General features: G+C 35.4%; 5 protein-coding genes and 1 non-coding gene across 9 annotated transcripts; 3 read left to right on the forward strand and 3 right to left on the reverse strand.

Moving 5' to 3' along the window:
* Positions 1-506: 506 nt before the first annotated feature.
* Positions 507-7,729, forward strand: LOC127812325 (metal tolerance protein 10-like). The gene is made up of 6 exons (XM_052352750.1): positions 507-924; positions 3,348-3,460; positions 4,214-4,459; positions 5,564-5,644; positions 6,804-7,034; positions 7,188-7,729. The coding sequence occupies exons 1-6, from the start codon at positions 708-710 to the stop codon at positions 7,530-7,532; spliced, it is 1,233 nt and encodes a 410-aa protein (XP_052208710.1). The 5' UTR covers positions 507-707; the 3' UTR covers positions 7,533-7,729.
* Positions 7,730-10,663: 2,934 nt separating this feature from the next.
* On the forward strand, positions 10,664-10,754 carry LOC127812362 (small nucleolar RNA snoR117). Its single transcript, XR_008025868.1, has one exon. It is a non-coding gene; the product is annotated as a small nucleolar RNA snoR117 (small nucleolar RNA).
* A 2,955-nt stretch (positions 10,755-13,709) lies between these two features.
* On the forward strand, positions 13,710-15,166 carry LOC127812109 (uncharacterized). The gene is made up of 2 exons (XM_052352436.1): positions 13,710-14,263; positions 14,372-15,166. Exons 1-2 carry the CDS (start codon positions 13,950-13,952, stop codon positions 14,871-14,873), a joined length of 816 nt encoding a protein of 271 aa, XP_052208396.1. The 5' UTR covers positions 13,710-13,949; the 3' UTR covers positions 14,874-15,166.
* Positions 15,167-16,426: 1,260 nt separating this feature from the next.
* Positions 16,427-34,165, reverse strand: LOC127812290 (putative cyclin-B3-1). Of its 4 annotated transcripts, none has more exons than XM_052352697.1 (24): positions 33,993-34,165; positions 33,730-33,803; positions 33,580-33,634; positions 33,425-33,503; positions 32,804-32,861; positions 32,629-32,680; positions 32,450-32,543; positions 31,780-31,837; positions 30,911-30,968; positions 30,744-30,822; positions 30,596-30,628; positions 30,453-30,507; positions 30,284-30,332; positions 30,085-30,178; positions 28,887-28,944; positions 27,032-27,331; positions 26,829-26,951; positions 18,474-18,563; positions 18,213-18,374; positions 17,946-18,005; positions 17,533-17,631; positions 17,147-17,325; positions 16,877-17,074; positions 16,427-16,779 (listed from the first exon to the last, which is right to left on the reverse strand). In XM_052352697.1, exons 2-23 carry the CDS (start codon positions 33,742-33,744, stop codon positions 16,936-16,938), a joined length of 1,989 nt encoding a protein of 662 aa, XP_052208657.1. In that variant the 5' UTR covers positions 33,745-33,803; positions 33,993-34,165; the 3' UTR covers positions 16,427-16,779; positions 16,877-16,935. The 4 variants fall into 4 exon arrangements, with proteins under 4 accessions (XP_052208657.1, XP_052208658.1, XP_052208654.1 ...); XM_052352698.1 differs by having other exon boundaries at positions 33,730-33,828; XM_052352694.1 differs by having other exon boundaries at positions 33,425-33,506; positions 33,993-34,164.
* Positions 34,166-35,605: 1,440 nt separating this feature from the next.
* Positions 35,606-38,823, reverse strand: LOC127812058 (pentatricopeptide repeat-containing protein At1g79490, mitochondrial). The gene is made up of 2 exons (XM_052352357.1): positions 36,160-38,823; positions 35,606-35,987 (listed from the first exon to the last, which is right to left on the reverse strand). Exon 1 carries the CDS (start codon positions 38,623-38,625, stop codon positions 36,178-36,180), a length of 2,448 nt encoding a protein of 815 aa, XP_052208317.1. The 5' UTR covers positions 38,626-38,823; the 3' UTR covers positions 35,606-35,987; positions 36,160-36,177.
* A 593-nt stretch (positions 38,824-39,416) lies between these two features.
* Positions 39,417-45,514, reverse strand: LOC127811972 (ALA-interacting subunit 3). Its single transcript, XM_052352196.1, has 8 exons — positions 45,145-45,514; positions 44,314-44,372; positions 44,135-44,209; positions 43,926-44,039; positions 43,715-43,785; positions 41,483-41,780; positions 40,364-40,653; positions 39,417-39,830 (listed from the first exon to the last, which is right to left on the reverse strand). Exons 1-8 carry the CDS (start codon positions 45,233-45,235, stop codon positions 39,776-39,778), a joined length of 1,053 nt encoding a protein of 350 aa, XP_052208156.1. The 5' UTR covers positions 45,236-45,514; the 3' UTR covers positions 39,417-39,775.
* Positions 45,515-53,722: the final 8,208 nt, after the last annotated feature.

Here is a 53,722-nt window from a genome sequence, read left to right on the forward strand (position 1 = left end):
TTTTTTTCTGAAGAAAAAGAAAAAAAAAATTAACTAATTGGGGGCAGTAGATGGCGAAATGCAGACGACAAACTATAAAGAATATAAACAAAATATGCTGTAAAATATAATTTTTTATGAATTATGTTTCTTTCTTTATCTCGAATGAGTCACAGAGCAAAACTTGAAAGCCAAGGGATAAGAAGACTCGGCGGCTTCTACGGCCACGGCGAAAGCAAGATTTTCAGCAAAATAATCCAACGGCAGTGATGGAATCGCAAGCAATCGAACGTGTTAATTATATTATTATTATTATTATAATTTCATATAACATTTAGACTTTGTATATATATATAGATGAACATGAGAGTCGTACAGAATACTAGATGTTTCAATTAGTTTTATATATATAAATATTAAAATAAAATTACAGATATAAAATTCTTTTAACATGAATCAAAACAATTATTTAAAGGAGGGTGAATCGGACGGATACGGAAGGATAGACTTGCTTTCCACCAGACTCAGAGAGAGAGAGAGAGAGAGAGAGAGGATGTTGTGTTATTCGAACTGCGCCAACGCGTGCTCCATATAATGCGGACAATCCGTTTCACTTTCTGGCCTAAATACTGGCACTACTCTCTTTCTCTCCCTCTCTCTCTTCGATAGGAAAGCCGATTAAGTTTGTCGCCGGCGAAACTGCCCACAACCGTCCGGGAGAGAGCGTCATGGAGAAGAGACTTAGCGGCAGTGATGCGGGAAGCGTCGGGAATGCGGCCGAACCTTACCATGGTACCGGGAGGGAGTTCCCGGCTCCGGTGGCCGTACACGATGGCGACGAGTACGACGACCAGGCGTCGTGGAGGCTCAATGCTAGAGAGTTTAGTTTGCCCGAGCGTCGTCACCCCGATCGTCTCTCTTCTCTCGGTTTCCGGTGCATTCCAAGTAAAACTTCCTCTCCTGTCATGCGTGTATATAAATGCGGTTTTTCTAAATCTCTCTGCCTCTGTCTCGCAACATTTTTAATGTAGTTACTTTTTCATGTTGGATTCGTGTTGGTCTGCTTGTTTACGGTTGGTAACAAGTTTAGTTTTAGAGGATAACGCCCAAAATGCAGCATTAACACGCATCCGCGGTCTTAATTTTTTGAGAAACATGATTAAGGATGATTAGTTCAAGTTTTTCAAATTAAATACATGTATGTGATAGACTTTTTCATGGTTCTTTAAAAGATTGCTTAAACTGGTTGCCAGAAATCAAAGTGATCATTTGTTTTTCATCTGATTGCGTCAGAGGACCGTAACTTCTCTTGAGACTTCGAGAATGAATCTTGATTAATTCATTGATGAGAATAACATAGACAGGGCTTCCTCTTTTCCTTCATAACCTTTTTTTACACTTTATTTTTCTTGTTTAGCTTCGTTTGTATGGGTTTCTTTTTTCTTTTTGGTGTAGCAGTAGCGTCTAGGGTTTTGTTTTATCTAAAAGAGGAAAAAAAAAAGAATTAACAAATAAAGGATAGTATGATTTGAGCCAATCAAATGTTGTTTTTCTTGTTGATTTTATTCTTCACTCCCCTTTTCCCAATTTTTTCTGGTTGGGCATAACATGATATATATCTAGCAAATATTTCTACAGTTTTGGTGTAGTTTTCTTAAGGCCAATCAGGCATTTGGTTAACTTGTTATGTTACTGTGTCTTTATTTCTGATGTTGTGTACAAGAGCTCTGCTTCTCCTTATCATTTTGCTTTCTGGTTGTTCATGGCTTCTAGTTTTTCTGGTTGTTTTGGAACACCTCCTTTGCTATTTCTTGTATATGATGTGGTCATCTGAACAAAACTCAACAAACCATTTTGTTTGTGGGTATGCTTCTTCCTCTTGGCTATATCAAAGCCATTTGTTTTATGTGTGGGAGAGGGATGGGATAAAATATGTAATGGAACATAATTGAATGGGACAAAAGGGTAAAGGAAGTGATGTAAGTTTGTTCCTCTCCCATTGTTTGGGAAGAATGAAATGTAAATGAATGCATGTGGCTTTACTCTGTTTGGATGGAGAATGGAAGGGGATGGAATATAGTAAAACAATAAGAATATTATAAATATTTTGCCTTCCCCCTCTTTACAGTCGAAACAGGGTGTAAGGAAAATAAGGTCATGGAAGGGAATTATGAAACTCTCTCCCAAACAAGGGAAAGAATCTCCCTTCCCCTCTCGTCCTGTCCTGTCCTCTCCCCTTCATACTCTCCATCTAAACATAGCACAATCTATGCCCTTCTTGTGGTGTTTTTGAGATTCTTAAATGCTTGACAGCATAAGTTTTGAGGATTTTCTACCCTGATTTTGTGGATTGTAAGCTTAGAAGAGTGTTTCTTTCTACTTTTGGTTTCTAATTCACGAACAAATTTTGTTTTTCTGTTTACTCTCTCTCTCTCTCTCTCTCACACACACACACACAATGATGTAGTAAATAACTAGGTGTATTACATATATACTTACATGTTTATGAAGCATTTCATTCCAGAAATACAACATATAAAAAGTTATGGAGGTGTGTGCTTACCAACAGTTGAAATAACGTGAAACTTGATTGTGTAAATGCTAGGATAAGACAAAGTGAAACCAAACAGTTAGAAACAGGGAGGTCACAGGTAACTGGTTCACTCTCATGTTGAAGGCTCTCGACAAATATGATGTTGCAAGTAAAGATTGAGAATGGATAGAATTGTTCCAGCTTTCTGAAGAGGATATCACCTAGCCAAAAAAAAAAATACTCTATTAGTAAAACATGGGCTAAAGCTACAAATCCCTTTCGACCCTTGTTATTATTTCAATTCTGTTGTGGTTATCTTTGAAAGTGAATTTAGTTCCATTTTTGTCAGATCAAGTTAGTTCCATACTTGTAAGAAAGAGGGTTCTGTGGAACATAGGCTGTTCTGTTTACTTCGCATACAAGTTTTAAAATTATTCCCTCTTCTTACAGTTCATAGTCTCTGATAACCCATGGTCTCTGAGCTTGGTCAAGCACTCCATTTGGATATTGGCAGGAATGACTTCAATAAAAAGAGCAGTGCGAATATGCTTTATACTGGAACTTAAAAAACATTTGAACCTTTTCCTCTGCTTTTCTAATTCTTTTTGCTTCTTTGATGGTGAACTGTGATTCTTGGATTTTTATATCAGTTATGCATTGTGGAGTTTATTCCATTCATCTATTCTTGCTATGGGCCAATATGAAATGGCATTACTGGCCAATCAATCCCAAAGTTCCAAACTTGATGACTAAAATTTTGCTGCTTTTGAATTTGATAGCTTGTTTTCACCCCCTCTTGAACTTATTGTAAATTTTTTGTTATGTATTCTTTCAGGGAAACAACACAAGGTTGCAGAATACTACAAAAAGCAAGAAAGGCTTCTTGAAGGCTTCAATGAGATGGAGACTATACATGAATTAGGTAGTGTGCCTGGAAATCCAACAGAGGTATGGTTGTTTTGCACCTTTTTCTTTTTTTTTTTTAATTTTATTACTTCTATTACAGGATTTGTAAAGTAGTACTCCCCCCCCCCTTTCTTTAAATTTGTTTTCTTTAGGTAAATGTGAATGATTTAAATAAATCAATTGAAGTTTATAAGATAAGATCTACTGAGTTTTGTTATATGCTTTGCCAGTTGTTAGTGTTAGAATATATTTGTTCTACATATCTGTATTAGCTTATTAGGTTTTATTCTATTTTTTGTTTACTTGGTACATTTAGTTGTTATACTTTGTGGTACAAGTCATGTAATGCATCTTGATCCTTGTATATATATTGGCATGATAAATGAACAATACACAACATTTTCCTTGACAGTTAGCTTGGTCAGCTTTTTTTTAATCATTTTACTGGTTATAGTACAGGATTGCTAACGTAGTATTTTTCCTTTTCCTTTTCTTTTGATAAAGCTTTTATATGTGAAAGATAGATTATAAATGAATTAAAGTTTGAAATAAGGTAAAATAAGGCCTACTGAGTTCGGGATATGATGTCCCTAGAGGCTGTGAATGTCTATGTAGCTTCAGCTTGGAGCTCGCTCTTTATGATTTGTCATTGAACTTATTGTTTTCTATGTATTTTTATTAGAGGCCTGACATGGCCCCTTGTGGAACAGGCAAGGGAGGTTTCAGTTTATTTCATAGCCCTTTCTTTATGAATAGTGGCTATTGCTATTAATAAAGAATTCACTTCTTTTGCAGGATGAAATGAAGCAGCTTGCCAGGAGTGAGAGAATGGCCATAAACATCTCAAACGCAGCTAATTTGTTTCTTTTCATGGCAAAAGTATATGCTTCCCTTGAGAGCAGATCATTGGCTGTTATTGCTTCAACCCTGGATTCTCTATTAGATCTCTTATCAGGATTTATTCTGTGGTTCACTTCCCATGCCATGAAAAGGCCAAACCAGTTTTACTATCCAATTGGAAAGAAGCGGATGCAACCAGTGGTAAGTGTTAAAATTGCAAGGTATTGAATGATAAGGTCAGAGATATTGGGAAAAAAAAAAAAAAAAAGAAGCTTAAAACTATCAATGATTTGATCAACCATCTGTGGGACATTAAGGTTTGGCCTGTTGTTTCTGGTTAGGTGCGTGGTTCTTTTTGTGTGTGCATGTGGTTGCCTTGCTGCCCAGAGGGGTTTATAAAGAGAGCAGCCTCAGTTATTGATTGCTTTTATCTTCCAGGCTTCAGCCTCTCTCTCTCTCTCTCTCTCTCTCTCTCAGGAAGTCCGTTATTTACTTCTCCACAGTGTGTATGATGCTCTGGACATTTTTTTTATCATGTTTGTGATGAATTCACACCAGTAGTATCACATGTGATAATTTATTTGTTTCCACTTGAATAATTAGAGTGGTTTCAGATAAAGAGGGGTTTCAAAAGATTGTGTTTCCATTGTACAATGGCAAGATATTTTATTTTTCCTTTCTCCATCTTTCCAGAACCAAATAAGAAAATAGGGGGGAAAAAAGATTCTTCCAACTTATCTCTTGCTGCTTCACAGATCTATCTCCTTTGCTTGTTATTAAAAATTCATGTCATGTGTGACCCAAAAGAGTACTGTGTGTATTTTGACATTCCACAACCAACCACGTAATATTTTATATAGTGCACAGATTTCCCGCTGAAAGCATGGAATGACTGCCTTATTAAGTGTATGTGGATGAAAATGCAAGCAGATTATGTAAATGGAAGTTCCATTGTTTGGAGATATATCTAAGCGGCTTCATGGTTTTATTTGTCTCTTGCCTCAATAACACCTGTTGAGAATGTGTAGTTTCACTCCCTAGACTCTGACAAGTCTGATGTGGATTAATGTACTGGTAATGGTGGACCAGTTGGAATTCTCTGTTCCTATGTGTTCACTGCTAATGCAAAGCTAGGAAGACCTTTTTCTTTACCTTATATTCCCTTGCCAATTAACAGGTTATAACCCTTGCATTTTAAACTAAGAGTAACTATGACTAGGACTTCTCACCTTATGAAAATTATCATAATCTCAGATAATTGTTCCCCTTTAGAACAAGCCATAATAACTGAGGTTTAATTTGCAGGGAATTATTGTTTTTGCATCAGTAATGGCAACTCTTGGATTGCAAATATTGCTTGAATCAATTCGGCAGCTTATATCACATGTAAGTGAGTGAGATCTCCTTTATATTGTTTTCTACCTTTTGAATAAGCTCTGGCTCATATAGTGAGTAAAAACTATTGGAAGCTTGTTGGGCACACACATGCGCTAATGCATAAAAGAATGAAGAGAAAGGGAGTGCTTTTGATTGGACTGGCTAATGTTTTGTGTTACAACGCTCACTTGGATATGCTATACCCTTGGTACAATTGTCTATTTATACTAGTCACCGAAACCCTCTAGACCTTTATCTTAATGGCAAGTACATTCCTTTTCTACACGCATGCACATCCTTTCAATTTTCAGGGGATGAATGTAACCATTTTCTAGATCCATGCATACCCTTTCATTTTTAGATACATGCATAACCTTGTTGTCAAGGATTAGTTTATACTTGGACAGAAACATGCATCGAGCAGCTCAAGTGCCTAAATACTAATTTAAACCTAATTTTAATAATGATATTCTTTATCTCAAATATTATAGGATGATTTAAGTTTTTTTCCCTGGTAACTGACTAAATGTTACCTAGTTTATGGTTTATGGTGTGTGATACGAGTATGGATTTGAAATATGACCTTTTATTCCATATATGGTATGAGGGTAGGCTTAGTTGGAATGCTATTTGTAGCTGCAGTTCAATTTGAAGTTAGTCATTTATATATATATACACACGCGCATTTTGAAAGATAATTCTGATTGTAATTAGAATGTGAACAAATTGGTGAGTATTTTTCCACTCCATCAATTTCAAATCCTCCTCTGGGTTGCTTTGATTTCAATAATTGACAAATTTTCTTTAATTTTCCTGTTCATATTTCCACTAAAGTGAGGTTGGTCTATGTCACAATCTAGTGTGTGAATGCATTGTGATTGCCAATTGGTACTGCAAGATCTGGATCGTGATTCCATGGGGGGTCTGCAGTCTCTATATCATCTATCCAACTTCTTGTCCATCTAGAAAATCACCGGCTAACATATTGGTCATTTTCTACAAATAATTCATTAATTTAGACAGCTAGTTTGAACTTGAAATGGTTCCTTTATTTTGTTTTGGTAACCTAACTTCTTTTACCGATTTATGATCATTAAATTGTGCCAATCATACGAGAAAACTTCAGTTTACTTATATTGGCTATTCTTCTTTTGTGAACCTTTTACAGTCTGGACCCAGCATGAATGCTGAGCAGGAAAAATGGATGATTGCGATCATGGTTTCTGTCACTGTGGTGAAATTCATGCTCATGGTCTATTGCCGCAGGTTCAAAAATGAAATTGTTAGAGCTTATGCTCAAGACCATTTATTTGATGTCATCACCAACTCTGTGGGATTAGTAACAGCTGTCCTTGCGGTGAAATATTCCTGGTGGATCGATCCTACAGGTGCTATAATTGTGAGTCCATTAACTTGTAACTGAGTTGATAGTTATTAAACTTTTTGTTTTCTCAGCATTTGCATAAAACTTTTCCTCGAAATGCATTAAAACCTTTACATCGGTGCATGGTTCTTGCAATTATTCTGAGTTCCAATCCTGGATCATATACAGATTGCACTGTATACAATGGGCACGTGGGCGAAGACCGTTGTTGAGAATGTACAGTCGCTGATTGGAAGAACAGCTCCACCAGATTTCCTGGCAAAACTGACATATCTCATATGGAACCACCATGAAATGATCAAGCACATTGACACGGTCAGGGCATACACAATTGGCTGTCATTACTTCGTGGAGGTCGACATAGTCCTGCCGGAGGACATGATGTTGATCCAAGCTCATGACATTGGCGAAGCTCTGCAAGAGAAGCTCGAGCAACTGCCAGAAGTCGAGCGAGCTTTTGTGCATATAGATTTTGAGTTCTCGCATAGGCCAGAGCATAAGAGCAAGGTATGATGCCATTGACATTGTCATGAAAGTTCAGTTCCGATGTCCGGACCTGTTTAACATGCTGCGCTCTTCAGCTTGGACTTTAATGATACCTGTTTAATCAATTTTGCTTTTGATGCTCCTTATTTTCTGCTAATATCCAAGTTTATTCATTTGAGCTGTTATTAATAAGATAAACCACACTGGGTGGTTTCTTTTTGGTCTCCCACTTCTTTTCATTTTTTATTTTTTCGTAAATTACACTCGTTTTGCTAAATTACAGCATGTACCCCCAAATATAACTTCATAAATAATAGAGGTAGGTAGTGTAATTTTTGGAAAGTGAAATATACTCCCTATGTGAGATTAATTTGTCCCCCTTTTTATTTTCTGATCGTAGATCTTCATCTTCATCATCCATAATCCCAGCTGTATAAATTTTAGCTGTTTAAATGTTCTTATATATGACAATTATGTACTGCAAGGTGATTTTTCATTAAAAGAAAATTCTTAGTGAACATCACAAAATAAAGGGAAGTCATGGGCTATGTAAAATTTGTTGATTGCTGGAACAACTAAACTAATACTTGAGTAACCCTTGATATTTATTAAAGGGAAAATGTCTAAAATAGCTGAAATACCCTCATACATTAAAAACTTTTTTTTTCTTTTCCTCTTATTCTCTATTTTCTTCTCATTTTCGACGAAGCATTGGCAACAAGTATTCTATTGTTTCTAAATAAGCACCATCAATTTTTCTTAATAAGAGAGAAACCTGAAGAAAAATAACTTTTTTTTTTTCTTCTTCTCCATTTTCTCTCATTCCCCTTGTCTTTTCCTTATTATGAGAAGTAATGCATTGACAAATTTTCTCTTCTTGGTTTGGAACTATTGCGAATTTCAATGGGTGCGATTGATGCCAATACAGTTTCTTTACCACCATCACCCCTCTCCCACCCACCCACCCACCGATTACTATCATCATCTTAGTAAGTTTCTCTCTCTATTTATTTTAAGTTTGATGATTTTTGTTCTTATTTTTTTTATTTGTGTTTTAGGTTCGTATTTTTCACTCTCTCTCACTATAATAGGTTTGATAAAATCCACATATATTTAGAATTTAATAATCTCTTCCTTTATTTGTCATTATCTCTTTTTATATATCCATGCTCTTCACTATTCTATTTTTTATGATATTTCTTTTCTGTTTTCTCTCAATGTTTTAAGTTTTATGAGATCTCTTTCTCTCATTACTTGTATTTCTCCTTTCTCTATCTTTCTCTTTCCTAGTACCTATTTCTTGTTGGTTAATCTTCAATCACATAACTCTGATAATTTTATAGGATTCTGGGACAAAACCCCCAATACTTGTTGGGATTTCTACAGCCACCAAAAGTAGCCACAATGGCTTTCTTTTTATTTTTATAATAATTTTAAAATAACAATATTTCTGTCATTTCATCTCTCTCCTAACATCTAACTAAATAGAGAAATACTTATTATTGTTTTTTAAAAACTTAAAATTTCCTTACAAATAAAACAAACCTCGGGATCATCATCTTTGAAAAATCCTCTTGTTTGTGCCCATTCATTTACACTTTCCAAGGCTGACTCAGATGCAGAAGATTTGGCCCAATTGATTTGATTAGTGTATTACATTGATTCATTTTAGAATCATGTTATTTTAGAATCATGTTACATGTACATTATTTTTGTATATTTTAGACTATACAAGGGGTGTTATGACTAAAATATCCTACGCCTCTCCATGCGCCTTACGTGCCTCTATGCTTCTCATGAGAGATATTCTTATCATTGGTACACCTTTATGTAGCTCAAGGTGTACACAAAGGTGTACTAATAGCATTATTCTTCATTTTAATGTTTTTTCTTCCAAGCTTTTGATTAATGTGACTTTTAAAATAACAATTAATTTACTCTGGGTTATCTATTATTATGTATTTTAAATCTCTTTATTTTAATAAATATATGCTTGTTAATTATTTTTACTTAAATCATTTTATTTTTATGAGATCTTTACATTTTATATTATGCATAAAAATACAGATACTCAAAAAATGCGAAATAGAAAACATCTAATTTTATCTTCAAAAAATTTAGTCCGGCTCACCTCTACAAAGTTCAATTCCTATTGATTACGTTTAACACTATTTTTATTTAGTCTAACAAATTGTTATCAATTCGAGATAATCGAGTTTATACAATTCGATGAATTCTTTGTTGTACACCGAGTTTTGAAATCTTAAAGATAATTTCAAGTATATTGGCTCACTAAAAGATGGAATAAATCAACAAACTCTTTTGTTTTTTTATTATGCTTTTATCGTTCATTTATTTCACTAACTTAAACATTGAATGTTATACCAAAAGATCAATCTTATCATTTTTTACCGATTAAGGCCAAATTGTGATATGATTAATCCTAACAAATAACAATATCATCAATATCTGCCCTCCAAATTTCTTGTAATTTTCTTCTATATCTAACCAGTAAAGATTTGATCCAATTTTTTTTATTTTTCCTTGCACCAACTTTTGTTGGTCTTCTTTCACGAGACTAAATTATCTTAATAAATACTTTTATAATATATATATATATATATATATAAACTTTTATTGATGGTCTTTTAACCTGGTAAAATTATCTTTATAAACACATTCATATAAGTAACGAGACTACTCTTACGTTTGGAACAAGATTTTTTTAGGGAAAGAAAAATAAAAAATAATATAATTATATACATATAACTTTCATACACATCCATAAAAATATATTTTTGAGTGGGCTTGGGCTTAGCCCACTATTAAAACCGGGCTTGATATCTGATTGGGCCCAAAGGGACCTGGGCTGGGAATCTGATATTTTGCCCTTGGGTAGTTACACGTTTACCATTCTAAGGTCGTTGACGTAATTTCAGCGTCGAAAAGGGCATTAGGGTTTCAATTCCGCCCTATAAATGTGTACCTGCTTTCTTCCCCGCTCGCCCAATCTCTCACCGCCACCGGCGTAGGGAGGTGCGGGTGCTCTCTCTCTCTCTCTCTCTCTCCTCTCTCTCTCTCTCATATATATATATATATATATATATCTGTGTGTGTGTGTTACACGTCTGTTTGCCTGGTTTAAGCTCTAAATCCGTGGCCAATGATGGATAATTACAATTGTCCGTACCATCTGAGCATGCTTCTTCTAAGAGGCTGCCGTGACTCTGTTTATATCTTCTGAGGCCTGCTGCTTTATTTTTGTTCCAATGTTCAGTATTCCTTCGTACTTCGCCTAATTTATCTGTTTTTCTGTTATTGGCGATCATGTTTGGATGATAACAGTATCAAAGGATGTTACTATTTAACCACGAGACCCGTGTGGCTTGTTTATCTTTGAACTATCATTTTCTCCTTGAGATTTCGCTGTCTCGTAATGTTTTACAGAAAGTTGGTTTTAATGTCATAAAAGGCAACAAATTAGAGTCTCTGATGCACTCCGAAATCTTCCATAGTGCTTCCAGCGCTGTACGTTGCCAATAAAAATACCGGGGCTGAGATTCTGGCATTTCCATTTCTATATGGTCTATGCATTCAGATGTCCCTACATTTGTTTCTTAACTCTTCGCAATTCTGGAAGTATTTCTTCTGAGTTTCCTAGGTTGCGTGCCGTCATAAGAATCTATATTTGAAGAGCCAGTATTTGGGTGAAGAGCCCTATTTAATCCTTGATACTTTTGATAATTCTGGGTTATGGATTGTGTGTCTGACTTGTTTAATCACATACATCCCCAATTATTTTATTAAGTAACAGATCTTTGTATGAAGTTGGCAGTAAGAAGAATTTTAGAAGTTATATGGACTTTCTAAAACGAAACTCGCATGCCACGAGGTATGGGGCATTCTAAGGGTCATACCGCTTGGCCCTATCACGGTAAGTCCAATGCACCAGTGCTATTTGGCGAAGAACACATTAGGAAAGTGGTTCAGGTAGCTCAGCTGATTAGAGCAAAGGACTCAAAATTCTTGTGTCTCTGGTTGGAATTCACTTCTAAGTGGGCGAAGGGTCCAAAGGACACGCAGCCGGCAGCGATCTCGTATCTAATAGAAGGCCTTACTTTGTTGGGTTAGTTTCCTCTGGCGGCCTAGCTGCACCCCCTCGATCCATTGTCCTGGTGCAATTCGAGAAGGACGATTAGGGTCATATTCAAACCTTTCTATAATTCCCACAGACGAAGTGATATGAATTTTGTGTGCTAGTAAATGTTATACCAGATAAATGAAACCGAAGTAATGTGATTTTTTTACATTATTTGGATTCTAATGTACCCGGACATTCTCATGAATCGGATTAGTTTGATGTTTTAACTTGGGTACCTATCCTTGCAAATCCTCGTGCGTGTTGGCTTTCTTTGTGATAGATTCAGTAATGGGAACGAAGGAGATAGGGTTTTATTTTTTGGTGTTTGGGAGGACGATGGAAATTGATGAAATTATAGGATGTTAAACAACCAATTAAGGTAATATTATCAAAATATAAAACGATTTTTTTTTAAGTCTTTTTTCCATCCCTTCTCCCCTAGTTGAAGGAGACAAAATGTAAAGGCTTCGGATAGGAAGGGTTGAGAATTGCATTCTATTACCAATGTCTCTCCAGAAGTTGAAGATATGATTGATAGAAATAATCCCCATGTTCTATAATTTGTATTTGTCTTGCTAAAAGATTTGCAGAGACCGACCCCAGCTCACCATACCAGCTCGCTCGGCGTGTTTTTCACTGTGTTAGGACTTGGGAGGAATGTAGAATTCCATATTCCTTCTCTTGCACTCGTAACTGTACTAATAAGTTGATTCAAAATACGTGAAAAGAGAGTTATTTGTGGTTGGTGGTTGTACTTGAATGTCTCGCTGTAGTTGTTACTCTGCCTGCAATTGGCACGTAGATGGCTAGAAATTTTATTTGTTTGGTTGGGATTTTCAATTTGGCATGTGAAGTATATCCGTGGATCTTTGGATAATTCCCTTTTTGGAGTGTGCCAGCATGTAGACGGTTTTATTGTTATTATCAACTGTATTCTACTTCATGATTTTTATGAGCCTAGGATTTTGGATGCCAAACCAAATCTCTCCTGTTGTTGATTGATTGCCATTCCAAGGGTCTCCTTTTGTTGATTGATTGATTGCATGTTTCTAAATTATGTGTTTATTTGATTAGAACTTTTGAGTGGAAATGGAGGGTGGACTGTGTGGGTATGGATAGCCGTTCTCACCCAATCAGTGGCTAAGTGTCAAACTGATTACAGGCTTACAAATTGGAGACCCTTCTAATGGGTAAAATTTGTGTCATTCCAGCTAGCCGACTCTTTTTTGACATTTTAAAAGACTACTAGACTGTCTAATATATAATTCTGTAATATTTTAGAGCATACTAAGTAATACAAGAGTAATGTTGAACAAGCTAGTAAATATCAAAAATAATTTCAAGAATTTGGATAAGTCGTGGGTTCGAATTTTTATTCTATATAGTGAAATAAAATTTTTATTTATAATTTACTTCTTTTATCAAAATTAAAGACACTAAAGAGAGAGCGATTCTCCAAATTGTCTAGAATGACAGAAGCCATGCAAGACAAGGCTCTACATAGTCGTGTGAGCTTTGCGAGCCCCAAAACTAAAGTCTTGCTTGGTTGGCATCCCATTAGGATGACTCTTATCGGTTTAGCTATTATTTTTTGAAGGTGTTGTGCCCTTGGATTATTGGTGCAGATTTTGCAGAATGGTTATAGCTAGAAGCAGCTTGCGGATGGTAAAATGATGTTAAAATTTTCGTTTATAAACAGTAAATTCATTGTTAGGACATGCTATGCACTTTGATTTATTTAATCTGTATTTATTGTGTTATGTTTTTAATTTTTAAATATTTTTATTAAGTGATAATAAATATTTCATGTTTTAAAATATTTTATAAATTATAAAAATAAATTTAGTAAATAGTTGTTTATCTAAAAATTAAAATGAGAGCGAGTGGAGTGGATTAATTTGTTGGAATTTCTTGGCAGCCCTGTAAAGAAATTAGTAATTCATTGGATTTAATATTGATGGATGGAAGTTGGAAGTTGGAACAGAACTTCAAAATATCAGTGTGGAGCCACCTAACCTCAGGATGGGTACATAAAGTTGGTCAATAATAATAATAATAATAATAAAAGTAAACTAATAAGTTTAAGCCACCAAAAATTCTGCCTCTAACTCCAAAACCACACACACGCACACAGCCCATGCGTGTAGGTTGCCACTTCTGATTTCTTCTATTCATTTTTCCTTCTTCCTTTCAACACGTTGCCGTAGCCATAATTGATAAACCCCATATCTCTCTCTCTCTCTCTCTCTCTCTCTGTGGACTGAATAAAGAAAGAAAGAAAGCAAAAATAGGAAAGCAAGGCTATGGCTTTTCTGCTTCCCAATCTCAATCTCTCTTCCCCAACTCCACTCCTCCAATCCAAAGACCTCAAACCACCCATCATTCTTCACCACCACCACCCTCTTTCTCTTTCTCTTCCTCCACCTTCTACTCCACGCGCCGGCGCCGCCCCGCTCTCCGCCGCTCCTCCTCCATCTCTCCACGATTCCCCCTCCACCACAGACCAGCAGGACAGCCAGAGAAACGACTTCTACGTCAACCTCGGCCTTGCCGTCCGAACTCTCCGGGAAGACCTCCCCTTGCTCTTCACCAAAGACCTCAACTACCATATCTACAGGTATCCTTTTCTCCAAAATTAGAATTCCAATCTCAAATCTCAATTGAGACGACGTCTACCATACCACTTGTTAATTATTATTATTATTATTATATTATTTCTTGGCAGAGACGACGTAACGTTCTCAGACCCGTTGAACACGTTCGCGGGCATCGAGAATTACAAGCTGATCTTCCGGGCGTTGAGGTTCCATGGCCGAATTCTGTTCCGGGAAATTGGATTGGAGGTGCTGAGGATTTGGCAGCCATCTGAGAATGTGATACTTATCCGGTGGAACTTGAGGGGAATCCCTAGGGTTCCATGGGAAGCCAAGGGCCAGTTTCAGGGCACTTCCCGGTACAAATTGGATCGCCACGGCAAGATTTATGAGCACAAAGTTGATAATTTGGCCTTCAACTTCCCGCAGCCACTGAAGCCGGCTGCCTCGGTGTTGGACCTGGTTGCTGCTTGTCCGGCCAGTCCAAACCCCACATTCTTGCTGGGGCCAGTGGATGATCTCTACTCGTCGTATGCCACTTCCTGGGTCAAGTTCTATAGGGCGGTACGAGAGACTCTGGATCAAGATCATCACTTGACTACTCTGCATCAAAGCTTAGTTACTTGTTCATAGTTAGAAATGAGATATACCACCATATACCTTATTATTATTATTGAACACTTCTCCATGTATACTGCTACTCCTTCTCCTTCTACTATACCAAATGCTTTTTTCTACCATTAGTGTATTTCCTTTCCATACCATACCATATTACAATTTGCTCAACCATGTCAAAGGTGAATATAGTTAAGGATGATGAAGGTTTTGTGTACTCCTCTGTTGGTGGAGGCAAACAAGTTTGGACAGACTCATTGAGATGAGCACGTTTGATTTCGGATATTTTGTATACAGAATGTTGTGTATTACATGGGGACGTTTGGCATACTGTTGGTATGATAGGATAAGAGAGTTGAAACAATAACCCTTGGACTCTTTATTTCTTTTTTGTTTCCTCCATTTCTTTAACTGTGTTTGGGAATACACGCACGCCCGTGTTTCCTCGGAATCTTAACCATGTTTTAGCAAATATACTCTCTACATCTAAATCCTTTGCCAAGTTAGTGACTTCGATTATACTTGGGTTTTGAACCTTCAGCTACCTGTGCATTTCATCGCCCTATTGTCTTGCAACTGATGACAGGTCTGTGTCCTAGCAAAGTTTTGAATGCAGTTACATGCCAGGAAACCTGAAACACGTGGCTCATTGTGCATGACCTAGTGAGTTTTGAATTAATATGACATGTTGATCTTGGTTAAGCACGTGTCAGCACTGATGCTTTTGAACACTTTTAGGTTCAATTATCCAATTTTTCTGGTGAACCTGAACACTCCCTGCTTTATTGTTTAAACAGTTGGTTGCAATAGAATTCGTATCTTGTTGCTCTGTCAACAGTACATTATTCTTGCTTTTAGATTATTTTTTTTTTTGGTTTTGTTTAAATTCTTCTAAATTGCCTTTGGCTCACTATTTGCATTGTGAATATGAATTATTCTTCACTCCCATGATCCATTAAAAGACCATTTGTATCATCATTCCCCAGCTGCCTAGCTTGCTACTTCTACGACTTCACCTTCAGGGCATGGTCCAAAATTAGCATTCCTGCTCTCTTTTTTGCTAGTTGTCACTCAGCAAAGTTAATGGTTGGGGGATCATGGTTGTATGGCAAATTCAATAGCACATCAATTACATAAATCGCTTATATCAGCTGCATAGCACGAATATTCAGCTGAAACAGCATCTTCATCTGTATAGCAATAACTGGTTTCGCAACCTCACAAAAGTGCATTGTCATATTGATTTCAAAACAATGGGTTTAGAACTTCCATTGCTACTCTCTTTCTTGAGCAGCTATTCCATAAATATAGAACGTATGTGCCAAGTCTGGATAGAGTAGAGAAATTATATAACTGTACCAACTTAATGGTATGCCATTAGATACAATTTGTCTAATGCTCTTAATAGAGAGCATTACCAAAGAAATAATATTGGTAATTACTATTGTATTGGAGAATAAATACTATAAGAATGAAAAAGATAATTAAATTATTAAAATCCCATATCTTAGTCATTCCATGCGATGCTAATAAAGCAATGAAAAACCACATCAACATCCCATCAATCCAAATTACTCAAACACAAGAGAGCATCAATGAACTCTTTCAAAATTTACAGATCACACAATACATCAGTATACAAAAGCACAAACAGAAAAAACCATTCAAGTGTAAGATAGTAGTGTCGAGCAACAACAAACATATATATAGAGAATTCTCATGGTTTGACGTTATGGTGATGAAACATTCACATGTTTACCTCTAGTAGATTTCATAATTACAGATTCATTTGATTTCCAAATGATACAAGCAGCATCTTGGGTCCATCAGTATCTTGGAAGCTAACATGTGATTCATAGAACATTCCTTTTGTGGTATGGTTGGGACTGAGTAAATGGATTAAAGTAATCGTTACTACAATTTCCTGCAAGATTTCAACAATAAAAAAAAATTCTTTCAGATATAGATCAACAAACTGGGTAACTACAGATGGAAAATGGAATTACGTAAAGTAACTACACCTTTCAAAGTTTGCAACTTGTACGCAAGTAACGGATGCTTTTACAGAATTCTATAATACTCAGCTCTGAGGAAGCTTATTTAAAGGTTTTATGGTAGCAACTCCACTGTATTCAACTCCTGAATATTTCTCAAAAGTGACTTTCAACATTGATGTTTTAGCAGCCCTGTGGAATTTCAGTACCATTTCTGCACAGTCCCTGCAGCAACAAAATGAACACTTAATTACCAACAAAGTTGAACTTGCCGGAGTTAATCTCAAAGAGACATGCCTGATCTGGTACTCTTCATAGTGTGCATGATTGCGAAGCAATGGAGTCCATGCTGGAGATTTTCCTAATGTACACCGAGCAATATAGATTGTTGATGCAGATAGCAAAGAGGGTTTGAACCTTAAAGCTTCATGTTCAACTAAACACAACTCAAGGAGGTAGAAAGCCAGATGTTCAACCTGGGAGCAAATTTCACAACAGTATCAGTGATATACTAGAAAATTGAGACTAGATAACCACATATGTGCTCATATATGAGCAGAGGCATTGATGTTGATGTCCATTTTGAGATCTAAATTATCCAAGTGAGGAATAATCAAATCCAAAGAACGTGAGAAGAAACCATGGCCCTTGTTAAAAACATTTTTAGTAGGACGAACACATACCTTGGTGTCAGACTGAGCTGCCCTAAGAAACCTCAGCATGAAAACGTAAGGAGTAGGAATATTTAGGCGGAATTTCAACTTCTTTAGAAAAGATTTCTCCTGGAAAACAGAAGACCTCACTAACTCATGCCGAAAAATGGAAAATTTAAAAGAAATATCCAATGAAAGACCATTCCTTGCATCTCAGCTTATACACCGCCCCTAAAATATGCAGAGTTTAAAACACACAGAACATGATACGTTCCCATCTTGGATATGCATTCCCAAATGCTACCCTGGTATTGCACGCTTACATCCTCAAAATAATCTACTGCCAAAAAACTCACTCATTTGTGGAAGAGATACATTTATAAACTCTATTCATTACAAGAACCTCAATTGGAAAAGAATTTTAAGACACTGCACGCGCTTACCATTCCAAGCATTTGGTCTCTTGTGTATGACTCTGCTGAGATGCTAAGTAAGTCCAATACCTGCAGCCAGCAGTGAACATATAGAGAGAAGATGTTCAGACTCAACTTCACAAAAACACACACCTGATCAAAGATTGATTCTCAAGTAAAATGGCGTCCGAGTGCACAAGGTTCTCCACTTCACAAGGGTGGGGGAGGGGGCATAAACACTGATTCACAAGTAACAAAGAAAAAATTGGTATACAAAAGATATATATATATATATACCCTTGGATGCCAGAAATCCTCGTATTTTGATGCCAGCAAGAGTGCAGTAAGACCAACCAACTGCATTTCATTTTTCTTGATTGTAACTAATGATAGAAACTGATCCAATAGTGAGACGGAGAGGTAAAGCGTTTCTTGCATCAGATCAAATTTTAAGTGAACCTGTAACAAGGGTGACGCAGAAAAATTAAAACTAGAAGGGCTGGGTCTTTGATATTAAGCCACACTAGGACAAAAAGATGCTATGGAATGGACATCTACTTCAATTAGCCAATTGATCAATATGCCCCGCATTTGAGGTGTGATTTCTGTCTGAATCACCATGTAATTTACAAGAGAATGATGCTGCGCCTGCAATTGGTGAAAATGCACAATCATCAGATGAAGAAAAAACAAGGGCAAATATATCTAAGGTAAGTACCAAGAAGAACAATGTGATTTGGGAACTAGGCAGACATGCACAAAAAGGCCTACTTCCGAACCATAAATTACTAATTCATCCCGGAGCTCAGACTGACATAGATTGTTTGGTTTAGTCGTTCCAATCAGACAAAGCAGCTACTCCTGTTATCTAGTGCATCACACACTGAAGGAGGAGGAAAATAGAACATAACAATCGGTCTGAAAAGATGTGTTTCCATGCCTCCCGTAATTATTCCTAAAGCTGTCAAAAATCATGGAGCTTTTCAGATTTGCTATTATGAAAGCACCTAATCTTAAAGAAATAAAATCTATGCACCTACTAAAAATGCTATTATTTTTCTTAACTGATCATTATCCTAGAAGTTGACGTCTTTTATAGGATGGATGTAATTTTTGGTTCTTCAGATTATTTTAACTACTTAATCAAACTGCTATTATGCAACTCTACCATTAGTATGCACTGCAAACACCAAAAAGCTAATACAGTTATCAACCATCGGCTACCTAAGGACACAGACCAAAATGGTACGGCCTTAAGCTTTGATGATGATGCAAAGTTCCAGCCACTCATCTTCTGCTTTTCTTGATTTTATAACACCAGTGAATCAATTTTTAATTCCAAACTTGTTACATAGAAAACGTTCAAGCATATTTATATATTTGAACAATTTTAGACTTGACTTCTAATTGAAAAAGAACTCGAATGTACAGAAAACTATCCTACCGATTCTAGGATACAAGGCTACTTTAAATACAGCTATACTTCTTATCTCTTAGCTAAATATTAGGATATTTAAAATTAAAATAGAACAACAGATTTGGAGTGATTTAAACTCCTATATTTTCGGATATAGCTTCTGCTCTATCTTCTTATCTTTGCTTCATCTTTGAATCCCTTTCTCTTCGTCCGGCTTTATTTTTTTATTCTAGGATTATCTTCAACACTCCCCCTCAAGCTGGAGAATATATATCCTTCATTTCCAGCTTGCCTCTTATCACTTCCAATCCTTGTTTGTTCATTGCCTTAGTAAGAATATTAGCTTCTTGTAGACCGATAGGGATATATACTAGGTTTATTCCACCTTCTTCATTCTCTTGTTTGATAAAATGCCTATCAATTCTTACATGCTTCATCCAGTCATGTTGGTTCGAGTTATTTGCTATACTAATGGCAGATTTACTATCACGGTATAGTCTTGTAGGATCGGTGTTAGGCATATTCAAGTCATTCATGAACTTTCCTAGCCATATTACTTCACAAATGCCTTGGGCTATAGCTCAGTTTTCTGCTTCAACACTACTCCTAGCTACCACACTGTTTTTTGCTTCTCCATGTAACAAGGTTTCCCCATAGTTTTGTGCAATAACCAAAAGTTGATTTGCTATCTTCTAAGGAACCAGCCCAGTCAGCATCTACGAACCCTTGAATTCCTTAGTCTTTGGTCTTTCTGAACAAAATGCCTTTGCAAGAGGAGTCCCTTTTAGGTATCTTACAATATGATAAGCTGCATCAAGATGTTTGCTAGTAGGTGAATGCATGTATCAACTTACTTTACTCACTGCATATGAGATGTCTAGCCGTGTAAGAGATAAATATATCAGCCTTCCTACTAATCTTTGATACGTCTCTTTGTCAGTTGCTTTCTCTGCCCCATCTTCATCGTATTTCCAGTTGGGTTCCAGCGGAGTATTGGCTGGTTTACATCCCAACTTGCTTGTTTCTTTTAATAGGTCTAGAGTGTATTTTCTTTGGGATATAAGGATTCCTTGCTTGCTCCTTGCTACTTCCATCCCAAGAAAATATCTCATTTGCCCAAGGTCTTTTACTTCAAAAAACTGCTATAATTGTTCCTTTTGCCCTTGTTTTTTTTTTGTTTTCCAGGTAAATAGATTGCCCTTGTTGATACCCTAGTTGATGCAATGTGGTACTAAACCGCTTGAACCAGGCTCTAGGAGATTGTTTCGGCCCATACAACGATTTTATTAATTTGCAAGCCTTCCTTTTTTCTTCAAATTCGGGAGGCATTCTCATATATACCTCTTCTTCTAGATCTCCATTAAGAAATGCATTCTTTATATCAACTTGGTTTAGTTCCCAATCTAAGTTAGCTGCAATTGAAAGTAACACACATATAGAATTGAGCTTTGCAACGGGTGCAAAGGTCTCTTCATAATCTACACCTTGAGTTTGAGTGAATCATTAGGCCACCGACCTAGCTTTATATCATTCAATGCTTCCATCAGCTCTATGTTTTACAGCAAATACCCATCTGTCCCTACTACTTTGCAAATCTACCACCTTCCATGTACCATTTCTCACTAGGGCATCCATTTCCTCCATTACAGCTGCTTTCCAATGGGTATGGATTCGGAGAAATTAATAATGAAGGTAAGTCTATTCTAGATTTTGCTATGGCATATCTGCTCATCATAACCAATACTAGGTTCAAAAAACGGGACGAACACTTAATCACATATAAAAATATCACATCAAGCACCCAACTAGATTACTTCCCCATGAGACAAGAGGATCGGTTATGTTGTGGGGATTATAAGGTGATACCAAGAGAGTGTTTGACTACTCAACATAGACTTTTAGTACTTGACGTCCAAGTAAGAAATTGGAAGAGAAAAAATCATATACAACAAAATCCAAGAATTAGGTGGTGGGATTTAAAAAGGAAGAAATAACTAATCTTCAAAGAAAAATTAAGGGGTAGAAGGGAATGGAATGGAGAAGGATAGACAAATCAAATGTGGAGAGAAATGGCTAATGCCTTGAGAAGCACGGCAAAGGTAGTCCTTGGAGAGACAAATGGTAGAGCCCCTAACCTTAAGGAGTTTTGGTGGTGGAATGAAGAGGTATAATTGAAAATTAAAAATAAGAAAACTTGCTATAAAGCTGTATATCGGTGCAACAATGAAGAAAATCTAAAAAATTATAAAGAAGCAAAAAATGCAGCAAAAAGAGCTGTTAGTGAAGCAAGGTCAAAAGCATATGAGAATCTATATAAATGACTTGATACAAAAGATGGAAAAAGGGATATATATAAATTAGCTAAAGCAAGAGAAAGAAAAACAAGGAATCTAAATCAAATGAAATGCATAAAAGATGAAAACCAAAATGTATTAGGGAATGAAGGAGCGATTAAGGAGAGATGGAAGGAGTATTTCACAAAATTATTCAATGATGGTGGCGACACAAGAGTTAGGTTGGGACATCTTAGTAACTCCGAATGGAACGTGAGCTATACATTTTATCGACGCATAAGTTCAAATGAAATAAAGCAAGCACTAAAAAAGATGAAAATCATAAGGCAGTGGGACTGGATAATATACCAATAGAAGCATGGAAATGCATGGGAGAAGAGGGCATCTCCTGGCTAACGAAATTATTTAATGCGATTCTTAAATAAAAAAAGATGCCAGATGAGTGGAGGAAGAGTACTTTGGTTCCTATATACAAGAACAAACGAGATGTTCAAAATTGTGAAAATTACAGAGAAATTAAGTTAATGAGCCATACTATGAAACTCAGGGAGAGAGTAATAGAGCAGAGGCTCAGAAAAGAAACAGAGGTCTCGGAAAATCAGTTTGGTTTCATGCCTGATAGGTTAACAATGAAAGATATATACCTACTGAGGCGCCTAATGGAAAGGTATCAGGATCATCAGAAGGACCTGCATATGGTATTTATAGATCTAGAAAAAGCCTATGATAGGGTCCCTAGAGAAGTATTATGGAGAGTTTTAGAGAAGAAAGAAGTCCGAATAGCCTATATACAAGCCCTTAAGGATATGTATCATGGTGCAGAGAGGATACTAAACCGTTTAAAATTACAATGGGACTGCATCAAGATTCTGCACTAAGTCCATATTTATTTGCTTTAGTAATGGATGAATTCACTAAAGACATTCAGACAAAGGTGCCATGGTGTATGCTATTTGCAAATGACATAGTGTTGGTGGATGAAATAAAAGAAAGAGTGAACACTAAGCTTGAGTTGTGGAGAAACAATTTAGAATCTAAGGGATTTAAATTAAGTAGAAAGAAAACAGAATATATGGAATGTAAATTTAATAAGAATACAAGAGTGGAGGATATTATAATAAAATTGAAAGACCAAATCTTACAAAGAAAAGACCATTTTCGATATTTGGGATCAATGATTCAAAAAGATGGAGAAATTCACGAGGATGTCACATATAGAATTAAGGCAGGTTGGTTAAAATGGAGAAATGCATCGGGGGTGCTATGTGATGGTAAAATCCCATTAAAACTGAAAGAAAAATTCTATAGAACAGCTATAAGACCAGTCTTGTTATATGGCTCAAAATGTTGGGCAATCAAATACCAGCATGAGCAAAAGGCGAGCGTAGCGGAGATAAGGATGTTAAGATGGATGTGCGGCCATACAAGAAAAGATAAAATTAGAAATGAGGTTATTCGTAATAAGGTAGGACTAGTGCCAATCGAGGAGAAGATGAGAGAGACTAGACTAAGATGGTTTGGTTATGTGAGAAGGAGACCAAGAAATGCTCTTGTGAAGAGAGTTGATGAAATGGAACAATTAGTCAAAAAAAAAAGGTAGAGGCAGACCCAAGAAGACTTTGGGAGAGACATTAAAGTTTGATATGAAGTGTATGAATTTAAATGAAGATATGACAAAAGATAGAAATACATGGAAGTCTAGAATTCATGTAGTCGACCCCACATCATGGGATAAAGGCTGGATATGTTGTTGTTGTACAACTGCTTTCCAATCTAGTTTCTGTAGGGCTTCATCAATATGTTTTGGAATTTGCACCTCATCCACTTTGATGGTAAATGCCCTAAAACTTGGGGAAAGTTGAGAGTACACCAAATGGTTAGTTATAGGATGTTGAGTACATGACCTTACTCCTTTTCTCCAAGCAATTGGAATATCTAGGTCATATGGTTCAGCTTCTGCATTGTCAAGTTTTGTTTCTGAATTGTTTGACTTGCTAGGAGCCTCAAACGGTACTGTTTATTCAGTCCTGTCTTCCTCTTCTTGTGTTGGACCTTGTCCCGAGGCTGATGATTGATCTTGCCTTGGTTCAAGATCCTTTCTCCTTAAATATACTTTCATAGGCAGTTGTGTTTTAGGACATTTTTTTGAAATATGTTGTTGCTGCTACTCTTCTTCTCCTAGTGAATTTGTTACATCATTCAGAATAGGAATAGATGTGGTCACTATTTCAAGAAAAACACTAACATCCCAACAATTATCCCTACCCTGATCTGGACTTGAAATCTCCCCTTACAGATTGGTTGTAGGGTAACAAAACTGATGTTCGAGAAATGAGACATCACAAGACACAAGGAATTTTTTTGTGTTAGGACAATAACACTTGTATCCTTGTTGTGTGAGAGAATAACCAACAAATACACACTTCAAGGATTTTGGATGCAATTTAGAACTATAGTTGTAAACATAAGCAGCACAGCCGAAAACTTTAAGGGATAAGGAGTTCAGAATGCAGGTTAGGTGAGGGTATGAGGTAATGAGAGTGTTTAAAGGGGTTTTGAAGCTGAGAATTTTAGAAGGGATCCGATTAATGAGATAGGATGAAGTGAGAATGGCTTTTCCCCAATAGGATGTAGGCACAGAACTGGAAAACATTAGTGTTCGGGCTATTTCGAGCAAATGCCAGTTCTTCCTTTCTACCACACCATTTTGTTGGGGATTATAGGGACATGTGCTTTGGTGAAAAATACCATTATCACTTAGATATGTCTAAAACTCGGATGAGAAGTATTCTTTTCCATTATCTGATCGAAGGATATGGATGGATGTGCGAAATAGGTTGCGGACCATTTGATGGAATTTTCTGAAAATCGTGTGAACTTCAGATTTTTCCTACATCAAGAATACCCAACATAACCTGGTATAGTCATCAATGAAAGTGACAAACCAACGAGTGTTAGTTAAATTTGGTACTCTAGTTGATCCCCATACATCACTATGGATTATGTAGAAAGGTTTGGTTGGTTTATAGGCATGAATAGGATGTGAAGATTTTGTTTGTTTAGCAAGAATACACTGTTCACAATTGAAGGAATCACTCATTTTATTGCTAAATAAACGAGAATACAAAAGGTTTAAATAACGAAAATTCGGGTGGCCTATCTTGTGCCATAAGTGAATATTAGAATCTGAAACAGTAGAAGAAACAAAAGAATTTTGTAACCTAGGAATAAGAACAGAAGCAATAGCTGGTCCTTTCACATAGTAAAGGCCTTCTCTCTCCTTAGCATTGCTAATCATCCTCCCCAAAATTAGGTCCTGAAACACACATTGAGTAGGAGAAAAATTACTTTGCAATTCATGTCTCTAGTGACTTTGAGTAGCAGGTTGCATCTTAAAGAGGGCACATATAAGACAAATTTCAGCCATAAATCATTTAAGTATACCGAACATTTCCCTTCAACATATGATATTGTACCATCTACCATAGTCACCTTTATATTCCTATCACAATATTTGTAATCCACCATGCCACACATGGATCCGATCATACGGTCGAAGGCCCCCATATCAACAATCCAATCATTCCCATTTAGCAACTTAGAGAGAGAGCAATTATAACCCTTACCTTGTGTTACCTGGGAGGCGGTTGGATTCATTACTTCCTCGGAATTGGAGGGTTTTGTAACCCCTGTTTGTTTTAAAACCTGCTGCAAAACCTCTAATTGATTAAAGGTTAAGGTAAAACTCTTACCATCTTCTACATCCACTACATAAGCTGCTTGTGGCCTCTTCTGATTCTGATTTCTCCCCCTCCAATTAGCAGGCTTCCCGTGTATTTTCCAGCAGGTTTCTTTAGTATGGTAAGGTCTTTTGCAATGATCACACCAAGGTCTGTCTTTTGTATGATCTCCTCAAGATGTTGTTGTCCTTTGCTTTAAGGCTGTAAGTGCTGATCCATCCTGATTATTGACCTCAGGAGCTATGTTTAACATGACTTTTTTCCGACTTTCCTCCCCCCCTAACCTCAGCAAAGGCCTCCTTGATGGGGGGAAAGGGTTTCATACCTAGGAGCCTTCTGCGGACTTCATCTAAGTCCGGATTTAGTCCATGTAGGAAAACAAATACCTGCTCTTTCTCCACAATCTTTGAATATTTTACTCCAGCCTTCGTACACTCCCATTGTATATCATAAAACAGGTCCCTTTCTTGCCATAATTTAGATAGAATATTATAGTATTCAGTCACCAAATGGTTACCTTAGCGGGTGGTTCTTAGGGCTAATCGCACCTCAAAGCATTGTGTTGTGTTCTCTATGTCTGAATATAGGCTCTGGACAGCATCCCATACGTCCTTTGCTATCTTGTAGAATAGATAGGTTCACCCTATCTCTAACTCCATGGAATTGATGAGCCAAGCCATCACTATAGAGTTTTCAGCATCCCATGCTTCATACTCGGTAGTTTCAGGATCTGGCTGAGGTATTACTCCTGTGAGATACCCCATTTTTCCTTTGCCTTTCATCACCAACATAACTGATTGAGACCATTCCTGAAAATTGGTCCCATTAAGTTTATGTTGTGTGATTTGAAAAGTATGGTGATCTAACGAGAGGGGAGAAGGAGAAGGGGTTGGAGGAATCAATCGAGAGGCTGTAGGACCGATATTGGAGGTTGCACTTGTGGTTGAGGAGTCGGCCATCTTGAGGAAAGTTGGTGTGCTGGTTATTATGAACCAAGCTCTGATACCATGAACAATTTCAAACTTGGACTTGTAATTGAAAAAGAACTCGAATGCACAGAAAACTATCCTACCGATTCTAGGATACAAGGCTACTTTAAATACAGTTATACTTCTTATCTCTTAGCTAAAGATTAGGATATTTAAAATTAAAATACAACAACAGATTTGGAGTGATTTAAACTCCTATATTTTCAGATATTGCTTTTGCTCTATCTTCTTATCTTCACTTCATCTTTGAATCCCTTTCTCTTCGTCCAGCTTTTTCTTTTTATTCTAGGATTATCTTCAATAATATTTAAGGGTGTCAAATGCAAGCCAACCCCACAGTGGGATATAGGCTTTGATATCTTGGTGGTAATGTCACATGCAAAAGTTATCATACCTATTTCCCCGACACAATCATGTCTGAAGCATATCCCAACCATGAAACAAAAAATAATGACAATGTAAGACAAAATAACCTCCAAAACCCAGTAATATTGGTAGATTTCATCAACATATTCAGTTACTTCCAGGTGATTGAAATCATCATAAATACTTGGCAAATTTTCTTTCTTCATAATCCCACCATTTCCTTCCAGTAGCTGCAACAAAAAAATGGCCAAATTGAAAACCAAGATATACAAAACGTACAAGGAAAAAGAGAAACATCAAAAACCTCAACCTTTGATCTTGCAATCAGTAAAGATGTAAAAGATTTCCTACGATCAGATTTTCCAGTGTCAAGCTTGACTGATACATATGTACCAATGTTGCTGCAGCAGTCAGACTCAGATGGAACCCCCCGTTTAGCAGGTTGTCCATTTGTAGAAAGTGATGCACTATTTTCAGACAAAAATATAGCCCTCCCATTCTTTTTTTTGCATGACATAGTAGTAGCTGAGAATTTGTTCCCTCCAGATGTGCCCTTGGACTTTAAAGTTGTTCTAACACCGGACACTCTTTGTGAGGTTTTTGCAATTGGCTGGATCAAATCAAATCAGTGTAAATTTACAGTAGCTGTTGCAAAGACAAGGCATACATTTTAATATGGTAATTGATATGTAGTGGTGTTCAAAACAAGGCATATGAGTGTGTGTGTGTAGACACAGTGCTACATGCATTATACTTTCAAATGTAGTTAATACTTATTAGAGTATACAACTAACAAACAAAGGCTATAGAGGAAACCCAAATATCAACTACAAATACATGGCAATAAAACAACAGATGTTTAAAAGCAACAAAGGAAACTGCAATCAGATCCATTAAAGTCATAGAATTCAAACACCACTCTGAACAGTTAGAAAAAAATATTGTACTCAATGAAAAAGCTATAATGACGTAGGTGGACAATTGCTTCAATCACTCCAATCATCTGCACAACTAAAGAAGGCCTGAAAACCATGATGAAGCTTAACCATAAACCTCAGGACCAATACCTTCAAACCTGCCATCTTCAAGTGTGATTGGTGGGCTTGGACATTTTGTCCAAGACTAAATACTTCCTCTGGGGGAAAAAACAAGGGAAAGATTGCGTACAAATACTGACCCTCACAAAGCAAGGAGCCTTGTGCACTGCAGACACTCTTCTTCATTTGTCTGATAAAGTTCTTCTCTTGCTAGCCAGTTTAAATTTACTGTAGCTGTTGCAAAGACTTGGCATACATGAGGATTATGAGCTTGGTTCTTAGATCTTGCCTCCAACCTTATATTCAATGAAGTGATCTAGCTAAAAAGTAGTGTGGTAATGAAAGAAGCCGTACTCAAATTTGAAGAACTCCCTTTTGACAATATGGAAAATATATTTGAGCATATCTTAGTCGAGTGAGGAAAATGGCATTGCAAACTTGGCTTGCAAATAGGTTCCTAAGTGCTTTCCATTTGCACTAAGCACCCGTAGAGGAATATTGATGGCTCATGAACCACCTCATGGCTTCCATGCAGAACATTTGGGGCAGCAATCATGGACATATTACTATTTTCTGTAATTTCCTCTTATTATAGGTATAAATACCTCTTAGATTATATTTTTTAAGCTATTTATCAAACTGCTATTGTATCTTATGATACGATATGATTCACAATTCAAAAATTAGGCCTTCTTGGTCACTATACGAATCTTGATTTGATAACTATGATTGTACCCATAACCACCACCAGAAAAGGTGATGAGAGATCATCTCAAAACAAGTCCTATAGTGTGGTTATTAGTAAAAAGAAATCAAGCACCGCCTTTTAGATTATTACATGATTATTTCTTTATGAAAAAAAAGCATAAAAGTTGGGTTGAATTGCAATGAGAAAGTGAATCATAATGATGATAGTTAAGATTTTGATTCCATGGTTAACCCAATATTTTCTCAGGGTTGGTGGCACAGAAAGTACATTGGTGCAAAATTGATGTTATTTTCCCAGTCAAAAATAGATATAAATGACAAAGAAATACAGGGCAATAGCATAACAATTTAAATACTAAAATAGAGGGCTAGAAAAGAAGGGAGAGAGAGAGAGAGAGAGCTGCATAGATATGTTACTACCTTGACAGATTTTCTTGCAACAGCTTTGGAATCCACAATAGTTTGACTTTTGGATGCCCTAAAAACAGACAGCCAAATATATAGAATAAATGATGATAAAAACAGGATTCTTCTACTGATTTCATAATGACAGTCATAATTTTTACCATTTAAAAATGTTAAAACCAAATCATATGTAGAATGGAAACATCAAATATTATTAGAAAAAGGTGATCACAAAACCATCTTGCATTGGTTCTATGAATCACTTGCTCCGTGATCTCCCATTCTTTTAAAACAATTGATCTAAGATATGTAAACTGATTTTTTATAAAGATCACTTGATCTTCAAGTCATACGATAACTTCAAGTCTCATTCACACTTCTATTTTATCAAATTTACATTCCATATTTTTTGTTTTTAACTTGCTCAACTTGAAGCCTTTGAATTCTAAGGTGTCCCTCCATAATTCGAGTTTTGTATTTGTGCCTTCTTTTGTCTCATCTATCAAAACTATATTATCTACAAATAATACACAAAGGATATGTACAAAGAAATGAAGTGTGCAATATATTCTCATATCATGCAGGTAAACTGTCCCTTCCAAACTTCAATATTCCAATATTAGATTAGAGTAAAAGTATTCCAATCCTATTACATTCTCATCCATAACATCAGAAAATATACATGAAGCAAGGTTCAATCTGTCCATAAATGTCTTGTATGAATCATACAAAGCCAATGAAGCTTGGTCAACAAATAAACATGGTGCTCTAGGCCTAAGATGACCAACTCTTCTATTGTGCATGTCATGAGGCTCATTTTAAACGATTATTACAGGGAACTATCTCTAGCCTAAAATTAGGAGTTCAATATCATACCCCACACCTTGAAGGAGTGATTATCTAGCATGACACTCTAGGAAGTACAGCATGGTGAATCTTACATAGATGTGACATAACTTTTATAGCATGGTATAGCAATGACTAGCCACAGGCATTCTAATAACTTACTTCTACATGAATCATAAAAGTATTAATAATAACTCAATCTTAGTAAGCCAGTTTCAGAGCAAAAAGCATGAAAATGAATAACCATTTCATACTGGATGAAAGTGATGAGAAGTTAAAAGCATATGGTGAGTGCATTAGCAAGCCCTTTACTGCTATTATATAAACTGTCAAAATATGCCGCATTCTAGAGCTAAATTTTGCTCACATTATTATGAAGCCATCACTGTCTCGATTCTGCCAAATATGATTTCTCGCATTGGTTACTTGGGGTATCACTTTCCTTGCAACTTTTGGCTTAACTGAATACAACATTAGCATAAGAATTGATCAATGCATTCCTCAGGGTGCTCCCAGGAAAGGTGAGGAAAAAAACAAGCATAGGAGCCTAGTGTCTTGTATCTCACCAGGAAAACCATAGATTCCATTAACCTTTTCCAAATTCTCAGCTGTTCCCTACAAGCAACAAGAATTTATGAATTTGAATTAGGAAAAAGGGAATTTGTAAAAGAACAAATAAGAGAAAAATAATTCAAAATAAAATGTAGAATAAACCATAATGTAATTAAGAGCAACCTTTTTATCATTTGTATTGACCTGCTTAACCAATTTTGTTGCTGTTAAAGACTTCCTTCACAACAAAATACAAAAGTGCATCAATAGGATGACATAGTTTTTCATTTGACATATATGGCAAAGGAATATTTAAACCCATAAACCTCGGAGGCGGAAGATGGTTCCTTGCAGTAATCCTGATAAAAAAAAATACAAGTAACTCAAATGTGCTCAACAGAAAGAACAATATTAAAAGAACAAAGAAGAAAAAGACAAACGAGAACGAGAGAATTTAAATTAACTTCCACGTGCCTGACATTAGTGTTCATAGATCCATGGCCCTTACATTTGGACCCTTGGTCATCAACATAGGCCTTCAAATCTAAAGCATCTACCCTTGTCCAAAAAATAAGAAAAGAACATAATGCAGTGCTCCACCAGAAAAAGAAAAGAAAGGTTCTAATACAAGAGCTACTTACCATCCTTCAAAGTAGAATAAATAGCAATAGGTTGTCTTAGGTTCTCCCTTGCCTTTCCCTACTCCATTTAATCACCATGTGAAAAGTTAGTAATTTATTCTTGTAGGTTAAGGTTAACAAAATATAAAAATTCGGTGCTAATTTTTGCTTGAATTGCCATCACAATTGATATTTGCTTGTGTTGCTATAATGTTTCTCTGTCCTGCTGCCAGGTAATAGTTTATCATTGACAATCAATAAGCCAAAGGGTAGGTATAGTTGCAAAGTGGTCTTATTTTCTTAGAGAAAGCTCCCATAGGATAATGTAGAAGTAGGCAGACCTGACAACTCTGCTAGAGGGTCTTAGACCTATAGCCCTGGTTTTACCATGCGTCCTTTACTTTAGCTTTTCTTTGTCAAGGCACAGGAATATATTCCCTTGTTTGAATTTATAAAAATAGCCTGTTTGAACGTCAAGATACTATAGGTATTTTGCTCTAACCAGGTACAGATTTTACTTTTCACAATCATTTTATTCACAATCTAGATGCAAAACACAAGGTTAGCATTTATTACACCATCATTTTTTTCCTGTTTGTTGCTAATTAAGCTATTCCCAATTACCTGGTACCAGTTAAAAAAAAACAAAAAAAACTTGTTAACACATGGTACCAGCAAGAATGCTCATAACTGGTTTTATGCTTCCGAAAATACAAAGTTGCTATTGCTTCAGGCAGTAACTAAAGGGAAATACCAATAAAGAAAAAACAAAAGTAGCTTAAAAACAACTGATTAACCAAATCTTATGCAAACACAATAAGAATCTGGCTTAGATTCCCCATCCTCCTCTGCCCAGACCAACCCCCCAGTGTGTGGTGTGAAATGCTTACCATGATACAGTTATTCGACGAAGACATTGCATATCTCATGCCTGAATCCATTGATACCCTAGGAAAATACATAATAACAAGAGTGCAAACATTGATTAATAATCATTGAATCCAATAAAAAAAACAAAATTTGAACATTTATCATTACCACTAACTAGGCCTTTGACAACTAGCTTTTCATAAGAAAATACAATGAAAGGCAACAATATTAGGACAAGAAAGCAATGAGACAGCCTCACTCATTAATTTGCTACTTGCCATTAATAAACAAGAATTCCCTAAAGCTGGAAGAAAAACATACAAATATGTATATGATTTCACCGAATTGTTTCAGTGTCACATATCTCCTATTGAATCATCATAAATTCTGCTGCTAATGAGAGTTATGGTGTGAGATATAACAAGAACCTGAGATGATTATCTTGACGACAGAACAAGTTTAGAATCCATACTATAAAGATGTTTTCCTCTCCTTTCTAAGTTCAAATAATCTGAGTTGTCCAAATCACCTTCTTACTACACATGATGGTATAACATTTCATGTTTATTATTCATTCTCCCCCCCAACCACGGCGCGCTCATGCGTTATGGGGCAGCCTTTCAAGAGGTATATGCACTGCAGCTTCTATAAATGAAAATATGCTTCAAGCTATGAACAAATGGGGCATACAGTGGTTTGGAGCCATCTTGCACTTCAGCTCTTGAAAAGTTCCCCCGGAGATTGCTCACATCAGCCAAAACTTTTCTTCCAGCATTTGTTTTTCCTAAACATAAATGAGAAACTGTTAGAATTTTGTCAGAAAAATAGTACAGAAATTCTAGTAAAAATTTAGACCATGTTTGCCTTACTGGAACTATCACGTTTGTCTTTAATACTCTTCTCCAAGATTTTGGGGTCCTCCTTTACATTAAAAGCAACGAACAACAAAATAAAGATACATAAAGAAAGCTAAATTTTAAAAATTCCCCAGACTCCCCCACCCAACCTCATCACAAGAAATGAGGAAAGAACCAATTCAAGAACCTTAGAATAGCCAGCCCTGGTTTGAGTAGTCCCTTTAATGAATGAAGTAGATTTCCTTCTGCGGAAAAGCACAAAAAGAAATACAATCAAAGTCTAGAAAAATTCCAAAACACAATGTTATGGTCCTTATTTCTGTAAGCCACACCAAAAACTGATGAAAACCCACAAGAAATGAGACTGACCTCCAGTGTAATGCTGTTATGATGCACAAAAAGGACAAAACACACCTTAGGAGAGCCAAATGGTTGAATAAGACTAGGTTAAGCAAAAGCTTTATTTTCCAGCGACAACTAGAAGGAAACTAAGAGATGCCATTGCGGAACTAAGATAGATCGAACTCTACACTTGAGAGAACTCTATGTAACTATATGGTGGCTTTCCCTTAGGATGTGCATCCTAACTCGTGCTAAAGCTAAAAAGGTGCACGTCCAAATGTTTCAAAACAATTGACAAATAACTAATGTTGGAATCAAGAGTCAGTCCTATCACATATCATGGCAGCATAAGGGATTCCTTTGACCTTCCACCAGGGAAAGGGGAAAGAAAATCAGTACGAAAAAACTCAATTGGAATTTCATCAATGGAAAATGCAGCACACGGGAAAAGGAAAATAGGGCTTACTTGCTTTGAGCATTGATGGAATCACGGCCAGGGACATTAACCTTATCGCTTTCCACATAAACCTTGAAATTTTTCCCTGCTGCTGTTTTCCCATGATAATTGAGACCATGAACCCAAAGACATATACATAAATCGGAATTAAGAATAAAGCTTACCACACTTGCTGGCGCCATGATACTCTGCTCGTTTTGAGAATGTGTTTGATTTGACCTAAAATTAGAGGGACAGAAACAAGTCCGGGTACTGACTCACCAAAAGAGAAACCGAAATGACGGAATCAACAAACGACTAGGGTTTTGACTCACCTTGGGAGCGACCATATTTTTGGTCTGAATGCTCCAGTCCTTCTAGGCGTTCTCAGATGATCAACAAGTTTCTCCTGAAAAAATGCACCGCAAGATTGTCTGAATGTTCGTTCATTCAAACAGAGTTCAGAAATCGATGTAAAGAAAGTTAACGACGACCCGTTGGAAGAAGAGAAAAACTGAATCAAAGAAAAACTAGGGTTTGAAGGGAGAGATAGCGACAGAGAGGGAAAATCGTTTAATTGAAATAGCACTCGACTTACTTGAACCTTCCGAGTTTAGGATTCCGATCTTCTGCTATGGAGAGAGAGAGAGAGAGAGAGGAATTGCCGTTTAGCTGCAGCGAATTGAGTTCATGCAATGCAATACCGCCTCTTTCCAAGTTTGAAAAACATGCGATTTTACTTAAGTACCCTCCGTTATGTCACATGCTCAGTTGAGTTCTGCTCCGTTGCTGTAAAATGTTATAAAACACGGTAAATTGTAAACATCACTCATAAATTTTGGCAAATTTTGACATTTAAGTATTTAACAAATGATAATAATCATATCTGTTGCTAATAAGATTATTTTAATCATTCTATAAAATTTAAGAATGATTAACTAACAAAATTGTAATATAATATTAAATATTGAAGGCACTTTTATATTTTTTCAAAAATCATGGATATCTTTTACAATGATTCTAAATTTTAAGGATGTCATGTGAAATTTTTTTTAAAATATAATATATTTATCTTCACTCGTTAAAAATATTTTATAATTAAAAATAAAATATAATAAATAGAATTGATAAAATGATCAAAACTTCCTCCCTTTACCCACTTTCAATTGGAGCGAGGTAAGAAATTATTCAATCGAATTCAAAGAATCTCTAATTATTTTTCAATTGATACTATTTTTATCATGTGTCCTACCTGGTCTTGAAATATTAATTTTTTTTATAAGAATATAAATAATACACTTTTTTACACAAACATTTTATACTTATAAACACCAATCACTTAAAAAGTAAGATTAACGACAAACACCAACTTAAAAGTGAGATTAACAACAACAATCACTTAAAAAGAAAAGACCCAATCAGTTATACTTATAAACAACAATTACTTAAATACCAACAATAAACACCCAACAAAAGACCAATAAAAGACCCAACAATCATTTAAATTGACAATACAAGACCCATCAATAAACAGTTAAACACCAATCAGGCAATCACTTAAACACCAGTGACCAATCACTTAAATACAAAAGACCCAACACCAACAATAAATACCAAAGCAACAATCAGTTATTAACAATGGCAATGCCCGCCAACAATAAACACCAAAGCAGCAACAGGAACTGATGTTACTGCTTGTCCACGGTCCACCACCGTCAGGTACTTCTCGTAGCAACCTTTCAGGCAGACCACAAACGACTGCGTTGAAGCTCTAGCTGTGTGCAGTGTAATGACTGTGCACACGAGAGAGAGAGAGAGAGAGAGAGAGAGAGAGAGGGGGGGGGGGGGAAATTGAAAGGGAAAGTGAGTTTTATGGGATTTGGGAAGTGGGTCTTGGAAGGGAGGGTGACTGATAGCTTCATTATTGTTGGATACACACATGATATTATGGTAACCCACCCAAACAAACTTACAAGAGAAGCAGAACAACAGGAGACGTATGCTCAAGTATTCCTGTTTTGTGGGAGTAATTAGATAGAAAATTGGAAATCATTTTTCACAACTAAACACCACCTAGAACTTGTCAACATAGCCCATCAACCAACCATTTCCTTTTTGCGGACGAGCAATTCCAATCCAACAACTCCATCAAATTCTCCAAGCAAGCAACTGACACATTTACACAGGTGGAATGAGAAAGGGAACAGAGAATAGTTCAGAAACTCCATGTATTGCAATTCAAAATCTTGGGCAAAATAAATATTATCACATCATGATATAATCTTCCACAGCTATATGGACAAGAATCTAGGTAAATGACCCCCACAAGGCATAGGTCGGATGGTAAAAGGACAAGCGATATGTCGGTGTAGTCCAGTGAGTTGTGAGTTCGATTCCTCCCCTACGCAAGGGCAAAAAGCCCAACCTACAATTTACCTCTCCCTACATAATCGAGGGCACGAACAGGCTGCGTAAGAGCGGTCATCCCAAGAATATAGGTAAATGAACCGGTGCACTTTATAACTCATGAAATCGCTGCTCCAGAAAAACAACACTGTTCAGATTGGCCGAAAATGCATCAGAATTCCAACAGCTGTTCATTAATGAGCGAGTCATTGTTAGAAGGAATAATATAAGCTCCAAATAACTCCAATCATCAAATGGAGTTGAACATCTTAGATGTGAAAGACCGTTAAGGAATCCAACTTATATGTCATGTGTATTAATAACCAAACAAAAGCCAATTCCAAAAAGGAATAACTTACAATCCCAAATATTGACATCTACATTGTCTTTGCAGCCATAAGAGGTTTGGGAGGGGACAGAGATCTAATTTCAGGTGCAGAACTGGGAAAAAGCACATTAAGCTTGTGCATAAGAATGTCAGCCCTTGAAGGAATCTCATTCAGAAGGAATTGCTGGACAATTGGTTTTTTGAACCATTCCATAACAGAATCACCTGGGGCCCTCAAAACAACTTTACTGACCTCAAAAGGCGATGACACTGAACTCAACATTTGTGCAACCACAATCTTTAAAGTAGGTCCAGTGACCAATTTGATCCTTCTGGGCACAACACCATAGTACAACATCCGTTTCCTAAATCTATGGAGGGTGTGAACTACGGCAATGAGAGCAGCTCCAACCGATAAGTTTCTAACATCGAGAGACCAAGCAATTTGCTGATCAAACACGATTGCCTTTGGGAAAAGCTTATTTTCATAAGCCACTTTCCACACGCAACGAGCTCGATTTATCTGGCCCATAAGAACAAGGTAATTGAGGAGAACATTCACAAAGTACCTTGCAGCACCCTCTTCCAACTCATAATCAATACCCTGGAAGAATTCCCTCACGAAGGATAACACAGGTTGCTTCCTCTGTTCTGGGCCCATAAATAATCCACACATAAAAGCATGTGCCTGATGATTTGTAGCACCAAGGATAGACATCAAATGCCTCTCATTGTCCTCTTCTTGGCACCTTACAAGATGCGCTAGAATTGACGTGTAAAGTATGAGGTCAACTTTTGCAGCAGAGTTCACATAAGTTTCTAGAAGAGGCTTTGCCGATTCATACAAACCATTTTTCATGCATGACTCAAACAACTGCCTGATTATGAAATTATTTGTTCTAATACCAGATGCACCCATAAACCGTAGCCACCTCAAAGCAAGATCGACAGAACCATCCTTGATATAAACCATTAGAACATCACTTGCACTCACATCGACAGAATAACCCATGGCCTTCATTTCAAGTAAAACTTTTGCAGCTACGTCCACAAGCTTCTTATTTGCTAAAAGCGTCAGAAGGGCAGTACAAGTACTTAGTCCTGGCCTCAGACCTGCATTGTTCATTGAGTTATACAGCTTCATAGCAGCGTCTACTTGACCAGAAGCAGCATGCATTTCCAATAGACAAGAATAGGTCGAAGGAGTGGGCAAAAATCCAGCTTTCTCCATGTCTGAGAAGATAGACATAGCAACTTCAAGCTTTCCGGATTTTGCATGAGACTCCACAACCATTGTGTAAAGCCCATAGTTTGGTCTAAATCCTGCTTTCTTCATCTCATCCCAAATCCTAAGAGCCGTCTCCAATTTACCAGCCTTGACAAATGACTCAATTAATGAAACAAACATGGTTGCTGATGGCCTGAGTCTGAGACCTTGCATTTCCATGTATACCTTCATGGAGGTGTCCAACCTCCCAGCTTTCCCCATAGAATCAATAAGCGAGGCAAAGATCAGGAAACTCGGCCGAATCTTCTTTTCCTTCATCTCTTGGTAAAGCTTGAAAGCAGCATCAAGACGCCCTGATTTTGCTAAACTTGGAATCATCAACTCGTAGGTGGATCCATCCAACGAGCAACCTGCCTTTTCCATGTCTCCATGTATCTCAAATGCCTTGAAAGGTAAACCCTTAGTCAAAAACATGGATATAAGTGAATTATATGTTTGGGTATCAATCTTAGACCCCAATTCTTTAACCTTCTTGAAACAACAAAATGACACCTCTAATTTCTCAGCTTTTGCTAGATACTGAATGGCCCAATTATATGCACAGGGCGAAGACACCCCATGGTTATAAGACTCCCGAATAATATCATCAAACAGTGACTGAATCTCATCAAAATCCCTACTCTGGTTCAACCTGTCGAAAAGTGTAGTATAACACTCATCATTAGGCGAGTACCAGGATTGCCTCATCGCCCAACGAAACAAACTTAAAGAAGCATCACTGTCACCAATAATTTTCAAGGCCTGAGTAATGTGTGTCATGTGGGGCACAAATTGAAGCTTATCCAACTGAGTCTCCATTTCAGGCCCCCATTTCCATCTCTTCACAATCTCAACAATTTTCGCAACGGCTGAAGCGTTCAACAACGGCTTCTTCAACCCGCCCACCATCACATGGTCATCAAGCCCTGGCTCGATGGATCTTATGCCTTTACCAGAAAAAATAACGCTGCCCGATTCATCTAAATATTCTATATCTTCGGTCCACTCACTTGAATCCGCACCGCTCGTATGAGAACAGTAACTTCTTGCAGCATTAGGGCTCTTTATTGAAAAAAAATTCCTAGTGATGCGGAAACTTGTCTCTCTGCAGCAGTCACTGGCCGCATTTGTAACTGAACCAGAGCAAGGGTTTGTCTGAATCAGGTGGACGTTGCTAAGGATATGCCTAGTTCGTTTGAGATTTCTAGGGCATAGAAGCCGAATCATCATCTAGTACTATTCCGAATAGGAGCAGTAGTATGACGTTACGGGGAAGTGAGTTTTGGGAAATCAGGCCTGCAAAGTCATACTAGGGTTTATGGTTCGAATACTTGCAAAGGGAAGATCTGTACCTTCGTTGATGGAGCCCTCTTTTTGCCATGTAAAGTCTCAGAAGAAGTATGAAACGGGAAACCCTAGCTTTGGCTTCATGGCCAGCCAAAGCTATATCCATATACATATACATATATATATATTATTTTTAAAAAAAAAAAATAGTAACTACTAAATCAATGAAAAGTAATTTTGACCTAAAAAAGATTTTGTGATTAAAAAAAAATCGCGTATTACTATTCTTTTTACTGAAAAAATTGTTATATCTAATTCAATCTAATTGACTAATTTTTTTTATGGCTTGTTATAACAAATTAATTCACCCAAAATAGAAGCAAAACATTGGATATTATTGGAAGTACAATAATAGATTAGCAATGTTTTTGGCCGTTCGTTCCATTTGTTAAACCATTTTTATGGGTTTCTTTTTAGTTTTATATATGCTTTGTAAAGTACACCACACATTGCTCATTCTATTTTTTCTAACTTTGAAAAAAAGTATGTTTTAAATATATTTTGAGGTCTCAGCCATTCTTTTTCTCATTCAGGGCTTTGTGTTGGGCGAGATGTTTTGCAAAGCAGCCTCCTCTTCCAGTTTAAGGAAGCACCAACAGTTATGCTGTGTGTGGGCAATGCTTTTTCTAGATTATCACCAACATATATATGTGCAGAAGTTTGAATGATCAAAGTGAACAAACAAACATAATAATAATAGTATTTACACTAGGCCAATTTCCAATCTCTCTCAATTATTACAGGCATAGAGTACAGAGAGGGGCTAGCCATAGAGGGCACATCCCTAGAAGGATAAATAAACAAGGGAGGAAGGAAGACAGAGAGGAAAAATCAAAGCATAAGAAAGATGGCAAGCCACATCTTAAACAAACCGTATAATTTTTGTCATCGCATTATGTATCATAGAATCTCTTAACATCCTACCGCTACCACAAATTACAAGATCCGTACAAGATTTCATCCACGTCAAGTTAACATTGACTAACAACAGAAGTGAACTGAGCCCCTTGGAACTGTGTAACAAGAAGCTCGCTTAGTGCCCCCCTGGGTTGCGGTTCCATGACAAATATGATGGGTCGCCAAGTCGCCTGAGAAAGAAATGGAGAAAGCAGTTTAGTTTCACAACTTGCACTTCCAACCATCAATAGGCTGAAAAGCACTATAAAATGCATCTTCCTGTAGTTCCAAATATGGTATTCCATAAGTCTTTAGTTACTTCTTTAGTAGCTTGATAAGAAAGGGGCTGTGAGTTGTGAAACATAGCCATTCTACACAGCCAACACCCAATCACCATTCTACATGAATTCTACGCTCAGGTCTTTATACGCTCATCACTCATCAGATTGTAAGTCGCCAATTCCTTAGCAAGAGAAGTCTCAAAAAGTGCAAATGCCAAGAACATCTATTCCCTGAGGGGGAGCCAGATCTCATAAATTTGGGTAATTCTTTAGCTAATACTATATTAATATAGCCTTCCAACGAAAAGAACACCATTCAGTGTACATAAGAAAGAGGGGAGCACAAGTTTAGCATATGAGTGCACTCAAATCATAACCTAGCTCATAACAGAAAACAGAAAAAAGAAGTACGGACATGGTAAATATGGGCAAAGAAAACTCACCTTGGCTTAACGAGATATACAATGGTGAAAACCATAGCCAGAAAGAAGCACAACCCACCAACAGTGAGGTAGCCAATGCCAAGAAAGTCGTTCTTTCCACCAAGCCAGCTAGTAGTAGAAAGAACAAGCTTCTTCTTGCCATCAAAACTATACGTATTGTAGTTGTTGTGCAAAACCACGTGAATCTGTTCATTTTCCTCCAGATCCACCTCTATCTTCCCATACAACTTCCTAAAAGTAGGAAGAGCTGCAGTTCTCATCCAAACAATTAGGTCCTCTTGATCACTCAACTGCAATGACAAAAAAGATCAATAAATAATGGATGTATCAATGAAACAAATTCAACAGATATAACTATTTAGTGGCCATTAGAATGAACATTGATGACTAACTTCCATATGTTTCAAAAAAAAAAAATACACTCATAAATGTGATTCTGTGACACACAAATTAGATGGTGGGAACTTTGAGTAACTGGGATTAGAAATGACACTTGTTTATCAAATGAATGGTGTATACTAATCCTATTTTTGCACGGAAAAAAATATAAGACCATGAAAAGTTTTTTTCTCCAAAAGAAAATCAAGGAGAAATTTCAAACCTAAAGGATTCTATTAATCCATCATTTTGGATCTTTACAGATTATTAATTATTAAAGATTTAGCTGTAAAATTCGGGCTAGTCATTTATTAAACTGATTCCAAACACATGTTAATATCAAATACCTTGAGACAAGTAAAACAAGACATTAACATATTGAGTGAAATGGTAGGCAGTCCACAACACACTAGGCTTCCCTCTTTGTGAGGGTCAAAGAAGAGTCGTTTTTGTGCACAACCTTACCCTTGCTTATCAAAGAGGCCATTTCTACAACTCCATGACTTCCAATCACAAAAAGCAACCTTAGCATTGCAAGGCTCACCCACTAAGGGGAGCAGTAAAAATTATTAAGGCATATTTATAATATATGTATACATGTGAACTTTGTTTTGCAGATGAAAGAACTTTCTAGAGTCAAGCAGGGCATAGAAGTAATTGTGATTAAGGCACAACCATTTATGTAAATTACATGGCTAAAAACTTTTATTGAACTTTTTTGGTCTATGGTAGAAGCCTTACTGGAGTATTTATGCTGAGATTTTTCCCCCCTATAATAGCTCCACTCTGGAAGTTTTTAGGAAATACATCTTTCCCAAACTTGTGTTCCCTATCACTCTTCCATGAGATACCCTTCTTGGTTATATTCAATGGCTGGTTGTTGCGGGACAAGCTGTAAGTATCATTGAACAAACTCCAAGCTATAAGACCACAAGGCACAATAGGCAAGCCATGTGATTTGTCCTCAGGGTCACATCCGCTAGTTTCATTCTCACTTTTTTTATCTTTCAACTGCTCATCACTCCGGCTTTTCACATACCTGAAAGAGGAAATTATTAAATGAAGGGGAAAAAGATGAAAAGGGAAATTAATTATCAAACATAAAACTCACTGCAGTTCTAATAATATCCCAATTGTTTAATCCATAAAACAGGAAGGATTCTATTATAAAAAAAGAAGAGAAGTTGATGCTCATGGATATGTATCTATACCACAAAACTGAATTGCAGCAATGTAATGTGCTTGTAAAACATGAGAGAAATACATCACAAACAACCATCTTTCGATAACTGATTGAATTCTAAGAAGATATCCACAGAAAAGATAACTCTTAGAAATTATATTTCATTCGGAGTACAATTTATGTTATTACTTTCTTTTGTTTCTGATGCCTTGTATGGTTGTTTCCTATTTGGAATGCCTACACAAGTAAAGACATGGTGCACTAACAAAATTCAATATGGTATAAAGCTTTTATAGTGGTTGACTAACAATATGGCATAGATTGGCACTGCATTTCTGTTCAATACATTGGAAGGATAACCTAGGAGTGCACCATCTAGAGTAAAGTGAGAGCCAATCTCAAAAGGGAAATGGCATTATTAGCCAGAGTAGGAACCACTGGTTCAGAATGAGGCCATCCCTGGGTGGGCTTAATGGGTCCTTCTGTGCTTGCTTCTCCTGAGAGTGGGCAACCTTTTGGACACATGGAGAGGCAGAAGCATGGTGCTACGCGATGCCAATGTTAGAGGCTATGACACGTTGATTACAACTTGGTTTTCAGCATATTGATCAGGTTTTCAAGAATAGTGTTTGTCAAAATAAATTTAAAATACTTTTGCAGTTGAACAATAATATTTCTTGAGTCCCAAAAGTAAGTCAATGAACAATAACATTTCTTTAGTTCCAAAAGTAAGTTTAATGAGAAAATAAGAAGTAATGACCAAACTAGGTTTCCTTCAAACATTTTGAAGGTAAATTTTTTTGTTTTACAAAAGAAGTATTGTAAGATTTCTCCTAAAACAGTTTCCAGAATCTAGATTCACTTTCCAGTTCCCACAAGTCCTAGGACAAACCAAAACCACTGATCAAATAGACAACCGCTATGACACTGCATTTTCAAAAACAATAATAACATCTAGAGTAGAAGCGGGGCAGTCAATGCTTTATGAGCCACCCCTCACTTCACTCTACCCCAGCCCTCATCCACTCACCAAGCACTTGGATGATATAGTTGGGTGGGTCACGTCTTCCTGACCACTTGAATTCACCATATCATTCTACAATTTCTCCCCTTCATCCTGGTAAAAAAATAAAGAGCATCAATGCATTGCATTGCATGCTCTTACCAAGTTTTTCGTGGAAAGAAAAATCAGAGGGAAAAAACATGCACTCCTCATTCAATGATGGATCACTCTCCCTCACTTCACTCTACCCTCCCCTTTTCTCCTCAGTAATTAACTAGATGATATGATCAGGTGGTCACACCTTTTTTGCCACTCAGTTCCCTATAACAATTTCTCCCCTTAACCGCTAGTAAAAGATATATATTGGGAAAGTAACTCGACCTATTGTGCTTCACGCTCTTGCCAAGTTTGTTAGAAAGAGCAAAATCAGAGTGACAATAAATGTACTCCTCACTATGTATTATCTTTTGCTGTAAAACTAATAAAACTGTCTGACAGAAGCCAATAGATTGTTTAGAGAAACAGTGGCTTCAGATCACAGAGGTCCAGCAATGCTCTTATAAGGCCAGAAATAAATAGAGAAGTGTTCTTTCAGCACCACATAAAAATCTCAACAAATGACCACCATGCCAAGATGCACCTGGCTTTGTTTTTCTGTCAGTGTCCTACTATTTCAGATTGATAAAATTTGAAAAAAAAAATGCAGTACAAATAGACAAAATTACTCATTGTAATATATATATATATATATAGATATATATAAATGGCAAAGGAACATTATGGATACCTGCGATGGTTCTGGTAGAAATTATCAAGTTGATAGTAAACATAAATAGGATGCTTCATACGCTTCGGCACCTGGGATTTGAAAATATAAGATAATCCTCAAACAGAAAACCTTGACAACTAAGATAATAATAAAAGTGAAAACCTGATAGTCAAATCATGTTACATAATAAAAATAACCAAAATGAAGAATATTCAAAGAGGAAATATACCCTCAATGTTCTGTTGCAGGTTTTATCCCCCTCAGTTTGAATGTATTTGACCTTATTGCTTCTTGAGGCTTGTGGTATGCAATCAGTATCATACCGGTCAATAATTTCAACCACCTGATGCAAACAAGAAAATTACATGGGACATAAGAAATACAAATTGAAATATATATAGAAAAAAGTGACAAGAGCTTAATCAGTCTTGAACATACATCCCGGGAAGCAAACAGGGATGCTACTCCAATGGGAATAAAGACAATGCTAACAAGCATGAATGCTGAAATCACCTGCAATGAAAGAGAGAGGTTTGAATTGAGATGCTTACAGTGATATGACAACACTATCCAAGTAAAAGTCAAAAACTTTGCATAATAGGTGAACAAATACTCACCCATTTCGGTGTAAGAATTGGCTTGCAAGCTGGAAGTTGCTGTTGAGTAAACTTCGAATCTGAGGGAAAGAAAGAGAGCCAAATACTATTTGATCATTGAAATCTCATTGTATCGAGAAAAAAAAAAAAAAGATCACAGCGCATGATGCAACATGATTAGCAAATAAATCCCTTGAACGAACATCAAGAGCTAGAAGGAAATTTTGAAAAACTTGATTGGTAGAGAGCAGAAACTCCCAATATGTTGACCATGTCGTTTTAGCAACGTGATTATTATCAAAATATCAGGATAATATGTCTGAAACACCATGTGACCGTTTGTTTATTTAACTGGAAGAAGCAAGAAAATAACTGCACCTATCGTACAATGCACACCGGTAAATTACTCAGAATTCTGCTCCCGGGCAATTATTTTGCTTGTTCTGATCTAATTTCCAATTTATGATTTAGAGTATACATGTTAAATTGCTATTTTCCTCTGAATTTGTACAAGCAACCTTACCTAGTCAAGTGAAAATAACACAATCAATTGAACATATAGCAGAAAAAATAGTAATTTTATTAAGTTTGAAAGATCCAATTATCTACATTAAATTTTGGGCAAAACAAGATTATTATTCTATCCCGTGCGTCCAAGCAGAAATCAAGCACTTGCACAACAAAATAAAACAAAAAAAAAAAAAGTTCTAAATCAATTCAATCAGATCCCAACGTGCGCCGTAACCAAACTTTAAAAAACTGAATCTGAACAGTTGACGACTCAAACAGCAGCGGATAAGAAAAAAGTAGCAACAATGAAAAGGTGAAATAAGAAAGGAGCAAGAAACACACATTTAGGGCGCTTCGATTGTCTTCGGGGAGCAGAAGCATCGGCGGATCCGGCGCCTCCGGAGCTTGACGACGGCGCATCGGAGTTCATCATATCGAAGTTCTCGCCGTCTACCAACTAGTGAACAAAGAATAACTCACCGGAAACAGATTACAAGCTTTATAAATGCCGAGAGAAAGGAGGAGATCGGAGACGATGATGATGGAATTGTATTCAAAGTTCAAACCATAGACAACAAGAGACGAGAGATTTGGAGAGTCTCCGCCTGGACTCGTCAGGATAAAAACCGAAGACGATGAGCAAGTCAACCAAAGCCGGCTGTGTTTGGGAGAGCAGAAAACGGGAAGAAAATCGTTGGAAATATAAATATAATTTGAGAACATACGCGTGTAGTTCTTATACTCTTCCTTCTCTTATTTTACAAAATATAAAATAAGCTGAATTTTTCATGTGAAAAACATAAGTTTGTCAATTTTTAGTTAAATATATATATTTTTTATTTATACTTTTCCAACTAAAATAAATAAAAAAATAAAAAGCGAAATGGCATTTTTTTAATTTTGTTTGACGAGTTCCAAACACGGCCTAATTTGAATTGCCGGCCATTATCATCGACTCTTCCTTCAAGGACCAGAAAAATCAGCGAAGAGACCACGAGGGGTGGAGGGACAAAAACGCGGCTTCCTCGCCCCTTCTTATTATTTGATTAAGAAAATGCATACATATATATTGTTAGAATACTATGTTAATGGCAATGAAGGGAAGGTAAGGGCATTAAAAATCTTCAATTTTTTTTATTTAAGCACGGTTTATTACAGCTTATTTGTAGATTTCTATATGATGTAATATATTATTTAATATTAAAAATAAAATAGATAATTATAAAAGAATTATAAAAGTATCAAATTTTGCAATCATCTAGATCTTCTATTTAAGCGAACTAATAGTAGACACCGTTGAGATCCATTCAACAAGAAAAAAATATCTGTATTCTGACTAAGTGCTCCCCATCCTTCTTCAACAATTGTATTAAATTTATTCATAGGCAAACAATCATGATTTTTTATTTAAATAAAAAATTAAAAACCCTGGACATAATCATAATTCCGTTAATTAGTCTAATAATTTATAGGCTCTCAATATTTTTTCATATCGCACATAATTAAATATGAGTGGTGCTACTTGCACACTTATATTGACCCTTTATTAATCAATTACCAATACACCCCTCACTTAAATGATTTAATGAATGGTATCTTAATAATTCATTCAATCAATAATACAAATATTTGAATGAATTATCAATATACTATTCACTTTAATGATTTAATAAATGATGTATTAGTAATTGATTAATTGTGTGTCCGAATAGTGTTAATCTGGATATGCTAATAGCATTACTTATTAAATATTGAGAAAAAGTGAAACCATAAACTTGATTGGATCTTGAGTTTTATTGATTTTGTCAACTTATTTTTTTATAATATAAAATTTCAATTAGTGGATTTGTGTTTAACATATTGGATTTGATTGCTTTGAAATTTGTTGTTGTTTGATGAATTCTTATTGACTACTTGAATTTGTTATAATACTCTCCAAAGAAATATATTGTGTCCATAAAAAAGGAGAATACCATGTTAATAATATTCTTGTAGCTCTAATTTTTAATTTTCTTTTAGCATTATTTAATTTTATAATTGAATGTATTACTGTTTGTCTATCCATACCGATATCATTATATAAGTAAACACTATATTTATATGTTAAAATATTATGTCAACAAAGTTTTAAATCTATAATCTCTAGATAATAATTGACTTCTAAAATAATTTTAGCATATATGTTCATTTTTTAAAAACATTGCCTAAAATATTAAAATTTAAGCTATTAAACTTTTGCTTAATTTTTGTTTGCACTTATATAATACGAGCCACCCTTGTACTCATAATTTATTTGAAATCTAAATGAAATAAGGTGATTATATCGAAACAAATATAGCTTGAGTTGAAAATATAATTTGCAATTAATTTGAAATTTTATAATAGACGATTTTTTATATAAAAAAAAAGAAGAAGTTATCATATAACCCCCATCTCTTTTAAAGTTAGTTGAACTAAACGGGACTGGTAGAATAATTCCTTATTAACTAAATTTCAATTAGGGTGATTTATCTACCTCAAGCCTCTTAACATACTTGTAAAGTAATGATTAAGGTCGTCTCGGGACATAATCCAGAGATCAAGGGTGATTTTAGTAGATGGGTATTCCGTCCTTATGTTTGTAGGTGTGCCTGAAATCGAAACTTGCTGGCTGTCGCTGGATTTCTAATTTAATCCTCTATCGTACTTTAAGGTCATGATAGAGTGTGAGTGATAAGATATAATAAAAAAAGAATTTATGATTAAGGATGTCTAAAGATGTCAATTGAAATATTAAGGCAGAAAGTTAAAAAGTTTGATGGGTATATTTGGTGATGGAAGCACAGACAAAGAGTAAAATAGAAAAATGAAAGCCATAATTGAGACAGTGATTAGTTACAATAATATACAACTTTGATCGACTAAAGGTGTTTTTTTAATTTAAATCGAATCGAATCAAGACTGGACTTGCATGATTTTATAGAAAAATTGATTAATTTGGTTCGGTCTAGTTCAAACTTTTTTTTTCTTGATTTTAATATGAAATTTGGAGAGAGAAAAAGAACAAACACAAAAAACATATATATAATAGAACAAGTTACAGACACACAAATTGTGGATGGCTTTAGCAGTCAACGAGGTGGGCTAGCTTGGTCTTCAAGTTCGAATTATCTCCCAACACAATCATTGATAAATAATATCCAAATTTACTTCCTTGTCATTAAAGGGATGCGGTGGCGAGACGTCCGTAAGAGGACGTAATCTTAAGTTACAGACACTTACATAATTTTAATATCTGATTTTTATTTTCAAAAAACAAAAATATGACATGAATACTTAATTAATTACATCAAATTTTATTATCAATACATTAACTCAATATATTATTAGTATTACCATAACATTAATACTTGACTATATATTTACTATTAGTCAATTTTTTTATTTGTTGATACATTTACTATTCATAATGATAATACTTTGGCATAATACTATTTATTATTAATCAGTCTTAAATTATAACATTATAGTATAATACCTGTCGCCAATCAATTTTGCTGTTTATTGACAGTATTTTGTTTTATCTCAATTTATTGGCACCATTGACTACATTTCTAATTGTTAAGTATTATCTGATAGACGCCCCCAAGATATAGGTCAAGCGATCGGATGAATAATATGTTGATATCAATTCGATAAATTGTAAGTTTGATCATTGCCTTGTGTAAGAGCCAAATGCTCAATTTGTAATTTACCTCCCTTGACGAAATTGAGAGCATAAGCATCGAAAACAGCGCAAGGGCGGTTATCCCAAGTATTATGTGATAAACGAGCATGACCGACGAGAGACTGCGCAAGGTGATAATCCTAAATATTATGTGATAGATTTATTTTTATTATTTTAAATAATATTTATTTATTTACTGGGAAAATGAAAAATGTAAGAATAAAACTTAACTTTTACTGTTCTTTTAATTTTGGACAACATTTATTACTGACATTTAAAAAAATAAAATAAATACTATTGAGATTTAATACTAGTTGCAATTTCTCCTTATCGTTACTTAAGTTAAATTAAATTTTAGAAAATAATCAAAATACCCTTTTTTTTTTAACACTTTTCCTTTTTTCTCATTATTCTATCTCTTCTATTTATTTATTTTTCTATTTGCAATAGCAACGACAATTCACAGTGGTGGCAACGACAACAACATTTGTTTATTGTAGTTATTCATTTTGGTAACAATTGTTCATCACTTCTTTCTCTCTTGTTGGAAACTAGTCACCTGGACAATAAAGACATATATTCTCTTTATCTCATAATCGTAGATTTGTAATGAGATCATATATGCATTCATTGTACAAACACAAATATGCATCCATCGCTAGAGGTGAACCTATTAGGTTTATCCCCTCCCCTCGCTCTATAGTGGAAGGGGTTTGAAGAATAATTAGCTTACGAGATAAGGTGAATTAAGCTCGTTCTAAATTAAAAAAATTTGCTAAAATAAAAGCAAAGTAAATAATGCATCACACAAGAAGTGTAGTGATTCATGTCGAACTATATACATATACTATCTTGACTTCTTATTAAATTTTTTTCAACCATTTACTATTTAACTTTATCAATCTTAGTTAAAACATTTTACACGACTTTTAACAAGCACGTCTAAAACCTTTACACGTATTTTTTTATTTTATGACTCAAGCAACTAACTCTTGTAGTTTAAATAAGTTAGAAGAAGATACAAATAAATACTCACATAAGAGAATACAGTTTAGCACTCAACTAAAAAAAGGCTTCTAGCAAAGGATCAAATATTCAAATGATATATCAAATACAAGAGCGCTCTTTGTCTCTTATAACAATGAATAAAGATGTGGCTTTAAATGCTTTGGCGTAATATTTTTGTTCAATATTTAAATGCTTTGGCTTAAGATTTTTGTTCAATATTTTCATATCAGCATTCTATTTTGTCTTGAGTCTTTTTGCTTTGTATAACTTGTCCCTTTTCAATGTTGTTAAGTTGTTATCAAATGGGTAAAAACCTAAACTTGCAGCAAAAGTAATGGTTATAATTAAATTCAAATTTAAATTATATCCAATTTGCATGAAAGAATGATTAAAGTGCATTAAATGCTATAACTGTCTGAAATATGAAAACTATGTGCATTTAATGTTGTAATGGTTATAATTTTGAATTTCAATACAATATTGGTCAAGTAAAAATATTGTTACTCGAGTGAGACGCACAATTACTTGAGTAATTTTAAAAGTTCATCAATTAAGATTAAATGTTACTCGATTGTTGAATAACCTTACTTAATTAAGATTATCAGCTGCATTAATCATAATTTGACTACAAATATTTGTTACTTGACTAAAAAATGATATTACTTGATTAAAAATATATATTAATTGATTAACATTTTAACCACTTGTAAATTTAAAATTATTATTCGATTAACCACTTTTGATACTTGATTGAGGTCTAACATTACTTAATTACACATTTATTTGAGTTGATTAATAATTCGAGTATACAGACTAATACTTTGTCCAATAATTATTACTCAAATAAAATATTTAATTAATCAACTAAATACAAAGTTACTTGATTAAGATTAACTTCTTAGTCAATTAAAAATTTAATCACATAAACTTGACATTTTACTCACGAATTATTACTCGATTAAAAGGGTGGATAACAAGTATGCCGGCATGGATAAAATTAAAAAAAATTACATGCAACGAAAGTAATAAATACACGTCATATATAACTTGGATATTTAAACAATACATATATATTCATCACATGAATAACCATAAATACATACCTAAAGTCTGATGTCAAGTTGTGGTACATAAACGTTTTCTGTACCGAGACCAAATTCCACCTTACGTTGTGGTGGCCCAAGGCTATCCACACATAGCGTGTTGTCTGGTACTATTCTGATCACCTCTTTATGTGCTAGATCAAAGACTGCCCATATCACCCGTAATCTCAATTTCTCGTGTGATAATCACACCGCTGTAATTTTCAAAAGAAACAGAAGAAGACGAATGAAACATAAATTATAAAGGAAGTTGAAGTTACAGATAGAAGCAAGCAGTAAGTATTCTTTGTAATTTTCTCCTCATATTCACGTCTCAAATCATTTGTACTGCCTTACCACCTACCTTCTCAATTAGTTGCCACATGTAACGCAATTGGGAGGCTGAAGCGGTGGTTGGGAGTCGACTTTCTAGGCACCGGGAGTCGACTACTGTGGTAGTTGACTTCCACCTGGAAGGAGTTGACTATCCTACTATCACTTGAGACACATTGGATACATGATGTAAATATCAAACACAACATTATATGGTATGCAACTCTCTATGTTCACTATTCACTAGCAATCAGATAACACCAAAACTCATTTTGCCATCAACCAACGCCTACATCACCAAAGTCATACCTTAATGATGATTCGAGAGTTCGTGAGAAATGTCTACTAGCAACTTAGGACAATATATGTAACAGTAAAGCCTCATTTTAAGTAAAACTATTACAGTTGATGATTACCGCATATTATAATTATTCTATCACCTAACGTCTCGACTGAGCGAGAGTTATGGAGTGATAAATTCACAAACTCAGTAACTATAACATTTTGATATTTTAAAAAATAAATTAAGTAATAAAAAAGTTAAGTGGGCAATAATATTAGTGTGGAAATTAAGTGGGCATGAAAGAAGTTAGTGGGTGTAATAATTAATTAAAAATAAGATTAGTGAGGATTAGATTATATTTTTATTATTCTTCAAATAATTTCAGCTACATGCAAGAGGAGGAAAAGAAATAAAAAGTAAATTGAAGGGAATATGGGAGACAAATTGGAACGATGGTGCCCCCAAGTCTCTCTTCTATATTTTTGTTTTACGTGTATTGTTTTTATATATAATACAATATAATTTTTCAAAAGGAAACGCATCTAGAAGAAGAATTGAAAATTGATAAAGGTAATTTAATATTGAAAGAATTGACAATTTCAATTGAAAAAGAAATGAGAAAGGCAAGTTAGGGGATGGGCTCGCGTGTCTTATTTTTTTCTTCATAATATATATATATATATAAATATGATAATATATATTATTAAAAAAAGAAAAAAATTTGAATATATGTGATAATATACATTAAAAAAAAAAGAAAAAGACATTGTGATGATACTGAACTGATCACCGAGATTTGCGTCGAACCAAGTATCTGTAAGGGCGGAGCTTTAATCCCCCGGGAGAACTTCGATGCTCAAGTCAATAAGAGAAAATACTCAAAATAAAAAGTCATTCAGTAGTCAGATGTCCATACTTGTAAAAGTTGACCCTTATTTATAGATAACGTAAAACTCATTCCAAAGAAATAATAGGACGTTGGAGAGAATTTCGATTGATCAGGTCCCTCTCGTTCAAATCAAATATGGGATGGTGATCCTGGAGATCCGAATGACACGTAGTGTTTTTTGAGATAGACACATGATGATACTAGATCGGTGGTATTCGGGAATAATAGAGTAAATTTATCCTTAATAAAATATCTTCTCACCACGTTGAAATGAGAGACATGATAGTGGGCAATCATGCCTATTTCCAATTCAAAATTAGAAATGTAAAATGGAAATTGAAAAAAAAAATTGAAATAAGAGGTATATATATATTATATAATATATTTTATACTTGATATAAAAGAAAGAAGCAATGTGCGTCCCATGCAGAGCCACCTCCTCCATTTTCTCTCTCCCATGTGTTGTTGAATTAATATATATATATATATATATTCTCTTCCTCCACTCTCTCTCATGTGTTGTCAATTTAATATATTATATATAATAATAATTTATTATAATTAATAAAAAAAAAAAAAAGAGAAAACGGATTAGCGTGAGCCGCTCCCAATTTTTACATCTGTGCTCTATTTATCCAATGCGTGAGTGTGCAATGCACTTCAGTGCTTTTTGCTTCCCATTTCTAACAGCCCTTGTTTCATCTCCTTTCTTCCCTCTTTCGTTCTGTCGTCTGTTTAATTTACTGGACTTTCTCTTCATATCTTAATAACTTCCAAACTAACTACAAACACTAAAGAAAAAACATGAAAGGCAAATTCTTAATCTTCTTTTCCATTTTTAAAAAAATTATTTCTTTCATTTAAGTTTGATATTATGTCTACTCTATTATGTTTAATCTTATTATTTTTCTTAGAATACTTAATAGGGTTTCGATTCTCCTTATAATTTTTAAAGGAATAATGTTTTCTTTCGATAATCTATGCTTTTCTAACTGTTAAATCCTTAATGAATTATATTTATTTCATGATATTTATCCAAATAATATATATAACTTTATAATGGATGTTATATTGATTATTTATTTCATTAATATCATTAGTGGCACTAGTATTTCGGTAACTCTAAATTATTTTTGTCGTTATTATAAAAATCATACACAAATAAAATTATTTATTATAATTTAAAATCTACACAAAATACATACTATGGTATTGTATGTTATTGGAAAAGAAAGGAATTACCAGCAGCAGTGAGGCACAGCAAATGAAAAATAAAGGTTTGAGCATGATACATGTGTGTGTGTGTGTGTAATATTATATTAATAAAAATGAAACAAAAGGGCAATTGAGGTGGGAGAGTAAGTGGGACCTTGAAGGGAATTATGAAGGGATGTGGGGATAAAAGTTATCCCCTTTTGGCGAGAAACAATATATATAATAATAATATTATTATTCTTATTGATTTAAATTTTTGATTTATGAGGTGCGTCTTTTCAAGCGACCTCTGTTCCGTCTCCTTCCTCATTCTTTTATTTTGTTTGATAAATACACCCATATGAAATATATATATATATATATATGTAATACCCCGAGATCCCAGAAAAGTTAGTATATATTGA

This window comes from Diospyros lotus, chromosome 10 (genome assembly GCF_014633365.1).
Source record: "Diospyros lotus cultivar Yz01 chromosome 10, ASM1463336v1, whole genome shotgun sequence".
Classification (NCBI taxonomy): Eukaryota; Viridiplantae; Streptophyta; class Magnoliopsida; order Ericales; family Ebenaceae; genus Diospyros; species Diospyros lotus.

Coding starts and splice junctions, on each gene's coding strand:
- LOC127812325 (XM_052352750.1), top strand. CDS start 708: ATGGAGAAGAGACTTAGCGGCAGTGATGCGGGAAGCGTCGGGAATGCG. Junction 3,461..4,213: donor TGCCTGGAAATCCAACAGAG/GTATGGTTGTTT, acceptor CTTCTTTTGCAG/GATGAAATGAAGCAGCTTGC. Junction 7,035..7,187: donor ATCCTACAGGTGCTATAATT/GTGAGTCCATTA, acceptor GATCATATACAG/ATTGCACTGTATACAATGGG.
- LOC127812109 (XM_052352436.1), top strand. CDS start 13,950: ATGGCTTTTCTGCTTCCCAATCTCAATCTCTCTTCCCCAACTCCACTC. Junction 14,264..14,371: donor CTCAACTACCATATCTACAG/GTATCCTTTTCT, acceptor ATTTCTTGGCAG/AGACGACGTAACGTTCTCAG.
- LOC127812290 (XM_052352694.1), bottom strand. Junction 30,629..30,743: donor TCTATGAACACTAATGTCAG/GCACGTGGAAGT, acceptor TTTTTTTATCAG/GATTACTGCAAGGAACCATC. Junction 17,075..17,146: donor TATGAAGAGTACCAGATCAG/GCATGTCTCTTT, acceptor TTGTTGCTGCAG/GGACTGTGCAGAAATGGTAC.
- LOC127812058 (XM_052352357.1), bottom strand. CDS start 38,625: ATGATGATTCGGCTTCTATGCCCTAGAAATCTCAAACGAACTAGGCAT.
- LOC127811972 (XM_052352196.1), bottom strand. CDS start 45,235: ATGATGAACTCCGATGCGCCGTCGTCAAGCTCCGGAGGCGCCGGATCC. Junction 40,654..41,482: donor ATCTCAGCATAAATACTCCA/GTAAGGCTTCTA, acceptor TTGTCATTGCAG/TTGAGTGATCAAGAGGACCT. Junction 39,831..40,363: donor GTATATCTCGTTAAGCCAAG/GTGAGTTTTCTT, acceptor TTTCTTTCTCAG/GCGACTTGGCGACCCATCAT.